This window comes from Cajanus cajan, chromosome 11 (assembly GCF_000230855.2).
Source record: "Cajanus cajan strain Asha chromosome 11, NIPB_CcT2T_4, whole genome shotgun sequence".
Taxonomy (NCBI): domain Eukaryota; kingdom Viridiplantae; phylum Streptophyta; class Magnoliopsida; order Fabales; family Fabaceae; genus Cajanus; species Cajanus cajan.
The window spans coordinates 34,540,928-34,597,039 of record NC_138527.1 but is presented as its reverse complement, the minus strand read 5'-3'; the positions used below and the strand labels follow the sequence as shown (position 1 = coordinate 34,597,039).

Sequence of the window (56,112 nt, the reverse complement as noted above, 5' to 3'; positions counted from 1 at the left end):
TTTCGGTACTTTTAATATTTTTAGTTTGATTATGTAAAAAGTAAAATAAAAAAATATAACGACATAAATATCTTGATTAAATTTAAAATTAGATCATTAACCTTTTAATAAAATATTTTATTTAAAATAAACTGCTTGGTAATTTTGGATGTAACTTACTCAACAATGCTGCCAAATTCATCTACTGGAGGATTATCTCGCCAAATATCCATGAAAGACCGCATTCCAATCGTGTTGCACATCGTCCATAAGAATCGGGTTATATCTGCACGCAATATTTATACATAAATCATACACACTGCAAGTTAAGGAGAAAAGAAAAGGCTCATGAATTTACCATTATATGGGACTTCTCTTTTTGAGGAGCTGGCCACTTTCAATTGTGGAATGTGAGCTATGTATTGCCAATCTTTCCCTGTTTCCCTCTTGCACCGCTTCTCCAGCTGAGGGCAGTTGTCGATACTTAAGTGACTCAAGTTGGTGAGGCGTTGAATGCTACTTGGTAGTGACCTCAACTCACTGCAGTTGTAAATTCTTAATTCACTCAAGTTGGTGAGCCGTTCAATGCTACTTGGTAGTGACCTAAACTCCGTGCAACTGTAAATGTTTAATTCACTCAAGTTGGTGAGGCGTTCAATGCTACTTGGCAGTGACCTCAACTCCCTGCTTCCAGATATTGTTAAATGCTTAAGAGAAGTCATGTCTCCCACCCACTCTGGCAATGAACTACAATCGTATATATACAATCGTTGTAGGGAGGGGATAGCTTGTAAGCATTCTAGTAATGCACCGCTAGTCATCACGTCCCGAAGAGCAGTTAGTTGGTTCATGTTGCTTGGTAGATCCACCACCTCTGGACAGTACGAAACATGAAAAACCTCAAGACAAACTAAATTCCCCAAACCTTCATATAACCATTTTAATTTCTTACACGAGTGAACTTTCAAGCTTCGAAGAGAAGTTAGACCTTGCAACACATGTTCCGGAAAAGACTCCAGTTCATTACATTTTGATATGGTTAGTTCCTCTAGTGCACCAAGCCTGCCAAGTTGTTCCGGTAGTACCTTCAGTTTGCTAAAGGAGTCAATGATGAGGGACTTAAGACAAGGCAAATTTCCCACAACCCCTTCCATGAAGGAACCCTCGTTCTCAATCTCACTGGCCTCAAGTTTCTCAACAGATGGAAGACTTGGGAATTGAAGTTTGGGGACACCGTTAATTCTTAATTCCGAAAGACGAGGGAGCATCTCTACTCTTTCATCTCTCAATATCCTCTCCAAATTTGGTAAATCTATCATAATGAATTCCTCTAACGATGGAAAGGCCTTCTCTTCCACGCCATCGTATGATTCACTGTCTATGTGCTTCACATCTTTCATTCCATGTACATATAGCCTTTTCAAATGTGCTAGCTTACCAAGTGGGGGAAGCTCCTTACAGTTCACGCACTTGAACAGTATAACATCTACTAAGTCTTTCAGAACCCAAGGGTTTCTCATCCAACAAGATAATTGTATTCCTTTGTATCCACTCATCCCAAAACTTTTAAGAGTTGAGGGAGGTTCAAGGGCTTCCAGTACTCGCTCAGCATTAACATTACTACCTTCAAAACGACCCCACGACAAGTATAAGCAATTCAACTCCCTCTTACTAATCAAATTTGCTTCTTTAGCATCCTCTTCACTTGGGACATTCTCAAGGCCTCTAATATGTAGCTTGCCTCCCAACTTTAAGCTATGTAACTCTTCCAACCCATATCCCGACTTTGAACCCACAATGAAACTGCTCAATGTTCTTAGATGCCTTAACTTGCCCATTTTGGGAGGCGTCACTAGTAATAAGTCACATCTATTGATCACAAGATGTCTTAGATCCTGTAATTGTGTCAGGTCTTTGGGCAACCTAAGAAGGAACGGACATGCTTCTAGTTTCAATATTTGTAATTTTTCCAACCTACAAATAGAACTAGGTAAGCATGCGACATAACTCCCAAACAGATTTAAGTACCTTAAATTTGTTAAATTGATGAGAGATGACATCTGACGAGAAGATATCTTTAATGCTCGGAGACTATTGTTTAATGGCAACAGAGGAATATTTTTATTGTACCAATACGAATCATCAAGAAAAGTCCGCAAGGATTCAACTTTATCTAAGGAAGCTTTATTGACTGACTCATACTCATTAGATTTGAACAAGTGAAAATGGTGAACTCTACTTGACAAATCAGTCAATCTTGTTTTCCCATAAACCACACATTCTTCTCCCACAACAGACTGTGCAAGATCATGAAATAGATCATGCATCTTGAAACTTGTAATGATTCCAAGTTTATCAGTCTTTACTTCCTGAAAAAAAGATCTACAGTATAATCTTTTCCACACCTTATTGCCAACATTCTCCACTTCTAAATTTCCTTCAGATTTAATAAATCCATTAGCCATCCAAAGATGAATTAGTTCTTCCTTGACAATTTCAGAACCTTTAGGAAAAATTGCACAAAACGAAAAACATCTCCTTAATGATATGTCTAAATTAACGTAGCTTAGTTCCAAAGCACGCAGGATAGAATTTTCCCCACTTGTGAGACAACTTTCCTCCTTTATATCCCAAATCTCACTTTCCTTTATGTTTTGCCATTGTTGTACTTCACTTTCACCACGCAAGAGGCTTCCCAGTGTTTTGATTGCAAGGGGTGAACCAACGCATTTCTTCACTATATATTTGCCAATTGCAACAAGCTCTTCACTCTCTTCTCTGTCATATCCAAATGCATGATGTTTGAACAATGACCAACTGTCATCATCAGATAATTCTATCAAACGATGAACGGGACACGCTTCCATGATGGATGCAACTTGCTCAAGCCGAGTGGTGACCAAAATTGTTCCCATTGCACACTGCAACACCCCCTTCAACTCCTTCCATTTCCTTTGGTCTTCATTCCACACATCATCAAGAACAAGTAAATACCTCTTGCTCTGCAACACTTCTTGAAACTTTTTTTGCATTGCTTCTAAAGTATTGAGATTGGGATGTTGTCCAGTGATACATTCTATGATGGATTGCAGTATTATCTTTGTATTGAAATCATTAGAAACACAAACCCAGATTTTCAAGTCAAAATGTTTGCTTACCCGGTCATCATTGAAGACCTGTTTGGCAAGTGTGGTTTTCCCAAGTCCACCCATACCAACTATGGGATAGATGGAGAGGTCTTGGCTGTTGCCTGCATGCCGCAAAAGAAACTCCACAATTTGCTCTCTGTCTTGGTCTCTACCATAGATAATGGGTTCAGTAATGACAGAGCTAGTTTGGCGCCATTCATCATCATCCTCTGCATGCTTGTCAGTGACACCAGTACTGAATTGAAACATGCTCCTTTCTTCATGAATGTCATGAAATCTTTGGGTGATGTCTTTCATCCTCTTGCCAACATCACGACGAAAGAGAATGCCCTTAGGGTGGAGACGGGATAAGCATGAACTTTTTGAGTGTATTGAACATTCATCCAAGATATCGTCCAACACATATGCTGCATCTGTGAGTTTCTGAAGCCAATCCTTCACAGCATTGCTTGTGATTTGCTTTTTCTCAGCATCTTCGAGGACAGCGCGGATTGCAGTGAGATAGCTGGAAAGCTTCTGAATCTGTTGGTCAACACCCAAAATGGTTGCAAGTTCATCTTGGACAAAAGATCTCAAGTTTTCAGTCACAATTCCTAGCAAAGCCTCGGCCATCTGCAGCAACAAGATCTAGATTGAAGGAAACCTTGGCGTTTATTCTGATTTTGGAGAAGGAAATATGATAAGAGTAATGTATAAAAAATTCACTAGATAGATGCTTTTGAGGGCAAATGCTACGCCCGAGGTGAAGTAGTTGAAAATGTGCTGCATGGATGATTCATGAATTTGACCGGTGATATAAGGTTTCACAACTTATTAATTTTGCAAGGAAGTCCTTAAAATGTTTTCGTTGATCAGAATTTGAAAGTTACAGTAGCAAATACAGTCCTTTTATCACAATATAATATTTTGATGTTGCAGCGATGTTTGTTGTGTGAAAATTATGTAATTTTGTTACGATTTTCATCCTGCAGAAAATTTAATTCTGGAGTTGATGTACATTGGATAGTTTTTATGTTGCAATCGTTTCATTTTCTTTTTGTTGCTATTATTGATGTGATTAAGTACCTATAGTTTGTGCGACCTTGAGTGTTTCAACCCACAAGTCCAAGTTTTTCAGTTCACAATCCACCATGAGATAAGAATGCCAACGAAATACACAAAGACATGGGACACTGGAAACCAGGAGCAAACCAATATCACCATGGAACTTAAATTCAAACCATAGAGGGATTAACTTGCAATTTTGAAATCTTGATTTCCATGAAATTAGGCGGTCATGGGTTTATGGCTTTGATTATTATATTATGATACCTAATCTAATGCTAATTTAATTTTTAATGCTTCACATGTTATGGAAAGTTTCATAGTCATGTGCAGCTCTTTTGTAATTGGAACGGCACTTTACACTCTCCAATTAAATGTAAGTCCATCAATATAGGTCTTGAATAAATTAATAAAAATATAAACGAATTAGATCAAACACAAACAGTATAAATATTTATTTGATACTGCTTTTCTTTCTTTAGTGTCTGTTAGCATATAAATATCCACAAAGCCGTTATTTTAATTTTAATAATCTAGTCCTCTGCTTCACAGGCTGATTAAACAATAATTTTTTTTTTAACTTTTTATATAGTAATTGGATTTAAAAGGTAGGTGCGGGTGAGGTTGAAACATAACCTCTTTCTGTGAATTAAATTATTGAACTAAAGTTTTCCAAAACTAAAGAAGATTTTTATAAACAGTTTCTAAATAAGTAAAATATTTTACAGAACATTTTTATTAACTCTAAAATTAATCAAGACCATTTTGACACAACACATAACTTGAGTTGTAAAAGTCAAAACGATATGAGATAGTTGTGAATTTTAAGGATAAAATAATCTGCAATATGGAGTTTAAAATATTATGTATGATGGAATGTAAAGTGAACATGGATCACTATAAAGTGGTGGTGATTTTTGTTTTAAAGGCATCTTACTGGAGTCAAGTGTGTGCACTGTGCAATAGCTGACAGTGTAATAGCATAGGAACTCTAGACCATGAATGTTATGGACGATTTGGAATTTTTCTGAAATAAATTTTTTAAAAAAAAAATTTATTAAAACAACACCTGTTCCAATTTATTTACAGAAATAACACCTTTTACTGTTCACACTCAGAATTCGATTTTTCGAAAACCAAATTCTGAATTTTAATTTCCCTTTTTTTTTTTTTTCTCAAAATTTGGTTCTCGAAAAATCAAATTCTGAGTAATGTTTAAACTTTTCTTTTCTTTTCAGTTTGTAATTCGGGTTAAAATTTTGAGGCATCTTACTGGAGTCAAGTGTGTGCAATAGCTGACAGTGTAATAGCATTGGAACTCTAGACCATGAATGTTATGGAGGATTTGTTGTTCTATATATGAAAGGAATAAGGCACAAGGAATGCAAGGTATATTACAATTTCCAAAATAACGGATTTCGTTTACATGAAATGTTGATAGAGTAGCATTGCAGAAAATAAAGGAAGCGTTGTCGTATCAGAACAATTACATATAAACATTATTCTCTATACAGTTTGAGAAATAAGTTGTAAAGGTCTGTTATGACTATATTGTAAATAAAAATAAAAGAAAAGACTATTCAAGTTCTATAAATTTAATTATATATATTCTAAATTTTAGTTTCATCGCATTATTCATGATTTTTTAATATGATTAATTATTAAATTTGTACTTGTAGAAATAAAATCAACTTATATTAAATATAGGTTATACAGTTATCCTTGATACGTTTAATATATAATTATAGAAATAGTTGGTAAGTACAATATTATAAAATTTGTTTATAAGTACTTATTTTTCTAACATGGTATCAACCACAATAGCAAAATAAAAAAAATGTATATTATTATGTAGAAAATTTTAGAGATGACTGATAATTGATTTTGTAGTAACAAAACTAAAGTTTGATCTTAACTTATCTCTAATATAAATTGTATTCAAACTTTTGAGTATGTATTATTCGAGACATTTCTAAAGTTAATTTATAATATGTCTATTAAAAATAAATAATAACAATACTTTATTTTTATTTATTATATCATCTTGTTGGTGCTAAATTTTATTTAAAAAAGGTTAAAATATAAAACAAATGTCCCTAAAAAAAACTTTAGTAATCTCGAATTTTATACATGGCACAATATTAAAAAGTCTAATAATGTAAATTCGTTAACCTATTCCCCCCTCTCCCTCACAAACACACACACACACACATATATATATATATAGTTAATGTGTACAATATTATAAAATTTGTATAAAAATACTTATTTGATTAACATGATATCAACCATAATAGAAAAATAAAACAATATATATATATATATATATATATATATATATATATATATGATCATGCCTAAATTTTTAAAGAGTATTGATAATTGATTTTGTAATCACATAACTAAAGTTTGACTCTAATTTATCTTTAATATAAGTTGTCTTTATATCTTTGAGTATGTATTACTTAAGACATTTATAAAATTAATTTATAATGTGGCTATTAAGAGTCAACAATGAGAATACTTTTTTTTTCTATTTATGGTATCATCTAGTTAATACTAAATTTTACTAAAAAAATGTTGTAACACCTCAATTTTTCTATTAAAATTATATTTTTGATAATTAACAATTATTGCATTTTTATAATTAATTTGATTGATTTTAATAATTATTTAATTATTTTATGTGAATAGGTACATATATATGTATATGTCTATTAAATAATTGAGAGAAGGATTTAACTAGAGTTAATTGTTTTTAACTATTGGATTAAGAGGGAGTTAGTTTTTAAAAGGGATTCCTGATCAATTTTTTTATTTTACTCTTTTCATGTAGGCTTACTCTTTGATGGTTTTGGAGAATCAAAAATAGTGGGAGATCACCTTTGGAGAACCACGTCCATCTTCTGACACTCATCAAGGTAAGAGAGAAGTGAGTAGTCTCACTCTGGACATGAGTGTGTTGAGTAGTGTGATCAACTCTCAATCCCTTTTTGTTGTATGCTAGGGTTTCTTAATTATATGTCTTTAATTTGTCTTCACTATTGTTCTTTAATGTTCTAATTAATTGATATCGTATAGTTGTTTATATTGTTAATTTTGTGATTTGGTATGAAATTATGTATCTTGGATTGTCCATGGGTTCATGTGATAACCCTAAGGGAATACATTGGTAACTGTATGAGAAGATTACATGAGCACGCAATTAATATGTGTCAAATGTGCATTTTAGAATGTTTAACATGCTTTATGGAACACTTATACTGATTGAATTGTGATTTTTGGTGATTGGTACTTGTAATTCAAAATTCTCATTCATGTAGGGTAAAATATGATAATATTACAATAAATTTTTTTCAATTTTTTGTATTTGCTTGAGCTTACAAATTTAGAGTTAGGGTAAATCATTGTGAGATTTTCACTGCTCCCATAATCTCATTGTCTCCTTGATGGCTTGATCCCACGAGTCACCATCTTTGTTCTATTTGTTGAAAAAGACAAAAATGTAGTCATGCTCAAGCATGTGCTCATAGAGTGACTATAATGACACGATTATCACTCAGGCCATGGAATTACGGGGTACCACTTCACTATCTAAGAAACCTTTTTCTTTATGATATAATTTTTTTTTGCTCAACTCTTCAAATATATTTACCTAACTAATAAGTCTTTTTTTTTTGTTATGACATTTTTCTTGTCTCATTTCATTTATCATTTGTTGTTTTATTGTCTATTATTGGTGCCTCTAGTTCCAACTCTTACCAAATACCAAATATGCTATTTTATTTTTTAAGGCTTTTGTTGTGTGGACTAAGAATTATGAATTGAATTTTGACTTGTTATTGCTTGTGAATTGAACTAAGTATATTGGTTCATTGTTACTTTATAATCCATTGTGGGAATCGTAAATAGAATGAGTAAACTTGTTTAATTTTGTATATTCCAATCATGAATGTTAATTGTATTTTGATAGTATGGAAGATGATTTGGATACATTGAGACTCCAACTAATACAAAGAGACAACCTTTTGTTGTTATTAATCCTTTTATTACTACTATTGATAATAAAAGCAAAGAGTAGTGTTACCAATGACCAAGACAAAGATACTAAAAAGACTAAGAAAAGTAAGCTTAATACTTTTAATGTATGAAATTAATTATTAGGAAAAGATTAGTCTAGTTGATTGGGTGGATATATACAAATTGCAATGGTTGTAAAAAATTGTATACATGTAAAGATATTTCAAGTATGAATCATTTAAGATGTCATATTATTAAATATATTGGATCTCCTAAGTACCAAGATGTTGGAGTCATGTTAGATAACAAAGCTAGTTTGTGGAAGCAGTGAAAACTTGATCCTTAGACTTATAGAGATGCACTTGTTAGGTATATTATCATACATGATTATTATCTATCATATTGTTATTTGAGCATTAAATTATGAACAATACAATATAATTTAAAAAATAGCTAGGTTGGGCTTTCAACTTCAAGGAAAAGAATGACAAACACAATCAACATAATTTATATGCATATATTGCTAGAATAACTTTTGTAATTAACTTTTAGTGATAAGGTATTTCATGATTGCTGTAACAGCCCAATTTTCACTGGGCCAAAAGCCCAATTAAGGTGGTTTAGTAGCTCGGAACGGGCCATTCCAATTTACTAAACAGACCTACTTTTGGTAGCCTAGAACGGGCCGTTCCAAACCATTAAATTTGCCTATGATTCTTAGTTGGGAACGGGCCGTTCCGGATTTTAGAAATGGCCTTTGAACCTTATTGAGAACGGGCCGTTCTGGTTTCAGAACGGGCCGTTCCAAAGTATGACCGTTGAGAGCTTTTAATGCAAACCCCAGAACGGGCCGGTCTGGTTTGAGAGTGGGTCGTTCTAGATGTGAATTTTACACATGACGTGAGATTTCAGAACGGGCCATTCCGGATTTGAAACGGGCCTTCCGCAAATCCTGATGCCTATAAATTTGAGTGCTCTAGCACTCCCAAAATCATATTTTTTTTAGTTCTGACTTCTTTCTTCTACATTCTCTTCTTTCCCTTCTACACTCTCTGAAGATCGAGGGGCACTTAGAGGAGGAAACCAAAAGATCTTTATTTTAGTTTCAACTGTTGTTTATCCAGGTACGGGGGAAAAGGGAATTATTTATATGTAGAGTTACATGAGGGAATTGGGTAGAGGTAGAGTCCCTTAGGATTATGAGTAATTTTATAATTATTTCTGTTTGGAGAATGATTGGTCTTATGTGATTCTGTATATATTTAGGACTATGAATAATATATGATTTATTTGCAAAAATGATGCTCTGGGAGAGAGAATGAAATTATAGAAAAGTGCCTGTAAGTTAGGTTTTGGAAAAATTGGATTATTTCTGTTTGAGGAATTAATGATCCCATTAGATTCGGTATGTGTTGAGGATTAGATATATATATATATATATATATATATATATATATATATATATATATATAATTTGTAAGAATGATGATTTGGGAGAGAGAACGAAATTGTAGAAAAGTGTCTGTGAGTTAGGTTTTGGAATAATTGGGGGTTTTACCATTTATGTTAAGATTATATTTGGTAATTTCATTGATTATTATATTAATTTATGAATGTTATTCTTATATTACTTGATAAGAATCGATGATCTAGATGTGAATTGCTTGAGGGGTGTGTAAACCCTTATTTTGTTGGACTTATCTATTGTGTATGTGATATGGAATTGTGTATGTAATATAGAATTGAGATATGAGATGAGATGTTGTGTGTGTATGATTATGATTGTGATTGTGGTTCCTCACACTAATGACCAGGGATGAGACGAACCTTGAGTAGTGATACTTCAAGGACGAGCGTGTCCCTGACATGGTGTGGGATGAGTGAGACAATTAACACGCATCACTTATGTCAAATATGGCAGCCCTAGCATAGGGTTAATTGCAAGAGATTGTGTGGATTGTAATGTGATTGTGGTTCTTCACACTAATGACCAGGGATGAGACGAACCTTGAGTAAGTGATGCTATAAGGACGAGCGTGCCCCTGGCATGGTGTGGGATGAGTGAGGCAATTAACCCGTATCACTTGTGTCAGATGTGGCGTGGCCTTGGCATAATGTTAATTGTAAGATTTGTGTGGATTGTGATGGATTGGTGTAATTGTGAATTGAGATGTGAAGATGAATGATTGACAAATTATGATATATAGAAGTACTTGTATGAGTTATGATTATGTTGTGTTTTTCCTTGTGTGCTTTTCATATATATATTTTCTTTTCTCACCGTACAATTTGTGGATGTTTTAGGTGAGGAAGATCCAGCTTTGGGTGGCATCTAGAATGTCAACCATTGAGTTGTGGGTGTGCTCTGATATTGTGACATTGGGGCAGAGAATTATAGGATAATTTTTTATATGTATTTAGAGTTATACCTTCTATTTTGAAAATAATTTGTAAACTCTCAAGTTTTACTTTCTAAATTTCATTTTTGATTATTTTGGTTATTTATGAAGGTTTTATGTGAACTCTTTTACCAACGTTGAATATTTTATTCTTTAGTTTATTTACAAGATTTATTTATATGTGTGTTGGGGTAGTAAGGGTGTCACATTTAGTGGTATCAGAGCAGGTCGATCCAATCAACCGTGAGTTATGAGTCTACTCTACTTGTTTGGTAGATGAATGATGAAAAGAATTATGGAACTGATTGATGTGCTAATGATGAACGACTATGTTTGTTGTTTATTTACTTGTGTGTACTCTAACAATGTTTTGTTTTATGATAGAGATAATGATAATGATGATGATGTTTCCCTTGCGTTGTTAGTGTTGTGCTTGCACTTATATTGTTTTCTCATAGTTTGGCTAAAAGACATGATATAGCTTAGTTGATGCTATTCATGATTGCTTATTTGTTTTGATACTTCTTTCTTACATAAGAAGTAGTGGTTGAGTGGTATCGCTCGTGTTGCGAGCATATGTGCCAGTAGTAGTGGACGAAGCCTTGTGCTAGCCAACTAGAACTGTTAGAACCTTGGATGTGGATAAGACATTCATTTGTCGAGTGTATTAAGAGTTTTCGATTGGTGGAGTTTCCGAAAGCCATAGTTGTAGTGATTGAATCCAAGAGGTTATGTGTTGAGCATTAGAGCTTTGAGCGTTCTTGATGAAATGTCAAAGTTTTGGTGATTTCCTTAAGTTTTGATGCTTGCATATTAACCTAGTTAGGGGTTAGGTTACATGAGGATTTTACTTCAGATATAAGTCTTTTGTGCGGAATATGTGAGTTGTTTTGGTTTAGGATTGTAGTAGAAAGCTTGAATATGAAGTTGAGGTGTGAGTTTGGAAGGGTTGAGGTATTTTTGTGGCCTTAGATATACTGATATACTATTGCTGTTTGGTGTAGAGGATATTTTCACTGTAGTTTTGTTGTGCCAGTATGAGTACAAAAATGATAGATTTAGATTTTATGGTCTTCACAAAAGTTGTAGCCTTGGACGTTATCTTTCCAATAGAACTGGAATCAGGTAAAACGGAGGTCTGGAACTCTAGTTATAGCTACTTTGGTGATCAAAGGTCTATCTGTAAGCGCTGAATATATCTGCTGCGGTTTTTGAAATTTTTAGCTAAGAAGATGATCTTTTAGAATCTTATGTCTTCATAGGAGTTCTAGCTTATTCTCTTATCTTTCTTTTGAGATAGGTTTGAGACCATTTGGATGAGTATAACTCTCTAGGTATCATTTTCTTTGATCGTTGTTGAAGGGATATGTATGGTGTCATGATATTTTTGAATCGTTAGGCAATGCAAGGATAAAAATTGATTTTTGTCATGATTCTGAGATGTCATGTAGATTGAGAGGTTTTTTAAGGTTGTATGATGTTATGTGGTAAAGTTGGTTCATGTACATGCTATATGGAGTAAATGGTGATTGATTCGTACATGCTTAGGAATGATATATATTGAATATTTGAAATAGGTATTCTAATATGATTTGTATATGGAGAAATTAGTGGATGTTTTTGTGTTTAGTAAGGTTGACCTCAAGGTGTGATATCATCAAATTGGAGTTGAGAGTGAGGATTTATCCAAGACAGCTTTAGGCTAAGTTATCTAAGTATGATTCTTGATTGTATAAGACGAGTTTTCTAGGTTCTGTAATTTCTAGCAGAGGTATAACGTAGATCTACCTAAGATAGAAGTTGTGCTTAAGTGAGAGATACTTAAGTCAGTTAGTGAGGTTAAGAGTTTTCTTAGATTAGCTCATTGTTGTTGGATATTTATTGAGTAACTTTCTAAGATAACATTACCTTTGAATAGATTGACTAAGAAGAGTGTTGTTTTTGTGTGAGATAGTAAGTGTGAGAGTAGTTCCCAAATTCTTAAGGAAAGATCGACTAGTGCACTAGTGTGACATTGGCCGATCTTAGTAAGCCTTTTGTGGTATAGGTTGATGTTTCTAAGATAAGTTTGGGTGAAGTGTTGATGCAAGAAGGAAAGGTAGGAGCTTGTGATTCTAGGAAATTGAAAACTCATTAGAGGAATTACCTTACCTATGATTTTAAGTTAGCGGTTGTAATATTTAGAGACACTGCCTATATGATTCTAAGCTTGAGGTATTTATTGATCATTAGAGCCTTAATTATCTATTGACTGAAAGGGTTAAATTATGAGACAAAAGAGATAGTTTAAATTTCTGGAGGACTAATATTTAAAACTTAGTTGTTATCTAAGTAAAGACATTATGGTGATCAATGTTTTGAGTAGGAAACCTCTACATCTATCCTCCCTTATGATTAAAGAGATGAATCTTTTTGGCTCAATTAGAGATTTAAGTTTGACTTATAAGGTTACCCTTAGTAGTGTGAGACTAAGTATGACTTGAGTAACGAATAGATTGTTGAAGGAAATTGGAGAAGCATAATTAGTTGATTCATTTTGGTGACAAGATATGAGGCTATAGGATAAGGTGATGGATAAGAGTTTGACTTGGGTGTAGATGGAGTGGTGAAATTAGATATCTGATATATATACCTAGTGAACTTATGCTTAGGTGCTTGATCTTTAGAGATGATCTTAGAAGTAAAACCAATATTGTGGCATATGCCTTGATTATGATGACCTCTGATATATCATTTTTGATGATTTAAGGTTTGGATTTGATTGAAGAATTTAGAGACTTATGCTTGGTGTATGAGATTATCCATAGGAGAATTGAATTGATTATGTTGAAAGTGACTAGTGAATTAATGGATGAGATTAGAGAAGCCTAGGAGTCATATCCTTTCTTAGGGAACCAAGTGGAGAAGATTGGTAGAAGTATAGATAACCATTTCTGAGTAGAAATCGACCTTTTTTTGAGGTACAAGAACAAAACTTAGGTGCTTAGTAATCCTGAATTAAGGAAGATGATCGTAGAGGAAGGACATAAGAGTACTCTTAACATTCATTTAGGAGCTACTGCGATGTATCGGGACTATAGGAGGATGTATTAGAGTGGTGCAGCGGAAACATGGTGGCCTAAGATAAAGAGAGGAGTAGAGAAATTTGTATACTCGTGTTTAGTATGCTAGAAGTCTTTAGGAATTTTTGTAGCACTTAGACATCCCATTTTGGAAGTGAGATGGTGAGTGGATAGACCTTAGTTGTAGGTTTGTCTAAGACGCTTAAGAGATTGATTCTCTTTGGGTTATAGTGGATAGACTCGCCAAGTTTACTTGTCTTACCCTTGTTGATAATAGACATTCCTTAGTGAAATTGATAGAGTTGTACATCTATAAGGTAGTGAGGTTGCATAGGAATTAGAAAGCAAGATGTGAGGAGTCTACCATTGCAAAAATTTTGGGGACGAAATTTCATAAAGGAGGGGAGAATTGTAACAGCCCAATTTTCACAGATTGTTTGAGGGCCCAAAGGCCCAATAGGGGTAGTTTAGTAGCTCAGAACGGGCCGTTCCCAAATCGGAACGGGTCGTTCCAAACGACTAAAATGAGAGTGATTTTGTATCCCAGAACGGGCTGTTTCCAAACTGGAACAGGCCGTTCCAAAATACAAAAATTGTCTACAAATTTTGGATGAGAATGGGACGTTCTCAAATTGGAACGAGGCGTTCCCAAATTGAGAATGGGTCGTTCCAGAGTTGAGAATGGACCGTTCAAAAATATGACCGTTGTGAGTATTAAATGCACCCCAGAACGGGTCGTTCTGGTTTGAGAACGGGTCGTTCTGGATGTGATTTTTAGTCGTGATTTAAGGGTCCAGAACGGGCCGTTCTGGATTTGGAACGGGTCGTTTCGGCGAAGCCTGATGCCTATAAATAGAGCGCTCTGCCACTCCCAAAAAGCACACCTCTCATTTTCTGATTTCTTTTCTTTTGCTCTCTCTTCTTTCCCTCTACTTTCTACTTCAGACCGAGGGGAACCCAGCGAGGGAGATCAACCAGATCTTGTGTAGGTTCAGCTTCTATATATCTAGGTACGGGGGAAAAAGGGATTATTTGTATGTAGAGTTACATGAAGGAATTGGGTAGAGGAAGAGTCCCTTAAGATTATGAGTAATTTTATAATTATTTCTATTTGGAGAATTATTGGTCTTATGTGATTCTGTATGAATTTAGGATTATGAATATATATTTAATATGCAAGAATGATGATTTGGGAGAGAGAACGAAATTATAGAAAAGTGCCTGTAAGTTAGGTTGTGAAAAATTGGATTATTTCTGTTTGAGAAATTGATGATCCCATTAGATTCTGTATGTGTTGAGGATTAGAAATATGTATTTAATTTGTGAAAATGATGATTTGGGAGAGAGAACGAAATTATAGAAAAGTGTCTGAGTTAGGTTTTGGAAAATTGAGAGTTTTACTATTTGATTTAATATTGTATTAAATTGGTGATTCGGTTGAGTATTATATTAATTTATGAATGTTATTGTTATATTACTTGATAAGAATTGATGATCTAGATGTTAATTGCTTACCTTTATTTTGTTGGACTTATCTATTGTGTGTATGTGATATGTTATTGAGTTATAAGATGAGATGTGACGAATGTGAATATGATTATAATTGTGGTTCCTCACATTAATGACTAGGGATGGCACGACCCCTGGGTAAGTGATGCTACAGGGAGGGCGTGACCTTGGCATGGTGTGGGATGAGTAAGACAGTTAACACGTATCACTTATGTCAAATATGGCAGCCCTGACATAGGGTTAATGGTAAAAGATTGTGTGGATTGTGACGTGATTGTGGTTCCTCATGTTAATGACCAGGGATGGCACGACCCCTGGGTAAGTGATGCTACAGGGAGGGCGTGACCCTGGCATGGTGTGGGATGAGTAAGGCAATTAACCCGTATCACTTATGTCAGTTGTGGCGTGACCTTGACATAGTGTTAATTGTAAGATTATGTGAATTATGAATGTGAAAATGATAATGTTAATTGCAAGATTTGAGATTAATGGGTGTGATTGTGAATTATGAAGTGAAAATGATGCATGATTGATAGAGTTATGATATATAGAAATGCTTGTAAATATTTTATTAAGTAATGAGTTATGATGAGATTACATTGTGATGTATTTGTATGTGCTTTACATATAGATATTTTCTTTTCTCATCATATAAATTGTGGATGTTTTAGGTGAGGATGATCCGGCTACGAGTGGCATCTAGAATGTCAATAGTTAAATTGTGGTTACGCTCTGATATTGTGACATCGGGGCAGAGAATTTTTAGGATATAGATTTTTATATGGATTTGGAATTGTAAATATTATTTTGAAAACAATTTGTAAACTCTTGTGTTTCATTTTCTAAATTTTTATTATTGTGGTTATTGAAGAACAATTTTGAAGTTTCTCATGTGAACCCTTTTACTGAAATTGAAAAATTTATTTGTAAGTTTTCATTATTACAATATATGTTTTGGGGTAGTAAGGGTGTCACATCAAGCTCGCCTGGCGCATACACCACTACGCCCGGCGGGCTTGTCCAATGGAGCCCTCTGGTGGTCACGTGCCCGGCGCGAAGAACTGCGCCCGGCGTGTACCCAGCAGCAACCCTCAAACTTTCAAAAACTTCTTCAAAACCTGCAAAAACAACCAGAAAATCCACATGCAAACCATCCAAAAGCTCACATTTTCATCAAGCATCAATAAAAACACCTCTTTCCAGCATGCAACCTCAAATCAATGAAAAACCCCAAATTTTTACCTAACCCCGAAAACCCCAATTTCTTCAATCTCAGCCAAAATCATCCAATCATCAAACCATCCATGAGTTACTAAACTCATCTCACACAACCGGCACGAATCCTAACTTCCCTTACCTCGGTGCGAAAATTCGAGCTTCCAGGAAGTAGAAGACAATGAAAAAGAAGCTTGAAAAATATGGTGAACGGAGAAGGAAGAAGAAATCCGTGCGTCCACAAGCTTCTCAACACCTACTCAACAACTATGCTCACCACGGCCACCACAAAGGAGAAGAAATCAGCCGCAAGGAAAGGAGAGAAAAGGAAATGACAGTGAGTGAGAGTTTCGGGGAAAGAAAGGAAAAGAAGGGGGTTTCACAGAATTACTTTGATTTTAATTTTTTATCATTCTTAAAATATTTTGTTTTGATAAATCAACTTCAAATCTTTAAAATTTTAAATTTTTAGTTTGGATATGATAATTTGATTCCACCATGATAAAATTAATTTTAAAAATATATTCATATGTTGAGATTTTTAAATTAAATTTATAAAAATAAATATTATCCAGTTTTAAAATATTTAATAATTTAAAAAAATAATATTAGATAATATTTAATAATTTTAAAAATATTTTTGAATATTCAATAATTAAAAGAATGAAGAGATAAGATAAAATATCTAAGTGAAATAAGAAAAATAAATATGAGAAATTTCAAATTCTTACTTTTTTAAGAAAATTTAAAATTTTATTATTTTAAAAAATTTCACAAATGCTTGAATTTCAAATTCTTTATAAATTCTCTATCCAAACAATATATTTTATCTAAAAAAAATTTAAAATTCTTTAAATAAATAAATTATTTTATTTCGATTTCCCATTCAAAACACACTATTATATCTATCAAGTAAGTAGAACCCCTAACCGTAGGATAGATATGGATGTCCAGGTAAGTTCAAATTTTTGGACTAAAAGAAGAGAGTTGTACCATTCTTAATTTACAAATAGATAAAAGGGAAGGTGGGTCAATTTTGGACATTCAGCTATCTCATCTTAAAAAGATATACGAATGTAATTATGCTTTTACATACTTGAAGGTTTTTTTTTTCTTCTAACCAGTTACATACTTGGAAGTTGAAACTATCATAATAACGACATGTAAAAGTAGCCAATTGCGTCCATTTGGCATTTATGGAGATTCTAACATACCCTCATACCTCCATGGCAAGTTACAATCTGCTAGGAATAGATATGATACATAGAATTCACAGATCACTGAAAGTAAAAAATTACCACTATCAGTCATGTCGATAGAGAGTGAAAGTAACTGAAACCAACCAAAAAATAATAAACCGTAACACTTCTTGGTCAATCACATTAATGATAGAAAGAAAATTTGAAATCTGCATTTTTATAAAGAACTAGAATCTACAGTAATGCAAGTTGTAGTTGTGTTAATATACTTTTTTTTGAATGATATGTTTCGAATAGAAAAATAAAATATAAAACATGATAATTGAATGACAGTACATGAACATGAAATAATAAAAAAAGTTTTTTTTTTGTTAAATATAATCTCTAAAAAAATATTGATGTGATACAAAAAAATGTTGATATGTTTTTTTTTATTATTATTATTTCTTTTATCCATACTCGTGCTGTAGTTCAATTTGCTATGTCTACTTTTAATTTTTCTTCACTTATTTGCTATGTTTTTTAGTTTTGTAGATTTGTAAAAGTGTCTTTATTATTAATGTGTGCTTAATTTTTATAATTTGTTTTTGCTGGTCACTAACACATTTGATATTGTTATTTTTTTAATATGTATTAATGTATTTAGTGTATTTAAATATTTAATTTTTATAAATTTAATTCAAATAATATTCAGTCTTTATAAAATAAGATTGTTTTAGTTTTAATTTTTTTTATTTGTAGTTAATTTTATTTTAGTTCTTTCAGAATTTTATTATTTCCATTTTGATTTTTTTTAAATTTTTTTTAGTTTGATTATATAAAAAGTAAAATAAAAATATAATGACATAAATACCTCGATTAAATTTGAAATTAGATCATTAACCTTTTAATAAAATATATTATTTAAAATAAACTGGTTGGAAATATTGGACGTAACTTACTCTTCAATAATTCTGTCAAGTTCATGTTGTGGAGGATTATCTCGCCAAAAGTCTATAGCAGAGTGCATTCCAGTTGTGTTGCATAGCATCCAGAAGGATCGGATTCTGTCTGCATGCAATATTTAAAGATAAATCATACTCACTCTGCATGTTTAGGAGACAAATTAAAGGCTCATGAATTTACCGCAATATGTGAGTTCTCTGATTGAGGAGCTGACCACTGTCACTTGTGGAATGTGAGCTATGTATTGCCAATCTTCCCCTGTTTCCCTCTTGCACCGCTTCTCCAGCTCAGGACATTCCTCAATATATAATTCAGCCAAGTTGGTGAGGCGTTGAATGCTACTTGGTAGTGACCTCAACTCCATGCATCTCACTAACGTTAATTCCTTAAGAGAAGTCATGTCTCCCAGCCACTCTGGCAATGAACTACAACCATATGTATTCAAACTTTGCAGGGAGGGGATATGTTGTAAGCCTTCTGGTAATGTATCGGAAATTGACACAATTTGAAGGGCAGTTAGTTGGTTCATATTGTTTGGTAGAGCCACTAGCTCTGGACAGCGCCCGACAACCAAACCCTCAAGACAAGTTAAATGTACCACACCTTCAGACAACCATTTTAATTTCTCACAGTAGGCAATATATAGAACTCGAAGACAAGTTAGACCTTGTAACACATGTTCCGGAAAAGACTCCAGTCCATCACAATGTTCAATGAATAGTGTCTCCAGTGCACCAATCCTGCCAAGTTGGTCTGGTAGCACCTTGAGTTTGCTAAAGTATTTAAAGCTGAGATGCTTGAGACAAGGCACATTCCCAACAACCCCTTCCATGAAAGAAGCATCGTCCTCAATATGCGAAGCATCAAGGTGCTCAACAGATGGAAGGGGTCGCAATTTAAGGTTGGGAACGCCATCAATGTTTAGTTGGGAAAGACGAGGGAGCATCTCCACTCTTTCATCTCTCAATATCCTCTCCAAGTTTGGTAATTTCACCACAGTCAACGTCTCCAAAGATGGAAAAGCCTTCTCCTCCGCGCCACCATATGACTCACCATCTATGTGTTTAACATCTTTCATTCCAGATAAGTACAGCCTTTTTAAATTTGGTAGTTTACCAAGTGGAGGAAGCTCCTCACAGTTCTTGCAATCGTAGAGCATAACGTCCACCAAGTCTTTCATAACTGAAGGATTTCTCAGCCAATTTGGTAACTGTATTCCCTTGTATCCATTCATTCTCAAACTCTTTAGAGTTGAGGCAGGTTCAAGGGCTTCCAGTACTTGCTCAGCATTAACATTACCACCTTCTGAACTGGGACCAGGACCCCATGACAAGTATAAGCGATTCAGCTCCCTCTTACTAATCAAATTTGCTTCTTTAGCATCCCATTCACTTGAGACATTCTCAAGGCCTCTGATATGCAGCTTGCCTCCTAGTTTTAAATCATGTAACTCTGCCAACCCATACCCTGGCTTTGAACCCACTATGAAAGTGTTCAATGTTCTTAGATGGCTTAGCTTGCCAATATTAGGAGGCGTTGCTATTATTGAGTAACATCTATTAATCACGAGATGCCTTAGATCCTGCATGCGTGTCAAGTTTTTGGGCAAACTACTAAGGTTGCGACAATCTTCTAGTTTTAATATTTGCAATTTTTGTAACCTACAAATAGAACTAGGCAAGCAAGTGACATAACTCCGACGCAGATACAAGTACCTCAACTGTGTTAAATCAATGAGAGGTAACAATTGACGAGAAGATATCTTTAATGCTCGAAGACTGTTGTTTAATGGCGACAGACAAACAATTCTATTGAACTTATTCGAATCATCAAGAAGAAAAGTTCGCAAGGATTCAACTTTATTTAAGGATGCTTTATTGACTGACTCATACTCATTACATTTTAACAAGTGTAAATGGTGAACTTTGTTTGACAAATCACTCAACCTTTCGTGCTCATAAATCACACATTCTTCACCCACAACGGACTGTGCAAGATCATGAAATAGATCATGTATCTTGAAACTTGTAATGATTCCTAACTTATCGGTCTTTTCTTCCTGAAAAAATGATCTGCCGTATAATCTTTTCCACACCTTATTGCCAACATTCTCCACTTCTAAATTCCCTTCAGATTTAATAAATCCATTAGCCATCCAAAGATGAATTAGTTCTTCCTTGACAATTTCAGAACCTTTAGGAAAAATTGCACAAAAGGAAAAACATCTCCTTAATGATAAGTCTAAATTAACGTAGCTTAGTTTCAAAGCACGCAAGATAAAATTTTCCCCTCTTGTGAGAGAATTTTCCTCTTTTATATCCCAAATCTCACTTTCCTTTATGTTCTGCCATTGTTGTACTTCACTTTCACCACGCAAGAGGCTTCCCAGTGTTTTGATTGCAAGAGGTGAACCAACGCATTTCCTCACTATATATTTGCCAATTGCAACAAGCTCTTCACTCTCTTCTCTGTCATGTCCAAATGCATGATGTTTGAACAATGACCAACTGTCATCATCAGATAATTCTATCAAACGATGAACAGGACACACTTCCATGATGGATGCAACTTGCTCAAGTCGAGTGGTGACCAAAATTGTTCCCATTGCACACTGTAACACCCCCTTCAACTCCTTCCATTTCCTTTGGTCTTCATTCCACACATCATCAAGAACAAGTAAATACCTCTTGCTCTGCAACACTTCTTGAACCTTTTTTTGCATTGCTTCTAAAGTATTGAGATTGGGATTTTGTCCAGTGACACATTCTATGATGGATTGCAGTATTATTTTTGTATTGAAATCATTAGAAACACAAACCCAGATTTCCAAGTCAAAATGTTTGCTTACCCGGTCATCATTGAAGACCTGTTTGGCAAGTGTGGTTTTCCCAAGTCCACCCATACCAACTATGGTATAGATGGAGAGGTCTTGGCTGTTGCTTGCATGCCGCAAAAGAAACTCCACAATTTTCTCTCTGTCTTGGTCTCTACCATAGATAATGGGTTCAGTAATGACAGAGCTAGTTTGGCGCCATTCATCATCATCCTCTGCTTGCTTGTCAGTGACACCAGTACTTAATTGAAACATGCTCTTTTCTTCATGAATGTCATGAAATCTTTGGGTGATGTCTTTCATCCTCTTGCCAACATCACGATGAAAGAGAATGTCCTTAGGGTGGAGACGGGATAAGCATGAACTTTTTGAGTGTATTGAACATTCATCCAAGATATCGTCCAACACATATACTGCATCTGTCAGTTTCTGAAGCCAATCCTTCACAGCTTTACTTGTGATTTGCTTTTTCTCAGCATCTTCGAGGACAGCGCGAATTGCAGTGAGATAGCTGGAAAGCTTCTGAATCTGTTGGTCAACACCCAAAAATGTTGCAAGTTCATCTTGGACAAAAGATCCCAAGTTTTCAATCACAATTCCTAGCAAAGCCTCGGCCATCTGCAGAAAGAAGATCTAGATTGAAAGAAACCTTGGCGTTGACTCTGATTCTGGACAAGGAAATATGATAAGAGTAGTGAATAAGAATTTCACCGGAAAGATGCTTTTGAGGGCAAATACTACGCCTAAGTTGAGGTAGTTGAAAATGTGATACATGAATGAGTCGTGAATTTGACCGGTGATAACAGGTTCCCCAACTTATTAATTTTGCAAAGAAGTCCTTAAAATGTTTTAGTTGATCAGAAGTTGAAAGTTATATAGTAGCAAATACAGTCCTTTATCACAATATAATATTACATGTTGCAGCGATGTTTGTTGTGTGAAAATTATGTAATTTTGTTACGATTTTCATTCTGCAGAAAATTTAATTCTGGAGTTGATGTACATCAGATGGTTTTTATGTTGCAATCGTTTTTTGTTGTTGTGATTATTGATGAGATTAAGTAGCTATAATTTGTGCTAACTTGAGTGTTTCAACCCACAAGTCCAAGTTTTCAGTTCACAACCCAGCATGAGATAAGAATGCCAACGAAATACACCAAAGACATGGGACACTGGAAAGAGCTCTTCTCTTGTTCCTATCTTCAACCGTTGCTTTTCTCATATTTTAGTTGCTGATGCTACCCGAAATCAGAAGCACACCAATATCACCATGGAACTTAAATTCAAACCATAGAGGGATTAACTTACAATTTTAAAATCTTGATTTCCATGAAATTAGGCGGTCATGGGTTTATGGCTTTGATTATTATATTATGATACCTAATCTAATGCTAATTTTTTAATGCTTCACATGTTATGGCAAGTTGCATAGTCTTGTGCAGCTCTTTTTTAATTGGAATGGCACTTTACCCTGTCCAATTAAATGTAAGTCCATCAACATAGGTCTTGAATAAATTAATAAAAATATAAATGGATTAGATCAAACACCGACTGCCTGCGACTATTAACATTCAATAATGATGCATAAACAGTATAAATATTTATTTGATACTGCTTTTCCTTCTTTAGTGCCTGTTAGCATATAAATATCCACAAAGCAGTTATTTTAATTTTAATATTCTAGTCTTCTGCTTCACATGCTGAATAAATATACCATATACATTTATTTATAAATATATAACATTTATGACAACAAGCTCATCAAGTTATTGTTCTTTATAGACTCACGACATAACGGATGAAAATTAGAAATAAATTCGTAACAAGGTTGTTCTTAAACGTAAAATAAAATAAAAAACAATTCATAAGTTGTCTCAATTACTTGGTCTTTTGATAAATTATTGATTCATATCCTAATGAGATTAGATCCATAAAGTAACAATAGGATGGATGGATGCCTGTTGTCCATATAAGTCCGAAGACGAGACCTGTACAAACAGATGAAAGGGAAGGTTCAACAATCTCATCTTCAACAAAAGACATATCAATGTAACTATGTTTTTACATACTTTAAGTTTTTTGGTTTTTTTTTTAACAAAATTACATACTTGAAGTTGAAACTAATATGTAACAACCATATGCTGAAAGTAACCAATTATCCATTTGGCTTTTATAGAGGTTCTAACATACCTTCCATGGCACTGTTACTGTCTGCGGGAATATATATGATAAATAGAATTCACCACCACCAACACTGACTGAAAGTAAAATCATGATTATTGAGAGTAAATCGTAATGGATTGGAACCAACAACAAAAAATGAAGAAAACAGGAACACTTCTCGGTCAATCACATTAATAATAGAGGGAAAATTTTGAAATCTGTACTTTTATAAATTTATCTAAAACAGACTTACTTAAAGAATTAGAATCCACTATAATAGAAGTTGTAGCTGTGTTATTTGTGACCAATTTTCTTAATAATATGTTTGGATAAGTAAGGAAAATAAAAGGAATAAAGGTGAAAAGAAAAGAAAAAGTAGAAAATGATATCTTTTTAAGTTTAAATAGTTTTTAATCTATATAAAATAAGAAGTTTTGATTTTGTTTTTTTTTTGTAAACTATATGTTTTAATTTCGTTTCTGTAAAATAAAATATTTTATGTTCATCTTTGTGGTTAGATTTACCATCCAATCTAATGGAAAAAAAAACAAAAAAAAAAAATTATAAAGACCAAAATAGAAAAGTCATAAAATTATAAAGATCAAAATAAAATAGGATAAAAAAGAATAATTAAAATTTAAAAGGATCAAAATAAAAAATAATAAAAATAAAAATAACTAGAATTAAGAGGATTAAAATTAAAATAGTCTTTTTTTAAAGGGACTAAACTTTTATTTAAGTTAAATTTATAAAGTTTGAACTTTAATTTACTCTTATAAAAAATAAAAATATTAATTTTTAGTGATCAATTAAAAAAATTAAATCTTAAACAAAATTTCATAAAAGGTTAAAGTTGTAATCACCTTTGTGTTATAAAGAAAATATAATAAATGAAAAGCAGTAAAAATAAAACATAAAATATGATAAATGAGAGATAAAACACAACAGAATGTAAAAATAAAAAATAAATTTGTTTTTTTGCAAAATGTAATATAAGAGATGTTGATATAATATAGAAAAGATGTTTATGTAATTTTACTTATTCTTCTTCTAATTTTTTTTTCTTATTTTATGCTTTTGTGCTATGGTTTATTTTGTTATTTTTATCTTATTTTATATCTATTTTTTACTTATTATTATATTTATTTTTTTGTACATTTATAAAAACGATTGTGTCATGACTATTAGAAAGTTGTTTATTTAATTTTAGAACTTTTTTACTAGTCATTAATACATTTATTCTAGATATTTTTTAAGTATGTATTTGTACATTTATAATATTTAAATATTATACATTTAGTTCAAATAAATATTTAATTCCTCTAAAATAAAATTATTTTAATTTTAATTTTTAATTCTCACAAAATTAAATTTTATTATTTCTATTTCGATCCTCTTTATATATACTAGCAAGAAAAAGACACTCTATGCCTTCATTGTATTAAAATAAAAAAAAAGAGAAATTATTCATAAAAAAATATAGTTATTAAAAAATAAATAGAAGATAAAATGGTTCATGTAAAAATAAAAATAAAAAATACTTATTGAAAATGATATTCCTTTAATTTATATATATATATATATATATATATATATAATAAAATTAAATCATGAATCTTTTAATAAAATATATTATTTAAAAGAAAGTGCTTAACAATGTTGGACATAACTCACTCTTCAATAATTGCGTGAAATTCATCGACCGGGGGATCCCCTGGCCATAAGTCTATAGCAGACCGTATTCCAAAGGTGTTGCAAATAGTCCAGAAGGATTGGATTCTCTCTGCACGCAATATTCAATCATTGTTCAAAATGTCGAACACAATTTTTCATAGTCAACTTAAGTGGGACAAAAGAAAATACTTAAGAATTTACCAGAACCAGAAAATGTGTAAGTCTTCTTCTCTACTGATGGGCCCAGATCCAGTTGTGGAATGTGAGCTATGTACTGCCAATCTTGTCCTGTTTCCCTCTTGCATCGCTTTTCCAGCTCTGGGCAATCTTTAATACTTAAGTGACTCAAGTTGGTGAGGCGTTGAATGCTACTTGGTAGTGACCTCAACTCACTGCATTGCCATAAAAGTAATTCCCGAAGAGAAGTCATGTCTCCCAGCCACTCTGGCAATGAACTACATTCACCATCTGATATACGCAACCTTTGAAGGGAGGGGATACATTCTAAGCCTTTTGGTAATGGGCCCACAATTGACACTTCCTTAAGAGCAGTTAGTTGGTTCATGTTGCTTGGTAGAGCCACCACCTCTGGACAGTCCCAAAGATGAAAAACCTCAAGACAAGCTAAATGCCCCAAACCTTCACATAACCATTTTAATTTCTTACACCACAAAACTTCCAATCTTCGAAGAGAAGTAAGACCTTGCAACACATGTTCTGGAAAAGACTCCAGTTCATCACATTTTGATATGGTTAGTTCCTGCAGTACACCCAGTCTGCTGAGTTGGTCTGGTAGTTCCTGGAGTTTATAAAAGTCACCAATCTTTAGGATTTTAAGACAAACCATATTCCCCACAACCTCTTCCATGAGGGAAGCCTCGTCCTCAATGCCCCCAACATAAAGGTCCTCAATAAATGGAAGACTTGGGAGTTTAAGTTTGGGGACACCCACAATACTTAATTTCGAAAGACGAGGGAGCATCTCTACACCTTCATCTCTCAATATCCTCTCCAAATTTGGTAAATCTCTCACAAAGAATTTCTCTAACGATGGAAATGCCTTCTCCTCCACACCATCATATGATTCACTATCTATGTGCTTCACATCTTTCATTCCATATACAATTAGCTTTTTTAAATGTGCTAGTTTACCAAGTGGGGGAAGCTCCTTACAGTTCACACACTTGTACAGTATAACGTCTACCAAGTCTTTCAGAACTGAAGGATTTCTCATCCATCTAGATAACCGTACTCCTTTGTATCCCTTCATCCCAAAACCTTTGAGAGTTGACGGAGGTTCAAGACCTTCCAGTACTAACTCAGCATCAACATTACTACCTTTTGAACTAGGACTACCATCCCATGACAAGTATAAGCGATTCAACTCCCTCTTACTAATCAAATTTGCTTCTTTAGCATCCCATTCACTTGGGACATTCTCAAGGCCTCTGATATGCAGCTTGCCTCCCAGCTTTAAACCATGTAACTCTGCCAACCCATATCCTGGCTTTGAACCCACAATATAACTGCTCAATGTTCTTAGATGCCTTAACTTTCCAACATTGGGAGGCATCACTATTATTGAGAAACATCTATCGATCACAAGATGTCTTAGATCTTGTAATTGTGTCAGGTCTTTGGGCAACGCATAAAGGTCGTCACAATCTTCTAGTTTCAATACTTGCAATTTCTGCAACCTGCAAATAGAATTAGGCAAGCATGTGACATCACTACAATGCAGATTTAAGTACCGCAATTGTGTTAAATCCATCAGAGGTGGCAATTGACAAGAAGATATCTTTAATGCTCGGAGACTGTTGTTTAATGGCAACATAGGAACATTTCTTTTGAACCAATACGAATCATCAAGAAAAGTCCGCAAGGATTCAACTTTATACAAGGAAGCCTTATTGACTGCCTTTGACTCATTACATTCTAACAAGTGTAAATGGTGAACTTTGTTTGACAAATGAGTCAAATTTTCTGGCTTATAAACCACACATTCTTCACCCACAACGGACTGTGCAAGATCATGAAATAAATCATGCATCTTGAAACTTGTAATGATACCAAACTCATCAGATTTTGCTTCTTGAAAAAATGATCTACTGTATAATGTTTTCCACACCTTATAACCAACATCCTCCACTTCTAAATTCCCTTCAGATTTAATAAACCCATTAGCCATCCAAAGATGAATTAGTTCTTCCTTGACAATTTCAGAATCTTTAGGAAAAATAGCACAAAAGGAAAAACATCTCCTTAATGATAAGTCTAAATTAACATAGCTTAGTTTCAAAGCACGTAGGATAGAATTTTCTCCACCTGTGAAACCATTTTCCTCCTTTATATCCCAAATCTCACTTTCCTTTATGTTCTGCCATTGTTGTACTTCACTTTGAACACGCAAGAGACTTCCCAGTGTTTTGATTGCAAGGGGTGAACCAACGCATTTCCTCACTATATATTTGCCAATTGCAACAAGCTCTTCACTCTCTTCTCTGTCATGTTCAAATGCATGATGTTTGAACAATGACCAACTGTCATCATCAGATAATTCTATCAAACGATGAACATGGCACGCTTCCATGATGGATGCAACTTGCTCAAGTCGAGTGGTGACCAAAATTGTTCCCATTGCACACTGCAACACCCCCTTCAACTCCTTCCATTTCCCTTGGTCTTCGTTCCACACATCATCAAGAAAAAGTAAATACCTCTTGCTTTGCAGCACTTCTTGAACCTTTTTCCGCATTGCTTCTAAAGTATTGAGGTTGGGATTTTGTCCAGTGGTGTATTCTATGATGGCTTGCAGTATTGTCTTCATATTGAAATTATTAGAAACACAAACCCAGATGGTCAAGTCAAAATGTTTGCTTACCCGGTCATCATTGAAGACCTGTTTGGCAAGTGTGGTTTTCCCAAGTCCACCCATACCAACTATGGTATAGATGGAGAGGTCTTGGCTGTTGCTTGCATGCTGCAAAAGAGACTCCACAATTTGCTCTCTGTCTTGGTCTCTACCATAGATTATGGGTTCAGTAATGACAGAGCTAGTTTGGCGCCATTCATCATCATCCTCTGCTTGCTTGTCAGTGACACCAGTACTGAATTGAAACATGCTCCTTTCTTCATGAATGTCATGAAATCTTTGGGTAATGTCTTTCATCCTCTTGCCAACATCACGACGAAAGAGAATGTCCTTAGGGTGGACACGAGATAAGCATGAACTTTTTGAGTGTATTGAACATTCATCCAAGATATTGTCCAACACATATGCTGCATCAGTGAGTTTCTGAAGCCAATCCTTCACAGCATTGCTTGTGATTTGCTTTTTCTCAGCATCTTCGAGGACAGCGCGGATTGCAGTGAGATAGCTGGAAAGCTTCTGAATCTGTTGGTCAACACCCAAAAACGTTGCAAGTTCATATTGGACAAAAGATCCCAAGTTTTCAATCACAATTCCTAGCAAAGCCTCGGTCATCTGCAGAAACAGGATCTAGATTGAAAGAAATCTTGGCGTTTATTCTGATTATGGATAAGGAAAAAAGATGAGAGTAATGAATAAAAATTTCAGTAGGAAGATGCTTTTGAGGGGAAATGCTACGGCTAAGGTGAAGAGTGTGAAGTAGTTGAAAACGTGGTGCATGGATGATTCTGAATTTGACCGGTGATATAAGGTTTCGCAACTTATTAATTTTGCAAAGAAGTCCTTAAAATTTAGCGAGAAGAGTGACAGCTTGAGTCCTAGTACGTACCTTGTATCGAATTCCAGTGTCCCTATAAACCTCTGCTATGCATGTTTTATCTTCATTTCCAACTTGCATAATAAATGTTCAATAATTTCAATTGTTTTGTAAATTGTCCGTAAGGGTACAGTTCATAGGAAGTAGCAAGTTGCATAGTGGTAACTTTTGTGCAGATCCTTTTTAATTGGACCCACAATTAAAAGTAAGTCCATCATGTACCAACTTACTTTAATTAGCTAAAGGACCTCTCCTCACTTTAGTTCTTGCAATAAAATCAGTATAAAATGTGAGTCACCATGGCCCCCTTATCTTCTGTCCCTGTTTGGCACCCTACAGATGCAGAAATGCAATCGGGAACAAAGACAGCGGTAGAGATTTTTGGACCAAAATTTTAAGAATATTAGACCTTTTTCTTTTTGTTTATGTACATTTTCTGGCGAGTGGGTGAGAGTGTTATCTCAGCGTTGAAGTTGGTAGAGAAAGGAATACAATTGGAAAATTAGAGAGAATCATGAAATTAGGTGGACGCTGATTCCATACGATAATCCAATCTAATTTAAATGGGAAAATAAGAGTAATTCATACTATCCAATCTATTTGGATTTAAAAATCGAAAATTCTATCGATTTGATTTGGATTTCGAATTTTAATTTTTAAGTATTGAATGAAATCGATCTATTTTATTAATTTAAAATACTATTATTAATGTTATTAAACAAATTTATAATATTAAATGTTTAATATAAAAATATATTTTATAAATTGTCAAATATAATTTATTTTTCATTTTAATTTTATGGATAAATATAATGAATTGATCATCAATCCAAATTGAATATAATTGGGTCAAATTAGAAATTAAAAAATAAAAAGTAAAAATAAATCAAATCCATCTAATTGATCGGACCACATAAAAATATGTTTTAAATCCAATCTCTGTTCATCGGAGATAAAACCATTCTCTAATAGTTAAAACATATAGATTGAAACATGTTAAACATAACACACAACATATTCATATTAAGCAGAAGTAAAAGAAAAATAAACACACTAACCTCCAATAATTACTATGCACATAAACCCCAATCAATAAAAGTCATATTAATTATATAATCACGTTATTCTAATTTAAGTTAGAATAAAAAATTAACAGATTTATTAACTCTGTCTGTCTTATTTGGATTATGATTTATAATTTTTTCTTTGTTCATGTTCTCGCGTTCATTTTGAGATTTACATTCCTTTTCTTACTGTTTTGTTTTATATTATTGTTTTCCTTTTCTCGCGGCTTTAATTCATATTATTGCTTTGATTCATTTTTTAATTTGTGATTTTCTTGAATTTTGATTTCTTTTTTAGGTTTGAATATTGTTTTTGTTTGTATACAAATGAGGTGTGCACAGGGGTTCCACAATGTAAAGTGTGATAAGAATTACAAAGCCTAGAAGCGTGCGGGTTCCACAATGTAAAGGGTGATAAGAATTACAAAGCCTACAAACCTGAAATTTTCATTTTCAGGTATTAATGTTTGAATCTGTTTGCGGGACAATGTGTTTACATTATGATGCCTACCACAGTCATTCTTCTTGCTTTATGGTTATTCTTTCACTGCTTGATCTAGTTTAATGGCTAATTTTTTGTTTGTCCTTCTATTTTAGTATAGTATTTTTTTTATCATGAATTGATTTTGATGCGGTTATGTTTCTCTTGTTGATTTTTGATGGTTTTAAATTGGTTTTTTTTACCGGGCCAATGATGATGGAAGGCACACATAACAAGCAAGAAAGGTAAAGAATAATCAATAATAGAAAAGAATAACGTTGCACGAAAAAGGAATAAACAAAAGGAAGAATGAGGGAATTAAAATTAAAAAAAATTGTAAGACATGAAAATCAGTTATATTTTTTTAAAATCAAAATTAAAATTAAAAGTAATACGTGATAATCTAATTGAGATGACATTTTGTGATTGAGGATACAGGGATTGGAGACAAAAAATTTTGATCTTGGGACAAAAATCACCTATCCCCTATTCGTGTCCCATTTCTTATTCCCAAATCAACAAAAGTCATGTCAATTATATAATCATGTCATTCTAATTTAAGTTAGAATAAAAAACTAATAGAATTATTAGCTCCATCTATCTTATTTTAATTATGGTATATAATTTCTTTTTTGTTCATGTTCTCACGGTCGTTATTAACCATTCTGAGATTCACATTCCTTTTCTTGCTGCTTTGTTTCATATTATTGCTTTCCTTTTCTCACTGCTTTGATTGATATTATTACTTTGATTCATTTTTTTAATTTGTGATTTTCTTGAATTATGATTTCTTTTTTAGGTTTGAATATTGCTTTTGTTTGTATACAAATAAGGGACGCACAAGGGTCTACAATGTAGAGGGTGATAAGAATTACAAAGCCTACAAGCGTGAGATTTTCATTTTCCAGGGATTAATGTTTGAATTTGTTTGCAGGAGAATGTGTTTAAATTATGATGCTTACCAGAGTCATTCTTCTTGCCATATGGTTATTCTTTCACTGCTTGATTTAGTTTAATGGCTACTTTTTTGTTTGTCCTTCTATTTTAGTATAGTATTTTTTATTATCATGAATTGATTTCGATGCAGTTATGTTTCTGTTGTTGATTTTTGATGATTTTAAATTGTTTTTTTTACCAGGCCAATGATAATGGAGGGCACACACAACAAACAAGAAAGGTAGAGAATAATCAATAATAGAATGGAACAACGTTGCATGAAATCAGAAAAATAACTATTTCACTCAAATTTATACTCTGGCATGATACTCTAAGTCATAATAGAATTTTGTTTATAACGCCCTCAAAAATTTGCAGTGTCAAATGAAAACAGCATGTATGAGTAAAAAGGAAAATGGCAAGATTGTATATAACTATTAACCGTGTTAGACATGCTCTGCAAACATCCTTACCAATATGTCAATAGTATATGTTTATTTCTCGACTTATCCTAACAGAGGGTTCGAATATGTTGCAATGCAGATATTTGACATGCAACTTTTCTCTTGATCATCTCATTACTCTCTACCTTCTCAATTAGCTTGGTCATCTCATCATATGCAACTTTTTGTTCATTTCTCTTCTGATAAACTCAAGAATTATTGACACAATCAAAAGAACTGAAATCTCTAGATATAACATAAATAGTATTATGAAAAATAAATAAACTGAAATCTCTAGACATAACATAAATAGTATTATGAACAATAAATAATGTGATAAGCTTATCAAAACATACTCAAAGCCTCTAGAACAAAGAGTCGAGACTCAAAACTCCAATAGGCTCTTTTCAAGCTCATTCTCCAGCATCCGATGTATAATAGCCACAGAACCAACATCATTTGCAGATGATCATTGTTCATATAATTGCATCCTGCTTTACAAAAAAAAGGCCAATGAAGGTGGAGGTTGCTGCTAGAGAGAAACTAAAGGAAGAATGTTACAATAGCCATCTTCAATTACATGTCCTCTTTGAGTTCCATTATTATGCAAAACAAAAGATGCTGCTAGAGAAAAAGGAAGAATGCTACATTAGCCATCTCGTGATCTCACAAACAAATTTCAGTTGAGGGTAACCAAAATATATATAGTGGTTTGACAAAGTTATGCCAATAAGAAATGTATTTGAATTCAAATTCAAATTTAAAATAAAAGTTTCTAATGCAACCCCTGTTTCTTCCCCTTGCCATTTTCCCTCTTAGCATTCCTCAAAACTATATCTTTTAGTGTAATAGAGCAACTTTCATCCTTGAATCGTGATGAACTGGGGTGCTGTTGTTGAGATTCTTTTACCCAAAAGTTTAACCATGCAACTCCTTTAAATTTCTATCAAGTTTTTGACCTTTTTTTTTAAGAAACATTGGATTTTTGCTTTTTGATTTTTAAGTCTTCCTCTCTTTTACGCTCATTTTTGTTTTCATTATTTTTTGCTCTGCATTATTTTTAACCTTTTTCAAAATAGGAAAAAAAAACTCGTGTCATTGCTTTTGTTGCATGCAGCATTCAGTATTCAATCATTTTTGTTTTGCATTACTTTTTACTCTGCATTATTTTTAGCTTTTTTCAAAACAGGAAAAGAAAAAAACCTCGTTTCATTGCTTTTGCTTTTGTTACATGTAGGATGTGATTTGGCCATCACCAGTACATGTAGTAGCTTCTCTTTATTTTTTCCCTATGATAAATATTTACCTCATATATATCTTTATATTTGTGCGAATGTCTATTAAATAAATATCTATATATTTTTTTTAATATTTACAAATATCTATGGATAATGTAAGTATTTATTAAAAAAATATATATAATATTCAATAAAATATTTTAATTATACATTTTAATTTTAGCTATCTGCAATATTTTTTTATTTCTTTTAAAAGTTATAAAAATCTATATAAAAAGAAAGTTTGAAGATTATAACTAAAATTTGAATAAAATCTATATAAAAAATTTAAAAATTATAAAATTTAAATATAAATATTCTTCACAGTCATATTAATAATAATAAGTAAATTTAAAAATTAAATTTTAAATGTTGAATCACATAAATTTAAAGTTTAAATAATAATTATTAAAATAAAATATTTTAATTATACATAAATTAAAATAAAATATAATAAAATACAATGTTTAATTATTATAAATCCAAACAAAATTTGAATAAAATGAAATTCAACACAATGTTGAAAGTATATTAAGAATTAAAATATTAACAGATAGTTGGGCTACCTTTATCTTATGTTTCCTTTCCTTTTCTTTTTCTCTCTTTCTTTTCTTTCTCCTCCTATCACACCACGCACCTCGACAATGAAGAAGATGATAACGGCATCCATATGTCACGAGCTTTATCTCGGTTGTGACTTTAAGTTTTGTTTTTTAATATTTAAGTCTTATTTATTTGTTAAGTAATTTCTAAAGTAGTTCATTTTTATTTTTTTGAAGATTGTGATTTGTAAGAATTAAGATCGTTGAGAAAAGACCACCCGACAAAACTTTAATTTCATTTGACTTGCTTTATTTATAGATAGCAATGATATGAAAAAAGTGAAAGAAAACAAATAAGAAATATTATGAAAAGACAAATTCTACCAGGGATCGTTGTTATGGTTACCTCTCCTATTCTTCTTAAATCACTCCTTCCGTAATCAATCAATGTCATATCAATGAAACCAAATGATGCAATTTCGTGACACCTCAGCTACCTCTGTCGTGTCTGTGTTCAAAGCATCTGATAAGATGAATCACATTGCAATCATATTTCTTACGCATTATATATATATATATATATATATATATATATATATATAAAAGATTATTTTTTTTCTCAACATATAATTATTGAAATGAAATCTATTCTATTTAAAGAATTCAACTATCCAACAACTATAATTAACCATGTTGATAAGTCACAATATTGTCACAGCATAAATTGGCTTTAAGCTTGCATACGATTGAAATGGCAAGTTTGATGTGGCTCTGACATAAACCTTTTCCTTTATATTTCAAATAGAAGATATTGCTTATTTTCAATAATCTTTCATGATTAATCAATGTTGACACTGCCGAATTAAGGTGAATTTGTGTATTAATTAAAAAAATTAAAGTTAAGTATTTAAAATTTTAAAAAATTGAATTACTATATCCCATCAAAAAAAATTACAAAATAAATTAAATTAAAACAATTCAAATGTCAAGCTTTTTAAAATTTCAAATTTTCGGTCTAAATACAACTTGAGAAATTTCAACGAAGAGAAAGGGTGAAACATTGAAAATGTTTGATTAAAAGAGTGAAAGTTTCACTCTCATGCAACATCAACAATTTCATTTATTTTCACAAAATTTTTGAAAGTCAATTCCATAACATGTGATTTGATGACTAAATAAGACCAAGTGTGTATGTTAAAATAAGAAAAAATACAACGTTTAACCTTTATATTAGGTATAAGATAATTATCTATTTATAACAAAAATTGAAATTATATTTATCTTTATCTTTATTATAATATGTACTTTTCATATAAATATTTATATATAAACTTTATGATTGTATAAAAAATTATTGATGGTATGCATATTTTAAGTAAAGTAACAAGATGCAAGTGATTGTCATAATCTTCATAAAATATATCACAAAATATATTGAGAACTCATAATTTAGATTTGAAATTCGTACACATTCTTAACGGGTGAGAGAATTTTCGTCATGCATAAAATAGTGTTATCAAATCTGACCGGTAAGTTACATGTGGGAAGAATTGAACAAAGTACATTTAGTTTTTAAGTAATAAGAGATGCTATTAGGCCACTTTAGTTGTATAATATGTATCATAATCTCTCTCTCTCTATCTATATATATATATATATATATATATATATATATATATATATATATATATATATATATATTATATTTAAAATTTTAAGTATTATGATATATAAGGTTGTTCATGTAGTTTAATTAATGATTTATTGGTTTGATTAGTAACCTATCAACTTGGTTTCTTGGTCAAGTTGATAATCAATTTATTTTTGATAACATTTCTTTAAAAAATACGATTAAAAGAATATTTAGTATTTATAAATTACACTTTATAAATTTTAAATCAATATTTCTATTTCTATTCAAGATATAATCTAAACTTGTATTACTATGTCTAACAATACATAATTTTCTTCTTAAAAGGATTGTTATGATAAATTTCTGATTGAATAAATAGATGATATATGATATTGTTCGAGTTCAAGAATATAAACAATGAGATACCAATGCATAGATAACTAATATAACTTTAAATATATAGAAAAATTTTATTCAAAAAGAAATAAAGTTAGAATCAATTATTTACTAAATGATTATTTGTTTTAATTTTTTTAATTTGTTTTATTCAAACTTTATTATGTTATCTTTTTCCTTAATTATGTGACAATAAATGTTTTTTTATTAAATCATGTTTTTCTAAAATTCATTTTTTTTAAATCTTATAAATTTATAATATTCTTTTGAATCTTGTAAATTCTTATAATGTAAATCTATTAAAATATAAACTACAAATTTTGTTTTAGAAAATATTAAAAATCATTATATTCTTATGCAAGTCTTTCAAAATTTGTAAGATTTTTTGGTATTAAAATAGCTTTTTAAAATTTGAATCTACTACATCCCTAAATACATAAATACATAAATGATAGCATATTCGGACACTAATTAAGTCATCAACAATATTTGTCACGTGCAAACAAGATAATAGTTTTATTTATTTATTTAGTGGAACATATTATAATTGTTAGATTCAATTGCAAGTACCGGTTGCGGGTATAAAATGATTTTGTGGCCAGCTATAAATCAAATGATTTTTTGTTTTACTTACCTAACTCAACCTGCTACCTCAAAAGCTAATTTAGGGTGAGCTTCGTTTATTTATATACATTAATTTAGTGGGAACAAGATTATAATTGGTCGAATTAATTGTGCCTCTAGTGTTGTCACTAAAATAATGGGCTTTTTGACCAAAGTAGGGGTTGTTGACCAAGTTATTTACCTAAATGAGGCTGTTTTGAATTTATTTACGCCTTTGGGGCTGTTTTCAACGGTGTCGCTATGGGCCATAGCGACACCAATGTCACATGGCCTTTTATACACTTCAGGAAAGTCATGAAAGTCATATTAATAGTGTCGCTACAGCCTATAGCGCCACAAAACAGCTTCAATAAAGTCGCTGTAGCCTAAAGCGCCACATATATAAAAAAACAATTATTTTTAATAATTAAAATGTGATAAAAAACAAATTATTTAATAATTTTAAAAAAAAATAGAAATATAGTGGCGCTGTAGGCCACAGTGCCACATGTATAAAAAAACAATTATTTTTAATAATTAAAATGTGATAAAAAACAAATTATTTAACAATTTAAAAAAAAAAAAAATATAGTGGCGCTGTAGGCCACAGCGCTAGTTAATAAAAAATTAATTTTAATAATTAAAATGTGATAAAAAAATAAGTTATAATTAAAAAAAAAAAAGGAAACAGAACCTACAGCCTAAAGCGCCACATATATAAAAAAAACAATTATTTTTATAAATTAAAATGTCATAAAAAACAAATTATTTAATAATTTTTTTAAAAAAATAGAAAACTAGTGGTGCTGTAGGCCACAACGCCAGTTTATAAAAAATTAATTTTAATAATTAAAATGTGATAAAAAAAAAGAAGTTATAATTTAAAAAAAAAAAGAAACAGAATGTACAGCGCCAGTTTTAAAAAAAAATATATTTATAATAATTAAAATGTGATAAAAAAGAATTTATTTAATAATTTAAAAAAAAAAACAGAAATAGCTAAATATATATATATATTTTTATGATATGCGTAAATAAAATAAAAGTTGATAAAAAACAACTTTTTGAATAATTTAAAAAAAAAATGTGGCGTTGTGGCCTACAGCAACACAGGGGCGCTGTAGGCCACAGCGACACATATTTTAAAAATTAAAAAACGTAAATAGAAAATTAAAAATGTATAAAATAAAGAAAAATCAGAAATAGCTAAATATATAAATATATATTTTTATGAAATGCGTAAATAAATTAAAAGTTGATAAAAAAACTACTTTTTGAATAATTTAAAAAAAAAAATGTGGCACTGTGGCCTACAGCGACACTGCGGCGCTGTAGGCCACAGCGACACAGGTGGTGGTTGAGAAATTTATTACAGTGGCCACGTGTCAAATTACCGCTGATTTAACCAGTAGTAATTTGACACGTGGCTTTATACAGTAAAAAAAAAAAAAAAACTGCCTATATAAGGGTTTTTACCCTCAGATGGTCCCCCTCTCTCAATTTGCTTTCCAGACGAGTCTCCCAGGTAAATTTTTTTTTTTTTATTTATCTGTTTAATTTATTTAAAAATTATTTACTTACTTTTAAATTTTGTTTAACGTTTAGATATTTTTATTTTTATTTCAGGGTAATTTTTATTTTGTGAATTTCTCTAGAGTTCCAGATTTAGTGAAGCTTTCAGGTATTTTAATGTTTATTATTTTCTTTAATTTAGAATTTATTTAAATTAATTAATTTTATAGTTACTGTAATTTAGTTAGAATTATTTATATTTTTTTTGTGTAATTATTTGAAAGTCGCTGTAGGCTACGTCATTTGACATAGTTACTGTAATTTAGTTAGAATTTTTTATATTTATTTTGTGTAATTATTTTCTGTTTAATAACGTGTTATTTAAATTTAATTAAAAAAATTTATTTGAATATTAAATAGAATTAAATTATTTCTGTGTAAGTTATATTTATTTTAAAAATAAAGATATTTTAATTTTGAATTGATTTATTTGAATTCTGTTTAATTTATATTTTTGTAGAAAAGAATTTAATTTAAAATAAAAATTAATTAAATTTAATAACGTGTTATTAAATTTTAATTAAAAAAATTAATTAAATTTTAAATTGAATTAAATTATTTCTGTGTAAATTATATTTATTTTAAATATAAATATATTTAAATTTTGAATTGATTTATTTGAATTCTGTTTAATTTATATTTTTGCAGAAAAGAATTTAATTTAAAATAAAAATTAATTTAAGTTAATAACGTGTTATTTAAATTTAAATAAAAAATATTTATTTAAATTGTAAATTAAATTAAATTATTTCTGTGTAAGTTATATTTATTTTAAAAATAAAGATATTTAAATTTTGAATTGATTTATTTGTGTGTAACTTATATTTATTAAAAAAATGATATTTAAAATTTGAATTCATTTATTCTAATTCTGTTTAAATTATATTTATTTATTATGAAAATAAATTAAAATATTTCTGTGTAAGTTATATTTATTTAAAAAATAATGTTATTTAAAATTGAATTAAATTATTTCTGTGTAAGTTATATATTTAAATTGTATTTAATAAAAAATTATTTAAATTTTAAATTGAATTAAATTATTTCTGTGTAAGTTATATTTATTTAAAAAATAATGTTATTTAAAATTTCAATTCATTTATTTTAATTCTGTTTAAATTATATTTATTTAGAAAATAAATTAATTTAAATTATAAATTCATATAATTTAATAACGTCTAATTTAAAATTAATTTAATTAAAAATTATTTAAAATTTAAATTGATATTTAAAATTTGAATTCATTTATTTTAATTTCGTGTTATTAAAATATAATTTAATTAAAAATTATTTAAATTTTAAATTGAATTAAATGTTTTTTATGTAATTTATATTTATTTTAAAAATAGATATATAATTTTTGAATTTATATATATAATGGATTAAATAATGTGGTGTTAAATTTTGTTATAGATGGCATCATCTTCTACATCTATGCGTGTGAGTTGTGGACCCGTTGAGGATGATTTATTGTCATTGCAATCCATACATGTTTCACAACATGTTTGGAATAGAGAAGAAGATAGGAGATTATTAGCACGACGTGCTGCTCCAACACGTAATGGAATTGACGGAATTCCACATCAAGTAGTTCCGTTAATAGACCAGGCTGGATTTGGATGGATTGCTCGGTTGAGTTATATCAAAATGAGTCCTGGTTTATTAACTGCTCTGGCAGAACGATGGAGACCAGAAACACACACATTTCATATGCCTTTTGGAGAATGCACAATTACTGTCCAAGATGTTGGTATGATTGTTGGTCTTCCAGTTGACGGTGAAGCACTGTTAAGTCGAGGCAGTGGTAATATATTCGAATTAGGTACTAAAATAATTATACTTTAAGTTGTATTTTTTTGTTTAAGTAATTGTGTTTTATAATATTAAAAATCGGTAAATAATTTGTTTTATTTTTTGCAGCTTGTGATCTTTTAGGTGTTGTTCCACCTGAGTCACAAATTAAAGGACATCGGGTGAAATTATCTTGGTTGGCAACATATTTTAATGACATTGTAGATGATCTGCAGGAGGTACATCAGTTGCTTCCTTATGCTCGAGCCTGGATACTACGCTTTATAGGAGGGCTTCTGTTTCCTGATAGATCTTCCAGCTATGTCTCATTAAGGTGGTTGGCGTTCTTAGGTGACTTTCAGACCATTAAGACGTATGCATGGGGTGCTGCTGTGCTTGGATATTTGTATCGCAATTTATGCACCTCTACAGATTACAAAACGCCAAGTTGTGGTGGATTTACACTTTTATTGCAGTTATGGGCATGGGAACGATTCCCAACCATATTCTGTCTTCTCCATTTCCACCTATTCCTCCTGCTTGCCCTGTTGGTTTAAGGTATGATGAAATTCAAAATATTAACATTGTTAAAATTATTGAATAAATGTTACAGAAATTAATTGTTTACATTTTGATTTCAGGTGGTCCAACACAACCACTAAAATAAGCATGAGCGATGATATTAAATTTTATCGCAATTTCTTTGATCGGTTGACCAGAAAATCTGTAAGTAAATAAAATTGAAGGGTTAACGGTTTTCATTATGTAAGTTATTAGTATTTTAATATAAACTAATTACAATTTTTTATTTACAGATTATTTGGCAACCATATCCGCCTTTGGAACAGATGCCCGAGGACTGTACACAGGGGATTCGTATTTGGGGTTCTGTAATCCCGTTACTTTCTCTGTGTATTTGTGAATGGCATCAGCCTGATAGGGTCATGAGGCAATTTGGTTACCAACAACCAGTTCCAAATCCTCCAATGACTCCTGCTCATGTGCATGCGTTGACGCTGCGGGGAAAGACTGATGACGATTGGACTACAATATTAAGTCCAGCACTTGAGCACTGGGCCAATCGATATGCATTGTACATCATCATTGTCACTCAATTCCAATGAAGAATATATGTTGTTATCACCTTGTGAAACTAAAAATCTGTAACTTACAGATAATATCACTTGATTTGAGTTAAGATTAAATTTGTTGTGAATCATTCTCTTTAATATATCCAAAGTGATACCTCGTTTAATATACATTCCTTTTTTTGGTCCATCAAATGTTACACCTTCAGCACCCTCATACATCTTTCCAGTGTAAATATAAGCAATCATTTGATCCATAATATCTGCAACAACAAAAAATTAATTAGTGCAAATACCTACAATTTATATCTTAAAAAAAACAAAATTATACTCACTGAATCAGAAATAAACGTAACTAGCTCAGAGATTTAAATCAACCAAAACGTAACTAATAAGTATATGATTTCAACTGTGAAAAAAACGTAGCTAGGGGGGGTATATATAGTGATATTGTCGTTGTGGCCTACAGCGACTCCTAGAGTCGCTGTAGGCCACAGCGCCTATTTAAAATTATTTAAAAGGACAAAAATATATATACAAAAACAATATAAATTACTGAAAAATAAACTTTATAATTACAAATTAATATTTAAGTGCTAAATATAAATTAAACAAATTTCCAAACAAAATAAGTTAATAGCTAAAAAAAAAAAAATTACTGGCGCTGTGGGCCACAGCGACACTAACAGTCGCTGTAGGCCACAGCGCCTATTTAAAATTATTTAAAAGGACAAAAAATATATATACAAAAACAATATAAATTACAGAAAAATAAACTTTTTAATTACAAATTAATATTTAAGTGCTAAATATAAATTAAACAAATTTTCAAACAAAATAAGTTAATAACTAAAAAAAAAATTTAATTACTGGCGCTGTGGGCCACAGCGACACTAACAGTCGCTGTAGGCCACAGCGCCTATTTAAAATTATTTAAAAGCACAAAAAATATATATACAAAAACAATATAAATTACAGAAAAATAAACTTTTTAATTACAAATTAATATTTAAGTGCTAAATATAAATTAAACAAATTTCCAAACAAAATAAGTTAATAACTAAAAAAAAAAAAAATTTAATTAGTGGCGCTGTGGGCCACAGCGACTCTGTGTCGCTATAGGCCACAGCGCCATTTATATAAATAATTAAATCTATTTTTTAAAATTACGTTTTGAAATAATTTTTTTTATTTATAAATATATAATAAGTATACTCAGTTGATTATTTTAAGGTTACATTTAAATTATTTCAGTTTTTTTTTTGTTTTTTTTCTTAAATGGTGTCGCTATGGGCTACACCATCTTTGTTGGCTCACAAACTGTGTTGGTCCAGCCCATAGCGACACTGTTGTGGCTCATTCCAGCCATCCCTCCGCCAAAAAAAAAAAAAAATCACGTGGCATTGGTGTCGCTATGGGCCATAACGACACCGTTGAAAACAGCCCCAAAGGCGTAAATAAATTCAAAATAGCCCCATTTAGGTAAATAACTTGGTCCACGACCCTACTTTGGTAAAAAGCCAAAATAATGTGTATAAATCAAATGATTTTGTGTTTTACCTAACTCAACCTAACTTATAGGGTAAGCTTTGTTTATTGTATGATCGTACATTTTCTTTTATGTTAAGATCTCTCTCCTTTTTTTTTTTTTTTTTTTTCCTTTTGAATTACGTTAATGATGTGTCGAAGCTATTAGAAGATACTCACCTTAAGATTATTGCACAGAATTGAACCACAAACAATTTCACTAGTTGTAGTTGTTTCACTGACCTCTAGGGGTCAGGAAATCTCTTTAGGGAAAATTTTCCATTAAACAGAAAAAAGGTGAAAGTTCGATCTGTATCTTTAATCACTTGTATAATTCCACATTCACTTTATATTGAGTCTCAAATGCATAATTTTCATATTAATAATGAATATTTTGAATGAAACTAAATATTTGTGGATTATTAAATAATAGGTGATTTGACAAGTCTAATTATTACCATAAATTTTTTATATCATCTTATAAGTTTAAGTTTAATTTTAAATCATAATTCAATCTAAAAATATATATTTTTTTTTTCTCTTGTATACAGTGTTTAAATACAACGGTACATCATATAGGTGTATGGTACAATACATATCGAATACATATTTGCCACGAATTAAACGCGAAACAAAAAAGCAATTTTTATTACGATTAAGCCAGACTTTGATGGGATGTGATACAATCATTCAATATAGGTCCACAAGAAAGCAAATGGCAACTTCTATACATAGCGTTTCATGTACTCTTCAACCGTAGTGTACTTTATTTGAGGGTACAGTTCACAAGCTTCAACCCCTTCTTCTCCTATCTCAAAATTTGTGAGGCAACCTTCAAAGCAAATATGGTAGTAATGGACCATTGCCACGCTCTGCGCATATGATTGCCCTGTGTTATAATTAGCAAATAAAAACATCATTCTAATTTTCTTTATAAAAAAATTAGAACAAGAGAAAAAGAGAATTAATAATGAAAACTAGCTACGAAGTGTCAAGAACATGCATGTGTGTAACAGGCACGAGGCCAAGTCAGAAAAAGTTAGCTAAGTGCAAAATGTTAGTCCAGAAATCAGTTGTTTTTAGGTGTAACAGTTATCACACAAAAGACTTTCCGATATGTTTTCTCTTAAATCACATGCATTCTGAAAAATCTTTAAGATGTAAATTATTTCAAGACAATCAAGTTTAGTTATACAGTTTTTAAGTGATATTATATGATGTGCAGATAATATTTCTTATCCGATGATATTGATCTCACCTCCCATGGAACTCAAAAACTGTTCTTCTGAAATTGAAGATTTCTGCAACTCTTTCCCAATCAGTTTCTCCCAAATTTGGACAACCTCTCTCTGGGATAATATGTTTTTAGGTGGCCTTATGTACACTGTCTTGTTCAGAGTTCTGGGGTCATCTATGGTTTTGATAGTGTACATAGCTATATCATCTTCATCCACAAAGATTGCTGCCAAATTCAGAAGACATATAATTGAAACAAAACAAGTCCAAATTAGTGGTCACTGTGTGGAACAATTTAAAGAGCTGAGAGTAGTCATAAAACATTAGAAAAAAAAATTATTTTGGAAAGTAATTGTTGGATTTATTTTATGGTATTTGTTTAAAATAATATTTTATGAGGATTATTTTTATAAGGTTATTACACGCAAACTCCACAATGATAAGATATTGTCCACTTTGAATTTAAATCTTCATAGTTTTATGTGGGACTTGTTTGTATTCTAACAATCCCTTCAGACAAGGGACATAACCTTTTATGTAGCGAAATCAGTTTTTATAAGTTATTTTTTTTAATTTTTATCAATGTATTTTATCATTAATTAAGTACATATAGCTAGCTTACCACTTACCCTTTACATTTCCATCACCAAACAAGACCACAGACTCTGTAGAGGGGATTAGGAAACCAGGTTGACACAGCCCACCAAGGAAGTAACCAGCAAAAATATTAGAAGAGATATAAGTGAATGGTATGCCAGCCTTTTCAACGGCTTTTCTTATTACCATTTTGTCGTCAAATGTAACTCTTCCGGGATCCAATGCATGCGACATTCTTGCAGGATCAGTCCCAAACTCAGAAGGCAAAAATCTCTGTGCATAGTGCAGAATATCAAATTCTTAAGAGACACAATCTCAAAAGTAACATTGAGCCAATTAAAGTTAATATTTGACTTTTGTGTCACCTAGTTTAATTATTGAAAATTCTTGCAATAATGTAAACGATGAGAAGTATACATACTATATGTCATTGGTTAAAATTTGGTGGATCCACTTCTTATTTAACAATTTCCACTTCTATAACTTATAATAAATTTAGCATTTAGCATTTATATGTGACCAATATCATTTGATTATTAAAAGCATATATGATATGATGAGACTTTATGAGATGTGAATGAATTACCTTAACATTTCCAGCTTCTTTTATGGCATCAACGAGTTTAAGTTGGAGGAGGATTTGGTGGCTGCGAATGTGAACACCAGATATAGCACAAATGACAACATCAACTAGTTTGACAGCATTCACTAGGCTCTGATGATCCTGAAAGCTGCCTGATACGAGCCTAGCCCCTTGTTCCTTGAATGACAAGAGAAGCTGAACTTTCTCAATGTCAACCCCAATCTCAGGCCTGTGAAGGACAAAAGTTTCATGTCCCTGAGCCAAAGATGCCCTTACCATCCTTTTTCCAATGTACCCAGTTCCGCCAACAATAAGCACTTTGCTCTTTTCCATCTCACACAGTCTCTCTTTCTGCCCTTAGGGTGATGATCTGTTTTTGTAATCTGTGGCCTTAATATAGTGAGTTTGAGGTGTGTTTGGAGTATACATGTAACTTGAAGACTTGAAATGCTAATTTTAGCTAACTTGGGGGGAATACTAATGAACTGTTGCTTTGCCTTTGAGATAAAGTCAATTCTTTGAATATTTTAGCAGGCGGATACTACGCTGAACCATATGAATAGCTACTTCACTGCTGTTTCAGTTAATGCTTTAGGTAAATTATTTGTTTCACCTCAAATTACTCACTCAAACATCACTAAAATTATTATATTTATATTTTAAATCTTTTATACTGAGAATACTATATTTAAGGGATTGTTATATCCTTCAGAAATATTCTCCGAATCATCTTTGGAAACATTAAATAGGAGTGATAAGGGTGGTCTAAGTGGCTTGGGGGGAGGGATATAGGGTTGGAGTGATAAGGAGGGTGTGGGTTCGAATCCCCCCACTAACAACTAACAATTAACAATTAACATTTGCTGTTTCAAAAAAAAAAAAAAAAAAAATGTTTTTTTAATAAATTCATTATAAATAATCATTTAATTTAATATTTTATAATTTAAATTAATTTTTTAATCATTCGTAATAATTTTTGAAATGTTGTTTCGCACGATCTAGCATTTTTCTTATATTTATACTTCATAAAATTGTACATGATTCTCTTATTTTTTTACCTATAACTACCCCCTCAATCTTTCTTTCTGATAAATAAAAAAAAAAATTACAACTATGACATTGGAAATCAATACTTAGATCTTCGTATATATTATAACTTTAATCATCAGGTCAATTTTAATAATTACAATCCTTAATTATCCAAAAAATACTACACGATACTCGTTAAGTATTTACGTAATTCTCTTAATTATTTGAAAAAAATATTTTTGTTTTATTATAATCACTATATAATATTTATTTTATTGATTAGCTTTTTTATTATTTATAATTTTTACTCTTGTCTTAAATAGTAACTTTGTAATTCCTATAAATAGAGGAGGGAGCGGAAGAAAAAAAAAAGGAGAAAGGAGAGGGAGAGAGAGAGAGAAAAAAAAAGAGAAAGAGAGAGAGAGATAGAAAGAGAGAGGAGGTTCTGCCCTAGTTCCGATCCCTAAGAGAGGAGGAGGTTCTGCCCGAAGTTTCTGTTTATCCAGAGGCTAGTAGCTGAAAGAGGAAATAGAGAGAAAGGGAGGGAGATCCGTGGTGGAAGTCACGTTCATCATCTCTTGTGTACAGTTCTATTTGTCATACTCTCCATTTAAATATCTAAGACATTTTTAATAATCAATTTCAAGTTTTTTTTTATTCCAAAATATTCATTGAATGGAAGGCTGAGCCTCCTATTAATTTATGAATTGTAATCATATTTAAATGGAAGGCCGAGCCTCCTTATTTTCTCTTATCCTCTGTTATTTCCTTTTAAGCTTTCTACTTTACTCTATTTATCTTTAATTTCGTCTAAAACCTCATAACAATCTCTAGCAATAATTATAATTAAAATTTTATTGAATTGACTTTGGTGTACACCTTAGTTAATTTTATATTTTTAAGATGAATGAGCTGAGACAGTTCAAGAATCTTATATTTAACAAAAATAAAATTTAATTAAAAATATCAACACACAAATATTTTTTACAAAGAACTACGTGACTCTGATTCTTCATTATACATGAAGATACGTAGGAGCAAGAACTAAATAGGGTAAGTTAGTTAAAATTTATTTATATTTAAGCCAAAAAAAAATTTAGGTAATTTTTTCTTACATATAAGTTTAGGGAGAGTACTTATGTGCTTATTAGAAATTTAAATAAACATTCTATGAGGCACACTGAACTATATGTGATATAGTGTCAATATATAGAACCTCTAATTATTTTTATAATATTTTAAAAAGTGTTATTTATCTACTTAAAATAATCATGAGAGAGAAAAATAATGACTTTAGATTTTATAGAAGTGATATCAAAGGAAAATAATTTTTAGGAATTAAAACCAAAATTTACTCATTTTACTTGACAAAAATAACGACTTCAAATTTTAGAGAGATGAAAAATAAAATAAAAAAGTATAGGAGCAAAATTAAAATTTGTTCATTTTATATGAATTAAAAACATATTTAAGTATATTTTTTAATTTGAAAAAAATGAAATGGTTGAAAGATCATTTTTGTAACACCGTGAATTTTATATGTGTTAAATTTATTAATTCAATTGATATTGTGATTAGGTGTTGAATTGTTGTAGAATTATAAGGATTAAGAAATTCTTATGAATTTTTATTTTTTAGCTAAGGTCAACTTGACTAAATTTAAGGAAAGGAATATAAGATTTTCTTTGAGACTTGAATTTCATAAGTTTAGTTTTTAAGAAAATTAAAGAGAAGTTGGAGAAAGGAGCTTTGGAGCCATAATTTCTTTCTTCTTTCTTTGAGTCCACTAGATTGTGTTAGGACCATTCCCCTAAGATTATTGAGTAGTTATGTAAAAATTCAAAGCCTCTAGAGTTGAGATCAAAAACTCGAAGTCAGCATGTGGAGTTCTCATAGGATTGCGTTCATCCTTTCTTCTACCACTTTTTTGAATGATTTGAGGTAAGGGAAGTTTGTTAACTATTAATTGTTGAAGTATTGTTGTTGTTGTTGTATGGAATTATCATTTTAAAATTGTGTTGATGAATTAAGATGTGAATATAAGATGTTTCTTGGTTTGATTATTGTGAGTAGGAGAAGGAGAAAATTGTTGAGTTATCTTGCAGTTGCATATGTTGATTTTGAGGATGAAATTAAGTAGTTGATCACGTATAGTTGTGTTGTTATGCTTTGCATGCTGGTTATGGGCAAATTTTGAGGAGGATTGAGCCAAATCATGGTTCTAACAAGTGCAAAAATCACCATCTAACATCGGGTGTGATATAGGTTAAAGACTCTCTACCTTAAATGTTGGATGCAAGATTGATAATGTTGAGTATGAGCTAGAGAAGAGCTCTCTAACTTGGTCACGTCAGACATGGATTGAGAGGTATTGAGCATGATTGCCCTTCTTTGACATTGTGATGTCAAGCTCTAGTCAAGTGTTGCCATATGTGATCAAGGCAGTAGTTTTTTGTAACGTCTAAAATATACATATTAATCCTAATTTTATACGTTTATAGATAGTCATATATATATATATATATATATATATATTTAAATTGAAAGCACAAATGAGAAATAAGAGTAAATACACATAAATAACTTACAAGGATCTTAATATATTTACCAAAATATGTACATCATTTTAAACTACTCATATATCTTACATTATTATTTTTAACATTTACACACATATTATTCTACACGCATTACCTATTCTATATATATATCTTGTTATTTTACACGACTATTACGATTTTACATTGGTGGTGGAAACAAGTTCACAATAGGGTTTATATGATTTGCCGGTGGTAAAAAGAAAGTCACGATAATAGGTCCATCTATGGTGGTAGGATTTTCTTGATCGGGGAAGAAAAAGAACGAAGACAGTGCGATGCCTTGAAATGTGACAGAGTTGGAAATAGCATCTATTCCCCAATTACCCCCGGGGAAAACGGCAGTGATCACTCCTGTAAAAGGACCTGGGATAGTTGGGAGATCCATCTTTTTTATAATATATTAATTTTTTCACAACAAGAAATAAGGAGTGAGAACATTTGTTAAATAAATATAATTAATTAAATAAAGAACAAGATTATTGATAGTAACAAAAATTAAATAATAAAATTTGAATCATTTTAATAGTGACTAGTCAAGATAAATGAGCATTATTGTAATATCAACCCAATATCAACAGAATATTTTATCATGAATGCTTACTCATTTAAATCCCCAAGGTCCAACCTCCAGCTATAAATAATTCAAACTTTATCGTCTATGACCATAGAACAATATTTATTTTCATAAATCCATGAAAAATAATAACAAGACAATCATTATAGATAATTAAACAATCATTACGTAAAAAGAATATATTAAGAGTACCAATAATAAAAATAAATATGACAATCATTATAAAATAATTAAACAATATAGAATATGAACACCTTAGCAATTATTATAGATAAAAATAAACATAGGTTAAGCAAATAAATGAGGTTAGGGAAACCTCACTAGATAAATGTATCAAGAAAATAACATAAATAAATAACATAGTAGTAAATAAAATTTTAAAGAAACAAAGTTCTCTTCTACCTTACCTTAAAATGTAGATTTATCAAGGAGTGCTTGTAAAAAAAAATCTCTTACTTCACTCTCTATCTCTCTTTCTTTCTTCTCCTTTTATTTTTTCTCTCTTCACTTACATCTCTCTGCTGCTCTATTTCCGTGAGTTTGATGTCTCCAATTTTTTTACCACAAGTGAACCTATATATAGTACTCCAAGTAATGATTACTTGGTTAAAAATTGATTCAAGTTTGTTCAATTATAACTCTGTTGGTATCTATAGTTTCAATTACATAATATTGGAATGGATTTGAATTCCACGGGATAAGGCTTATCCATGCACCTTTTATCCGTTCATTAATTGCATTTTTTTTTTGAAAATTAAAAATAAATTTTGCCAAGAAAAAGAAAAAAAATGGTAATCCACATATATTTGCACCTTTTATCCCTCTTTTTCAATTTATTTTTCGCCGTCCCGTCGCGACCGAGGTTGCTACAGATGGCGACTCCACTGGGGATATTTTTGAGAGTCAAGCCTATAATAATTAGTTAAACTAATTAATAATGTTTGAAAATGTTTATCTCACTTTTATTTTTTTTTATATTCCTTATTTGTTGTTTGTCTTATATGCATGAATTATATAAATAGGTGTTGTGTAATTTGAACTTTAGGATATAAGGATTTTATTTTTTCTATATCATATGTGCTGTGTTTTGTAGATTGGATAGTGTAGGATTGCTCCCTTCACACACTTCACTTGCACAATTTCACACACGTTTATGAGTGGGGTCCTATGCCCGGACTTGAGTGCAACTTAGGATAGTAAGAGGTTGAGTAGTAGTAACCTTCTTGATGAACATCTTGTTTGGTTATTATGAAGGTCTCACTTAGAGTTTGATCATTTCAAGGGTATTATCACCTCTAATAGTTTACCTATTATTGTGACTAATATCCTAAGAAGGGTTATTGGCTCTAGGAACCTGTTTTAGAACTATAGTCCCACCCTTTTGAGAGGAACACGTGTTAGTAGTCCATAGAGTTTTCAACTTAAGGATGTCCTTATTAAGTATCACAGGAGCAATATTCTACCTTTACGTTCGAATGACGCAAAAAAAAAAAGAGAATTTTATTCATTTCATAATACACATCATACATTTTTTTGACTTTTATCATATCTCACGCATCTTCAATATAACATTCATCACCACAAAACTATTCATGCATGCATGCATTCATCTACATTTCATAATTCATTCATGACATACATTTTACATCTTTGCATAAATTTTTTTTTTATGAAATCATGCATACAACTTTAAAAGATTGCAATTGTGATCATCATTGACACTTGTTTCTAAAAAATAAATACAGTTCTCTCTTGCATAATTCAAAGTAAGATCATTATTCCATTTGAACATTTAGTCTAAAATGTATCTCATAACATTCAATATTTTCATAATCTCCCATGACATTCACGCATAAGCATTATTTATATTAAGTAATCATGTTAGGTATATTCATCAACATATCCATCGTCTTTTCTTATCATTCTCCATAATTGCATTCATTCTCATTTCATCATCCCGAATCAAATGCATTTGTTTCTCTAAAAAACAAAAAAAAAAAAAAACAAAAAGAAAAACAAAAAAACATTTTTTTCATTTCAAATTCTTCACTCCAACATTTTTCTTTTATACATGCATTTCATAGTAAAATAAAGGTCTAATTGATTGCTCATTCATGTCATTTTTTAAAAAAAAAATAACAACTATCTAATTTGATTATTTTCTTTTAAAGAGGATGTCAAGCAACAAATTTATGCAATGTCTCAAAAGAAAAAGAAAAAAGCAGGAAACAAAGAAAATAGGGAATAACATGAAATTATTGTTCTCACTTACATTTAATTCTCAATCGAGAAGATGAGCTTCTTTGACCATTTAACTTGTCAATTGACGTGGTTTTAAATCCATTTTTAACCTTTTGAAGTATTCATTTCATTAACTTGCATAACAAGTTGTGTTGTTATCTTCATTGTCATAAATTGTCTTTGTCCCATTACATCTCATAGTTTCCTCATTATTCTTTCAAAAATAAAGAATTTGTCCTCATAAAAAGTCAAGTCTATTAGATGATTCTCAATTAGCAAGTTTGGCAAAAATTTGAAGATTTCTTATCGGGACAAATTTATCATTTTTATGAGTATCTGGCCCACCAACTACCACATTTAATGGAGACAAGTCTTATGAGCAAAAAAAAGAGTGAAAAATGTAAAGTCCGTTAGACTGAAAACCCAAAAGGGCGGTCTAAGCAAAAGTTAGGACAAACAAAAAAAAAAGAAAAAAAAGAAAAGGAGCAACATGGAGTTCATTAAGTTTTGTCTTGGGATTAACCTTTAAAAAATAAGTAGTCAAGATTTGAAATGATGTACGACCATCACTTGTCACCCAAATTTGAGCCTAAAAGTGAAAATTTTCTTCAATTACCTCAAAAATTACTTCAAACAAGGCTCACCTCAAAATAGGGACAACACAATGGTCCTATTTAATTCAGCTTGTTTATGATACCATCAAAACAATGAAAAGGAAAAGAAGAGAAATGAACCAAAGGCATAAAAAAGGAATTGTTTTATCCTTGATGTTATTGGTTAAGATAGCTTCTTATGCTAGTGTGACAAGTAATGTGGTGGTTAAGTTCATCAAAATTCAACATCACAATCCTTCACCATATTGTCCTAAGATGAATGGGGCAATAGAAGCGGCAAATAAGAATATAAAGAATATTATTCAGAAGATGGTGGTTGCCTACAGGGATTAGCATGAAATGCTCTCTTTTGCTCTACATGGATATCGCATTTTTGTTTGCACTTCTACTGGGGCAATTTCGTATTCTCTAGTTTATGGTATGAAAGCAGTCATTCCCATTGAAGTTGAGGTACCTTTTCTAAGAGTATTGGCCGAAACCAAACTTGGGGGAAGCATAATGGGTTCAGGCTCGCTATGCTCAGTTGAACCTAATTGAAGAGAAGGGATTGAATGCCTTGTGTCATGGTCAATTATATCAAAAAAAGGATCAAGGGAGCTTTTGCCAGAAAGGTCCACCCACAAGAGTTTCAAGAAAGAGATTTGGTATTGAAGAAGATCTTACCACCTCAAAAAGATTATAGAGGGAAGTTGATGGGAAGATCTATTGAACCCAATAAACTCTAATGCAGCCAAGAAATTCTATGCAAAATAATAACAAAAATAAAAAGCTCGCTATGCTGAAAACTTGAAAAGGCAGCTTAGGCAAAATTTAGAGCAACCTGCTAGGCTAAAAACTCAAAAAGAGCAGTCTAGGCAAAAGTTAAGGTCTAAAAAAATGAAAATAAATAAAAGAAACAAGAGCTCGCTAGGCTGAAAACCTCAAAAAGGCGGCCTAGGCAAAAGTTAGAGCAACCTGGTAGGCTGCAAACTCCAAAAGAAAAAACCTAGGCAAAAGCTGGGGTGAAAAAAAAGAGGGGCGAAGGAAAGAAACCGAAAAAGCATTGAAGCCAACACTATAGCAAAGATCCTTGTTTCGAATAACCTCCAAACACACATTTGGGCCTTTGTATCTTTTCTTTCATATCCATCTCACCGACCAGTGTTACAATCTGATAAAGTCCATACAGATCAAAAATTGGTAGCTTCTTTTTTTAAGTTTAGTCTTAAGACAAAACACTTGAACTCATCTATCGATGTTAACAAGATTGCTCCAAAAAAAAAATACAAATGTTCGTAAGACTTGTACATCCATTACATCATGGAGAGAAACAAACATCCAGTGCAAAATCTTCTATTCATCAATGTTCATTCATTACTACACTCAATAATTATGAGAATCATTCAAAATGATAGATTGGGAACAAATCACAAGTCATGCCTTCCTTTAATTCCCCCTTACCCAATTAAATGAGACATTTGTTTTATGTCTTATTTCTCCATCAATTCATACATCAATATTATTTCCTTGAGTCAGAAAAGAAGGCAATCACATTCATCATTGTCTCCTACTCTACCCCTTCCTTTCAAAACTAAATTGGGACAACCACTTCACACTGGTGCAAAGGATCTCATTGTCATTTCATCACCTTAACTTTCAATTGGAATAATTGTCTAATCCAACTTTGTTCCCTATTTCTTCATAAATTAGGGCAACTCAAAGTACTCCTTTTATACCAGGACAAGTTGTCAACTATCATCATATTTTCATTCCAACCATATGATCCATGTGTCTCAAGTTTAATCAAGTCAATGCCTGTATCATCCATATTCCACCATTCTAAATACGGGTGATCCTTCCCATATGTGTCACTATTTGATTCTATCCACTCAAGTCTAAAGTGATGTAAGTCATTTGTCTCACTTGTTCAAAGTCCAAGTTAGTCCAAATTCTTCCAATTTTCACTCCATTAATTTGACATCAAACTGGGACAATTGCTCAATCACTTGTTTCCATCAGGTTCTCAATTTTTGTCATATCTTGGGATCGTTTGCTCTATTTTCTCTACATCAAAACAAATTCACGTTCAAATATCCTTTTTGAATAGCATTCCAAAAAAATCATCTATCATTGTTATGCATGTTGGTTAAATGATGTTTCAAAAGGAATGACAAGGTGGTGATAATCACTTGATTGACAAGTTAGGTCAAATGAGTCTCATTTGATTCTAGGTGGGATAAGTTTGAAAGGATGAATTGTGAGATCGTTTTTCAACGATTGACAGAGAAGAAAAGAACAAGATTTCATGGGTTTGAAAAAAGATAAAAAAAAAGTAAATAATTGAGGCACCAAAAAGGGCTTTGCATGAATTTGCTTTTTCTAAAGAAAATAATCATTTTATGATTTTCTTTGAAAAGAAAAAAAGAAACAAAATGAAATTTGTCAATGACACCTCATAAACATCCTAACACCGAATCAAGCATTACATCATTTGTATTAATATGTTTGAAGTGTTCGTTCATGTCCAATTCTCACTTGGCATCCACTTTGTTTGCATCAAAGTTTGGTACTTTCCTAATACATGCATTCAAATTCATCACTTGCATATAAAGTCTCGCACTTGTCCGACATCTATATCATCTACGTTTGAGTTTGGCACATGTTTGACATTCATTACATCATAGTTTGATACATCCATTCAAATCCAATACTTGTCCAACACCCACATTGTTCACATTAATGTCTAATACTTTGTTTAACACATTCATTCAAGCCCAATGCTTACTTGTCATTTGCATCACCAAAAGTTTGGATTATCCCTAACTCATGCATTCAAGTACAATACATGCTTAGCATCCACAATAGTTGTACCAAAGTTTGGTACTTATCATTCACATGTAATCAAGTAATGTACTTGCATAACACATTCAATGAAGTTTAATATCTACTTGGTATTAACATTGTTTCCATCAAAATTCACACTTTTATGTTTCGGGTCCCCGCGCCCATGTTTTTAATTTTTAAGCCTCTATGTTCACTCTTTTAATTTTCAAGCCTCTATGTTCACTCTTTTAATTTTCAAGCTTCTATGTTCCCTCTTTTAATTTTCAAGCCTCTATAAATCTTTCGGGTCCACGTGCCCATGCTTTTAATTTTCAAGCCTCTATAAATCTTTCGGGTCCCCGTGCCCATGCTTTTAATTTTCAAGCCTCTATCAATCCTTTGGGTCCCCGTACATACTTTTTTAATTTTCAAGCCTCTATCAATCTTTTGAGCCCTCGTGCTCACTCTTTTAATTTTCAAGCCTCCCCGTGCTCACTCTTTTACTTTTTAAGCCTCTATGTTCACTCTTTTAAAGTTCCAAGCCTCTATCAATATTTCGAGTCCCTGCACTCACTCTCAATCTTTCGAGCCCCTGTGCTCATTTTATCAATGCTTGGGTCCCCGTACTCACTATTTTAATCTTTCGAGCCGCTGTGCTCACTCTTTTAAATTTTCAAGCCTCTATGCTCACATATCAATCTTTCGAGCCGCTGTGCTCACTCTTTTAATTTTCAAGCCTCTATAAAACTTTCGGGTCCCCGTGCCCATGCTTTTAATTTTCAAGCCTCTATCAATCCTTTGGGTCCCCGTACTCACTCTTTTAATCTTTCGAGCCGCTGTGCTCACTCTTTTAAATTTTCAAGCCTCTATGCTCACATATCAATCTTTCGAGCCGCTGTGCTCACTCTTTTAATTTTCAAACCTCTATGCTCACTCTATCAATCTTTTGAGTCCCGTGCTCATTCTTTTAATTTTCGAGCCTTCATGCTCACTCTTTTAATGTTTTGAGTCCCCGCGCTCATGCCTTTTAATGTTTTGAGCTCTCGCGCTCATGTTTTTTAATGTTTCGTGTTCCTTGCGCTCATCTTTCTTAATGTTTCAAGCTCAGGGACGAAATTGGTGTTTTCTTTACTTATATTTTACTACGATAATATGGAAACAAGATTTGTTTATATTATCTAGTAAAATTAAGTAAAGAGGGGCAACTGTAGTAACCCAATTTCGTCCGGAAAATGTCAATTTTTGTTTTAAAAAAAAAATATATATATATATATATAGCAAAAAAGGTATATTTTAAAAAAATAAAAATAAAAATAAATAAAAAATAAATAAAAAATAAATAAAAAAAATGTGAACAGTAATTTGGAGAAAGGAGCTTTGGAGCCATAATTTCTTTCTTCTTTCTTTGAGTCCACTAGATTGTGTTAGGACCATTCCCCTAAGATTATTGAGTAGTTATGTAAAAATTCAAAGCCTCTAGAGTTGAGATCAAAAACTCGAAGTCAGCATGTGGAGTTCTCATAGGATTGCGTTCATCCTTTCTTCT

The 56,112-nt window shown here is 31.6% G+C and overlaps 5 protein-coding genes and 1 long non-coding RNA gene across 9 annotated transcripts in view; 1 reads left to right on the top strand and 5 right to left on the bottom strand.

The window, feature by feature from the left end:
* Positions 1 to 3,870, bottom strand: part of LOC109799880 (disease resistance protein RGA2-like) — a 5,785-nt gene extending 1,915 nt beyond the window's left edge. Inside the window, exons 1-2 of the mRNA XM_083067193.1 lie at positions 338 to 3,870; positions 160 to 265 (exon numbers count right to left, since the gene is read on the bottom strand). Coding sequence (XP_082923319.1) covers positions 160 to 265; positions 338 to 3,740 — 3,509 coding nt within the window. The 5' untranslated portion in view covers positions 3,741 to 3,870. The remainder of the gene's footprint in view (positions 1 to 159; positions 266 to 337) is intronic.
* Positions 3,871 to 17,203: 13,333 nt separating this feature from the next.
* LOC109800455 (disease resistance protein RGA2) lies at positions 17,204 to 22,153 on the bottom strand. Of its 2 annotated transcripts, none has more exons than XR_003804298.2 (3): positions 18,702 to 22,153; positions 18,518 to 18,622; positions 17,204 to 17,657 (listed from the first exon to the last, which is right to left on the bottom strand). XR_003804298.2 is itself a non-coding variant. In XM_020361235.3 (3 exons), the coding sequence occupies exons 1-3, from the start codon at positions 21,970 to 21,972 to the stop codon at positions 17,648 to 17,650; spliced, it is 3,390 nt and encodes a 1,129-aa protein (XP_020216824.3). In that variant the 5' UTR covers positions 21,973 to 22,152; the 3' UTR covers positions 17,205 to 17,647. The 2 variants fall into 2 exon arrangements, 1 of the variants encoding a protein (XP_020216824.3); XM_020361235.3 differs by having other exon boundaries at positions 17,205 to 17,657; positions 18,518 to 18,626; positions 18,702 to 22,152.
* Positions 22,154 to 23,046: 893 nt separating this feature from the next.
* Positions 23,047 to 29,065, bottom strand: LOC109799879 (disease resistance protein RGA2). Of its 2 annotated transcripts, XM_020360525.3 has the most exons (5): positions 28,950 to 29,065; positions 25,393 to 28,675; positions 25,192 to 25,300; positions 23,545 to 23,612; positions 23,047 to 23,342 (listed from the first exon to the last, which is right to left on the bottom strand). In XM_020360525.3, the coding sequence occupies exons 1-4, from the start codon at positions 29,016 to 29,018 to the stop codon at positions 23,594 to 23,596; spliced, it is 3,480 nt and encodes a 1,159-aa protein (XP_020216114.3). In that variant the 5' UTR covers positions 29,019 to 29,065; the 3' UTR covers positions 23,047 to 23,342; positions 23,545 to 23,593. The 2 variants fall into 2 exon arrangements, with proteins under 2 accessions (XP_020216114.3, XP_029127538.2); XM_029271705.2 differs by lacking the exon at positions 23,545 to 23,612.
* A 2,753-nt stretch (positions 29,066 to 31,818) lies between these two features.
* LOC145953286 (uncharacterized) lies at positions 31,819 to 33,247 on the bottom strand. Its single transcript, XR_014430828.1, has 2 exons — positions 32,442 to 33,247; positions 31,819 to 32,352 (listed from the first exon to the last, which is right to left on the bottom strand). It is a non-coding gene; the product is annotated as an uncharacterized LOC145953286 (long non-coding RNA).
* A 6,050-nt stretch (positions 33,248 to 39,297) lies between these two features.
* LOC145953518 (serine/threonine-protein phosphatase 7 long form homolog) lies at positions 39,298 to 40,799 on the top strand. The gene is made up of 5 exons (XM_083067492.1): positions 39,298 to 39,688; positions 39,805 to 40,048; positions 40,108 to 40,233; positions 40,317 to 40,401; positions 40,491 to 40,799. Exons 1-5 carry the CDS (start codon positions 39,298 to 39,300, stop codon positions 40,797 to 40,799), a joined length of 1,155 nt encoding a protein of 384 aa, XP_082923618.1.
* A 2,111-nt stretch (positions 40,800 to 42,910) lies between these two features.
* LOC109801295 (bifunctional pinoresinol-lariciresinol reductase 2) lies at positions 42,911 to 45,178 on the bottom strand. Of its 2 annotated transcripts, none has more exons than XM_083066908.1 (4): positions 44,710 to 45,178; positions 44,156 to 44,396; positions 43,549 to 43,752; positions 42,911 to 43,162 (listed from the first exon to the last, which is right to left on the bottom strand). In XM_083066908.1, the coding sequence occupies exons 1-4, from the start codon at positions 45,037 to 45,039 to the stop codon at positions 43,125 to 43,127; spliced, it is 813 nt and encodes a 270-aa protein (XP_082923034.1). In that variant the 5' UTR covers positions 45,040 to 45,178; the 3' UTR covers positions 42,911 to 43,124. The 2 variants fall into 2 exon arrangements, with proteins under 2 accessions (XP_082923034.1, XP_082923033.1); XM_083066907.1 differs by having other exon boundaries at positions 42,911 to 43,179; positions 44,710 to 45,172.
* Positions 45,179 to 56,112: the final 10,934 nt, after the last annotated feature.

Excerpts from the sequence above, each read along its gene's own strand:
- LOC109801295 (XM_083066907.1), bottom strand. The coding sequence starts at position 45,039 with ATGGAAAAGAGCAAAGTGCTTATTGTTGGCGGAACTGGGTACATTGGA. Across the intron at positions 44,397-44,709 it reads AAGAAGCTGGAAATGTTAAG|AGATTTTTGCCTTCTGAGTT; the intron begins GTAATTCATTCA and ends CACTATGCACAG. Across the intron at positions 43,180-43,548 it reads GTTTTTGAGTTCCATGGGAG|GGCAATCATATGCGCAGAGC; the intron begins GTGAGATCAATA and ends ATTATAACACAG.
- LOC109800455 (XM_020361235.3), bottom strand. The coding sequence starts at position 21,972 with ATGGCCGAGGCTTTGCTAGGAATTGTGATTGAAAACTTGGGATCTTTT. Across the intron at positions 18,627-18,701 it reads CAGAGAACTCACATATTGCG|ACAGAATCCGATCCTTCTGG; the intron begins GTAAATTCATGA and ends TATTGCATGCAG.
- LOC109799879 (XM_029271705.2), bottom strand. The coding sequence starts at position 29,018 with ATGCAAGTTGGAAATGAAGATAAAACATGCATAGCAGAGGTTTATAGG. Across the intron at positions 28,676-28,949 it reads ACACTGGAATTCGATACAAG|ATGACCGAGGCTTTGCTAGG; the intron begins GTACGTACTAGG and ends CTGTTTCTGCAG. Across the intron at positions 23,343-25,191 it reads TTTCACGCAATTATTGAAGA|GTCTCGTCTTCGGACTTATA; the intron begins GTGAGTTATGTC and ends CTGTTTGTACAG.
- LOC145953518 (XM_083067492.1), top strand. The coding sequence starts at position 39,298 with ATGGCATCATCTTCTACATCTATGCGTGTGAGTTGTGGACCCGTTGAG. Across the intron at positions 39,689-39,804 it reads ACTGTTAAGTCGAGGCAGTG|CTTGTGATCTTTTAGGTGTT; the intron begins GTAATATATTCG and ends TATTTTTTGCAG. Across the intron at positions 40,402-40,490 it reads ATCGGTTGACCAGAAAATCT|ATTATTTGGCAACCATATCC; the intron begins GTAAGTAAATAA and ends TTTTATTTACAG.